The sequence below is a fragment of the Hibiscus syriacus genome, unplaced genomic scaffold, assembly GCF_006381635.1.
Source record: "Hibiscus syriacus cultivar Baekdansim isolate YM2019G1 unplaced genomic scaffold, ASM638163v2 tig00109960_pilon, whole genome shotgun sequence".
Lineage (NCBI taxonomy): Eukaryota > Viridiplantae > Streptophyta > Magnoliopsida > Malvales > Malvaceae > Hibiscus > Hibiscus syriacus.
Genome location: NW_024062541.1, coordinates 21,437 through 93,525, shown reverse-complemented (window position 1 = coordinate 93,525; position 72,089 = coordinate 21,437). Strand labels below are relative to the sequence as shown.

General features: G+C 36.2%; 4 protein-coding genes and 1 pseudogene across 4 annotated transcripts; 4 read left to right on the top strand and 1 right to left on the bottom strand.

Annotated features, from left to right (window-relative positions):
• Positions 1-4,887: 4,887 nt before the first annotated feature.
• On the top strand, positions 4,888-7,841 carry LOC120211162 (annotated as a pseudogene).
• Positions 7,842-9,922: 2,081 nt separating this feature from the next.
• Positions 9,923-10,846, bottom strand: LOC120211163 (photosynthetic NDH subunit of lumenal location 2, chloroplastic-like). The gene is made up of 2 exons (XM_039209771.1): positions 10,285-10,846; positions 9,923-10,195 (listed from the first exon to the last, which is right to left on the bottom strand). Exons 1-2 carry the CDS (start codon positions 10,783-10,785, stop codon positions 10,097-10,099), a joined length of 600 nt encoding a protein of 199 aa, XP_039065702.1. The 5' UTR covers positions 10,786-10,846; the 3' UTR covers positions 9,923-10,096.
• A 5,316-nt stretch (positions 10,847-16,162) lies between these two features.
• LOC120211174 (ribosome-inactivating protein bryodin II-like) lies at positions 16,163-17,509 on the top strand. The gene is made up of 2 exons (XM_039209782.1): positions 16,163-17,047; positions 17,384-17,509. Exons 1-2 carry the CDS (start codon positions 16,163-16,165, stop codon positions 17,507-17,509), a joined length of 1,011 nt encoding a protein of 336 aa, XP_039065713.1.
• Positions 17,510-18,311: 802 nt separating this feature from the next.
• Positions 18,312-19,259, top strand: LOC120211173 (abrin-a-like). Its single transcript, XM_039209781.1, has one exon. The coding sequence runs from the start codon at positions 18,312-18,314 to the stop codon at positions 19,257-19,259; it is 948 nt and encodes a 315-aa protein (XP_039065712.1).
• A 10,045-nt stretch (positions 19,260-29,304) lies between these two features.
• On the top strand, positions 29,305-29,706 carry LOC120211172 (ricin-like). The gene has a single exon (XM_039209780.1). It carries the CDS (start codon positions 29,305-29,307, stop codon positions 29,704-29,706), a length of 402 nt encoding a protein of 133 aa, XP_039065711.1.
• Positions 29,707-72,089: the final 42,383 nt, after the last annotated feature.

Below are 72,089 nucleotides of genomic sequence, written 5' to 3'. Positions count from 1 at the left end.
CTTATTGATTATACTTAATTGTTTTTTTTAGATGAATGAATTCAATATATTCCAAAACCAACCAAAAATACAACTCCAACAGACATCAACAAAGCAGCACAAGAAACAAAAAAACAGCCAACTAAATCAGTTGCCAGGCTAAACAGACTCCACTATTTACATCAACCTTCTTGCCCCACAATTTCAGCCTAATCATATCCTTAATCCTACCAACAATTTCCAAAACAGTACTAACCTTCCCAACAAATATCTTTTGGTTCCGCACTCTCCATATCGCTGCAATATGACAATTCCAGGCCAGTTTCATCACCCAGGATCGGAAAGACTTGCCTTTCAGCATACCACACGCCCAACGAAGCTCACTCTCCCAGTCCATAACCGATCTATCCACCTGAAAAAGGCTAAGAACATTCTTCCAAACCAAACGGGGGACCTCACATTCAAAGAATAAATGGTCCCTAGTCTCCACCACACTCGAACATAAGCCACAATCACCCTCAATATCAAGCCCAAACGAAATGAGTCTACTTCTAGTGGGCAACCTATCCAAAACGGCCATCCAAGCAATAAGAGATTTTTTTGGAATGTGTCCCGGATGTCAAACAAGGCGATCCCAAGGAATTTCTCCTTTTTACAACGAACCTCCTTCCAAATCATGGACACCAAAATCAGAGACAATAACCCCTGCACAGAAGCCGCCTTGCCCCTAAGGTGCAACAACGTCCTCCAAGTCCAACTACACTGTTGGGGGAAAGAAAGATCCCAAAAAGAATTGTCCTTGATAATGTAGGAATGAATCCATGCAACCCAAATCGAACCATCCTTCATCAACACCTTCCTAATAAGGAATAAAAAATACGCTTAATTCCAACATTTCAAGTCTTTCAAACCAAGGCCACCTTCCGACTTAGGAAAACAAATAGAACTCCAACCCACTTTCGCTCCCTTTGCAGCCTTATCCTCACGCTTCCAGAATAAACGGGAACATAGCTGATTAATCTGATTGATAACTGCATCGGAAGAGCCAACTGGCAACTCCAAAAATTTTGGACACTATAAACCACAGACTAAATAAGCTGCATTCTCCCAGCATAAGAAAGAGTCTTAACTTTCCAACCTTACAACCTAGCAGCAATGTTATCAATTAAAGGGGCACAGTCCTTAACTGAAAGGCGCCTAGCAACGAGAGGAACCCCAAGGTAACGAATTGGCAATTTACCACAACTAATATCCGTAACCACAGGAATCTCCCTCGGTCTCCTCATTAATCCCAGAGAAGAACAACTCCGACTTGTTAGCATTAACCTTAAACCCCGAGAAACTATAAAACAACTTCAGAACCTCACAAACCCCTAAAACCGAATCCAAGGTCCCCTTAGAGAAAACCAGAAAATCATCAGCAAAACAAAGATTCGTAAGCTTGATCCTGTGGCACTTTGGGTGAAATCTGAAAACCACATATTCTGCTTCTTTATCCATAAGCCGGGAAAGAATATTCATTAAAATAACAAACAAGTATGGAGACAGAGGGTCCCCTGCTGAACCCCTGTAACAAGTCGTAACACACACTTTGATCCTTCCGATCATCGTGGTCGACATATTTAAAGCCATCAAGACAGAGAACAGAAAATTTCATTCTACAGAATCAAACGCTTTATGTAGATCCAACTTAAGAGCACACCTAGGAGAACAATAGGCCCTATTATAGCCTTGCACCAACTCCTGAGCCATAAGCGTGTTATCAATGATGGTCTTGCCAGGAATAAAAGCACTCCGACTGCTAAAAATGACCTCAGGAAGATAAACCTTTAACCTATTCACAATGATTCGAGTAATACATTTGAGAACCACATTACAGCATGAGATATGTCTAAAATCCTTCATACAACTAGTATTTAATTTCTTAGGAACCAAAATAAAGTGGTAGCATTCAAGGCAGGCAACAGTTCAGAGTGATAAAAAAAATAACTAACAGCCTCAATTACCTTCTCCCCTACAATGGACCAAGCCGTCTTAAAAAAATGAGACTTGAACCCATCAGGGCCTGGACCTTTCTCAGAATGCTGATGAAACATAGAGGCCTTGATCTCCTCCTTAATCGCCCTGATACAGAAAGCGGCCTGCGCAGCAGACGAAAAGGAACACCCTAGCAGCTCCCTCAAAACCTCAACACTAGCCCCAACAACCTTATCATTCGACTTCCCAAACCATCTTCAAAAAAACCGAATAGCTTCAGCAGAAATGGCTTATTGAGAATCAAGCACACGGCCAGATTCATCAGTGAGAGTGCGGATAAACTGGCGGTTCTGCTACTTAATTGTTGATAATGTACGTGGGGGTGTGTAAATTTTCGAAAAAGATTGTGTTTGTGTTCGTTTATTTGTTTTTTAAGGTGTTCGTTTTGGTTCGTGTTCATTTAAATTTTCAATAGTGATTTTATATTCGTTTATTTATTTTTGAAGGTGTTCATGTTTATTTATTTATTTAATGTTCGTGAATGTGTTCGTTTATATGTTCACGAACGTGTTCGTTTAACATTCATTTTGTGTTTGTTTAATAATGATTTTATATTCGTTTATTTATTTTTGAAGGTGTTCATATTTATTTATTTATTGTTCACGAACATGTTCATTAATTTTCGTGAATGTGTTCGTTTATATATTCACGAACGTGATCGTCATGAACATGTTCGTTTAACATTCATTTTGTGTTTGTTTAATGTTATTTTAGTGTTTGTTTATCTTTCGTTTATATATTCAATTTTTAATTTCATTTGCAAGTTAAAAATAATAATAAATTACGTCACTGATGCTTAAACTCCTTAAAATTCATAGTTTGAAAATGTAACTTTTATCATGTGTTCTATTTAATCATTATCTTCACCAATATTTAAAATGTAAAAAAAAAAAGGAGAATCAGGTAAATAAGTTTGTTCATAAACATTAATGAACGAGTTGATAAATAAACTCATAGACGAGTTTGTTTATAAATATAAACGAATCGAATACACCTCTATTCGTGTTCATTCGTTTATTAAATGAACGTAAATTATTTTGTTCATGTTCGTTTATTTAACTTAACAAACGAACATAAATAAACGTTATACAAACAGTTCACGAACAATTCACCGAATTGAACGCTCTGTTCATCTAAATGAATGATATATATATATATATAATGATCAATTAATTAAGAGCAGCTTAATTAAAAATTGAAATAAATTCATACGTACCTAATCATAATCTTTGCACTGGCTGGCAACCTTTATTAATTTAATGCAACAATTAGACTCGTTTGCAAAATGCTCCCGCACGTTTTATCTGCCTATCTTTGCCCTCAAAAGTTCTCATTTTGCGAACTTTCTCCACTTTCAAGAACATGACTATGGAGCCTCCCAGTGCCCATGGCATGAATCAGAGCCGTCTTGAATATTTTTTAGGTCATGAGCGAAAATAAAAAATAGATCATGATTAAAGAAAAATATACTTAAATACTTTAAACAATTAATTTAATATTTTAGAAAAATTATTAAACTTTTTTAATATTAATTTCATTTTTTTTGATTAAGAAAACATCTTAAATACGACTAAGAGAATAAAAAATCAAATGTATGTATAAATTATGATATGAAGCTTTATTCTGAATAATAAATTAAAAAAATAAAGAATAAGATATTATGTTATCTTTAGATTGAGATTGGAGAAAACTAAGAACTAAATAATATTTGGTAAACTGAAAAATAAGATTTATGAAAAAAAAAGAGAGAAATATAATTTGATTTAATTCAAAGTTAAATGAATTAACGAGAGAGATGGAGAAAGGATGAGAATTTGAGAATTTTATAAAATTGTGAAAACTTAAAGGCCTTAATTATAAAGGTAGAAATTGAGATTAAAAAAAAAATAGGGGCCTCAATTAGAAAGTTAGAAAGTGAGATTAAAAAAACTTAAGGGCCTCAATTATAAAGTTAAAAAAGTGAGATTAAAAAAATTGGGGGTCTCAATTATAAAGGTAGAAATTGAGATTGGAAAAACATAGAGGACTCAATTGAAAAGGTAGAAAGTGAGATTGAAAAAACTTAAAAGCCTCAGTTATAAAGTTAAAAGTAAGATTACAAAATTAGGGGCCTAAATTATAAAGGTAAAAAAGGGATTAGAAAAAAATAGAGACTTCAATTATAAAGATAAAATGTTAGATTGAATAATATTAGGACCTCAATTATAAAAGTGAAAAATAAGATTTAAAAAATTAAAGACCTAATTATAAAGATGAAAAAATAGGAGACCTAATTACAAGGATGAAAAAATGGAGACCCTAAGCACTCACTCAGGCCGTTCCCCTAATAGCCGGGTCTGGCATGAACGATGCTTACTGAACTATGGTGGAAGTATCACATCAAATCATATTTTAATAGATCGAAAGAAATCGACAAAAATATCACCTTTTTTAAAAATTTTAAATTTTTTATATAATACTTTTTCATCTCTTAAAACATTATAAATCTGTTAGTAAAATTTTATAAATTCTTTGTATAATAAAATTTCACTTTTGCCCGAAAATCAGAAAGCATGTACAAGGGGAGTCTTGTTGCAAAATTCTTAGTTGAAGGCGGAAAGATTGAATACGAAGACAACTCTTTTAATCTAATTTAATTAATTTACAAATATCAAAATTAAAATATTTGACATTACTTAAAACATTTAATATCTCATATTACTATATCAACATAGGAGTATCGTACAATCTGGTTAAAAGTCAACGGTTTAAGAGTCAAAAACGAATCGTGTTGTTTAAAAGGAAAAGTATCTGTCAGTCACGTGGACGCACGGTCACCGCTTCGAACCCTAAAAAAATTCATTCACTAACCGAAGATATTTCTACATTATATTTCCGGATACAGAAAAATAAACACTCCGACGTCTGTCCGTTACTATTCTTCCGTTCCGTTCCCCTGTTTCTCCGTTATCTCCCTTCACTTCTTTACTTAATAATGTCTTATTCCTTCTGCATATTCGATCTGTTTAATTCTGGCTATTACTTGTTCGTTTATTTTTTCTTAGTTTTTTTTAGTCTGATTATTATTTTTATTGTCATAATTATCATGTTACGATTTACGACTTTGAGGAAGCTTACGAATTTATTCATTTTTTTAATCCAATTTTTTATTTTGGTATGCTGCAGTTAGTTTAAGTTGTTATAAAGATCGAGAATTTGAACTTAAGTCGGTTGTTATGGTTGGTCAAAGAAATGATTACGGTAAAAGATCCCATTTTCAGCCTGAATACGCTGGAAATGGAGGAGGAGGGAGTAAAAGAAGGAGTGAAGGTGAGGAAAATGAACAGCATGGGATTGGACCTGAAGACACCGTTTATCGTTATTTATGTCATGTCAAAAGGATTGGGAGTGTTATAGGGAGAGGTGGTGAGATTGTGAAACAATTAAGGTCAGATAGTAGGTCGAACATTAGGATTTGTGAAGCCATGCCAGGTTGTGAGGAGAGGGTGGTTATGATTTATAGCTCTAGTGAGGAAACGAATCCCCTCGGTGACGGCGATGATGAGCTTGTTTCGCCTGCTCAGGATGCTTTGTTTAGGGTACATGATAGGGTTGTTACTCAAGAGTTGCCTGCCGATGAGGATTTCGAAGAGCAAACGCATGTGGTTACTGTGAGAATGCTTGTGGCATCTGATCAGATTGGCTGTGTTATTGGGAAAGGTGGACAAGTGATTCAAACTATAAGGAGCGAAACACATGCTCAGATTTGGGTTTTAAGTAACGAGCATTTGCCTCCGTGTGCTTTGAGTTCTGATGAGCTTCTTTAGGTAAAGTTGTTTTTCTTTTGTGAAAAGATATACCATGTGTTTTATGCCGTTAATTTAATAAATAGGAGAAAGGATGTTAGTTGTTTAACTGAATATTATCCCTTGTAGTAGATTTAATTTTGTAACCTATATGGCTAGACTTAATCGAATTATAGTGATGTATGGGTATGAGTCATGAGAAGTGTTTGAATGAGACTTCTTTAAAAGGAAATTAGCTGTATCTTGATGATACATTGCGCCCACAATTTCGGCTTCTCTTCCGAGAAAGGAAAGAGTTTTCCCCCCTAAATTTGTATGTTCTTCGGTTGTAAATGATGGGATTTGAAAGTCTGTAGATTGATCTTCATGAGGCTTCTGACCAGGCACTCAGTTCTTACCTTAAAATGCCTCCTCATGTTGTAACTGTATATTAATATCCTCCTTAATAATGTATGAGTTGCCAGCTTATTAGTGGATTTTGAATCATCTCATGGCCTTTTTGTTTACTCATTCAATTTTTCTGTGGGGATTTCAGATAGTTGGAGAGCCCTCAGTCGTGAATAAGGCTCTTTATCATGTGGCATCTCGGCTTCACGATAATCCTTCTAGATCCCAGCACTTGCTTCTTTCCTCTCTATCTAATATGAATCCACCGGGTGGGATGTACATGAATGCTCCCCTTTTGGGTTCTTATGGCAATTATTCTTCCAGAAGAGATGATGATTCTGCAAAGGAATTTTCTCTTCGTTTGGTATGCCTGGTTGGAAATATTGGGGGTGTGATTGGAAAAGGTGGCAGTATTATCAGACAGATCAGACAGGAGTCTGGGGCATCTATAAAAGTTGATAGCTCTGCGGCCGAAGGAAATGATGCATTATATTCATATCAACAAAGGAGGTAAGAATATATTAATTCTTAAAATTAGCTACATTATTACTGAGGATTTTATATCAAGAAATTTATGTGTCATGCCAAATTATTTATTTCTGCAGTTTATTGAAGACCCATCCCCTACTATCAATGCTGCTATGTGCTTGCAATCACGAGGCAGTGAAAAAACAGAAACAGAATCAGGAGATTATGTAATCACCACCCGTCTACTTGTTCCAAGCTCACAGGTTGGATGTCTTATTGGTAAAGGTGGGGCAATAGTCTCTGGGATGAGGAGTGCTACTAGGGCTAGTATTCGCATACTATCTAAGGAAAACCTTCCCAAAGTTGCATATGAAGATGAAGAGATGGTGCAGGTGAATAGTTATACTTTTTGGTTTACACATGTTCTTGTATCGTTCACTCAATATCATGATCCGACTTTTCTAACCGATGGGAAATATATCTTCTAACGCGGTACAGATTATTGGAAGTCTTGATGTTGCTAGCAATGCCTTTTCACAAGTACTGTTGCGCCTGAGAGCCAATATATTTGAAAGAGAAGGAGCTGCCTCCACATTTCTGCCTGCCCTTCCCTACATTCCCATGTCATTAGACATTTCAGATGGCCCCAAGTTTGGTAACAAAGATGGTCAACTACATAATCATTTATACTCTTCTTACATGGGAGGATACAGCCCTAGTGATTTGTCTGCAAGTGACAATAAAGGAACTTATGTAAGCTTGTCTTTTCATTAATTCCTCCGTAACACATCCCTGCAAAGATGCAGAAGCTTGTTATTGTTGGATGCATCTGGTTATTGCAGCCAGGTGCTTTCTAAAGTACAATATCTGCATGTGAGAACTATCCATCCCGTTATGTATTTAAGTCTGCATGCATAATTTGTATTTCATGTGTTAATTCCATTATTTCCTCTGAATGTTTTATGTTATCATTTTCCAGAGTGGAGGTGACATCTATAGAAATCATGGTGGTCGCAATTCTGGTCGGGGGTAAACGTTTACCTATCTAGTTAGAAAATTTGATCACCTTTGAATTTCTGTATTTTAAATTGTTACGACCTTGCCTTATTTTTAGCTGTCACCAGATTGTCCAGTGTAAATCAAGTTTCACATAGGAAGCATGGGTATTAGTCCTGGGGTCTAGATTCCGCAGGTAAAATGTGTCGCTTTTCATTTAGTATTTACTTTGTGCGTATATATGCCAGTTATTTTGATTCTTTTGCGTGAAGATATGCAGAATGACATCTTAAACCCTGCCAGCCATCCTCTGCCAAGGACTCTACTGCATCTTCCTCACTTGTTGCCTTTTCTTCCCAATCTAAACAGTAGTCGCAAATTTTGAGGCCAGACCTTTCCCCTTTTCAATGAAGCCAGACTAGACCGGAAGACCAGACTAATTGGGTTTGAGAAACTTATGTTCTACATCGGCTGCCGTTGTGCTTGTCTTGGATGACCAAGAATAAGATTATTTGATGATGCAAATCACCATTCAATCATTTTTGGCCTGGACTTAATGATTTTCAGGCTCTATAACTTGTTCCTAATAATTTGCTTTCCATGTAAAACCCCTCAAATCTAGTTTGACTTTTGGCACTTTGGCTGATGAAGTGATATTTATATTTTATAATGAAGTTAAGGTAGCGTCTACTTGTTTAGGATTTTTCGTGTATGCATGTGGTTTGTGAATTGCATCAGATAGGAAAGAAAGGATTGTGCTCATCCTAAGAGCAGTTTCAATTTAGCAGTTGGGTGTAAATGTCATCATACTTTGGTTTGATACTGATTTATACATGTCGATTAATCGTTTTTATTGCTATCTTTCGATTGTATTTGTCTTCCATGCACAAACCATTTTGTGTGAATATTCATAAATTCATGTACTTGTATGAATATGAATATTCATGGGAGTTTTATAGTAACCATAGAACTTTATACAGGCATCGAGAATGATCCAAAAATCCTTTAAATTTCTGGAGAAGTCCCTATTTAGAGCTCTCATTGTTCCCAGGTGTATGCACTGATGGCTAACAGGTTAATATATTTCTTTTATCACTAAAGTCCCTTGATTTGTGTTATAATCGTCATTAGATAGTAGCAGATGGGACGTAAAATGTATATGTATTTTACAATGTGTATTTTAAAAATGAAATAATTTTTTATCGAGTATTAATTTAAGTTTATTTGGGATAATAGGTAGAATATTGAAAATGAAAAATTGAATTATATAATTGAATGTGATGCATCATGTAGCTGAAAAAGGAGGCAGGAAAAGAGTGGTGGGTGGTGGGCGGTGATTTCAGAGAAAATGTTATCCTCCTCGACCCATAACCACCATTTCCTATTTACATACAAATCAGAACAAATCTCCATTCCTTCCCACCCTCATTCATATCTCTAAGATTACGACATGTCGAACAAAATGTCATTACAAACCATGTTCAGCGTTTAATCCTCCAAGATAGATCAGAGTAGGCAATGGCAAAGATAAAGACTTTTTAGGGTTTGTTTGCGTGTGCTGACTTCAAGACACATGCAGCCCCCCTCAGGGCCTTCACGTATATATGTAAGCTGCCACTATTGGTTATATGCACCCTCCACTTTTCTCAGTTGTTTATCCCATTGCCGGATTTCTTCATCTAAGGTCTAGCATGTGGAAATGAGGTGAAGTAGTGCAACCAAGGATGATTTGCCAGCTAGCTAGGATCTCTCCCCGTATACCATACTTACCTTATCCGGCAAGTTGTCCTTGGCTTAACTTGTTTCTCATTTTCACATATTATATCTATGATGATAGTAAAACTGCAAGTGTTGATTACATATGCTGAAGGGTCGGATCACATTATCAAGTAAGTTACTATCCTGGTGTGTGCCTATACATATCATATAATTATTTGGAATTCCATTTAATTTTAGCATGCTTACATGTCAATATTGCTTATGACCCTTTTCTGTTGGAGTCCCCTTATCATCTTCGAAAAAAATGGCAAGTCTCTGTCGTATGCAACCATGCATGTCAAGTTCTTGGTTATGGAAGTTGCAGGACTTGGAGTCCGGAAATGAAAAGATTCTTGGGCATGTCGGTCTAAATTTGCCTGTTGGTGTTGCAGTATGTGATTTCTCAGATGCTGTGAGAATAATCTGTGAGTTTCATGTCATAAGAAATAACACAGCAATTCAACCTCGTTTTCATTACAAAAACTGAAACTATTCTTTGTACTGAAGCTTCAGCATTTCTTATATAATTGTATGAACAACAGCTGCAAAAGAACCAAATACATGTCTTCTTAAGTGTTGATTGAAACTCTATATTCCACTGATCTCACTGATTATGAACCACAATTATGGTCGCATTGAAGCAAATTGCCAGTTGCTTATGTATATCTTCAGCGGCAGGCATTGTTCTACCCCAATAATGCGACTAGATCATCTATGGATTTCAATGACTTCTCATAGTACAAGTATGATTCGTATACTTTCGGGGTACGGACGTAATAATCGAACTACAAAAATCAAAGGAAAAAAAACCATTACTAATTAAGAAATTTTCGTTGGCCATTTAAGCTAATTCATAATCTGTGAACATTCGTACCTCAGACATGTTATCCACCAATTCATTTGCCGTTTTCACGTACACATCTTTACGGCCTTGGGGCAACGTGTTCATGGCATTCTTCAAATCTTGAGAAAGATAAGCCTGCTTCAGTCGGATATAAAACATGACATACCTCCATGACATGGTGTCTAACATGTCTCTCATGCTATGTAACCCCTCGGCAGTTTGTTTAATCCTCGCAGCCGCATCTTCTGGCGACAAACCGGGCTCGAAAAACCGTTCCCTGAGAAACGAATGCGTACCCCAATTCTCTGCCATTGCCACCTCTGTGCCTTGCAGTCCTAGTGCTGCTAGTGAGGCAGCAACAAACGACGTTACGAGTTTCCTCCGGTTTCCGATGATCATCACATTGTTTTGTTCGGGTTGAACCGATGCTCGGATTACGGAGAGGGGGAGTTTGCTGCAATGGCGAGTTTGGGGTGTGGGGAAGCTCTGGTTGACATGTGTGGAAAATGTAGAACTGATAAAGGAGCTCATGATTTTTGGATAATGTGTATGGAAATGTTGAAGGACATTAATGGAGCAAAATATGAGTGTATTTTGAATGCTGACCGCATATTGCCCAATCCAACAAGGACCTTAGCTTTTCGGCACTCCTTATCTTGTAACAAGCGAAACATGAATATTATTGTCTTACTCTGAATTTACTCTACTTTACTGTAAATCTAAATTCACCATAAGGTAATGTCATGTTATCATTGTAAAAAAAATAAAATATTACGTTAGCGGTTCTGTTAATTTTTTAACGACGGATATTAAATTTAAACTTAAAGTAGACGTCAAATATAATTTTCAGAAAATAAAGTTTAATACCAAAAGAAAACAAAATCAATAATTTAAGTATTAAACATGTAATTTATCCTCAAAATATTTAAATATCAACTCAAAAATAAATTTAATTTACCGATAATAGTTTATCTACAAATATTTAACCACAAGCTTACAAAAACTCATGTAATTTAGTTTAGATATTTTAGAGAGAAAAAAAATTCCTTTTTTAAGCCAAATTTTATCAAATTTATTCTTGCATGTGTTTATCACTTATCCCTAGGGGTGTTTACGGTCGATTAACAATATCGTTTACTGTAAACGGTTGGTTAACCGTTATAACAATTATTAAATTTTGTTAACTATAATCTAACCATTAAAAGTGGTTAATCGTCATTAGTGATTCGGTTATATAATAACCTATGATTAACATATTACAAATTTTTCAAAATAATTCAACTTAATTTTTTTTTAAAATTTTCATAAAATTTACGATGATAAAAACATATATATTTGTAAAAATCTTATTTATTTATAAATGCATTTTATTTTATAAATATATATATTATGAGATATATTCATTTTTACAATTTAAAATATTGTATGTATATTTATATTTTGTAATTTAAAATCATATATATTTCTTCAATCTATGTTTGATTTAATGTGATCCTATATAAGATAAACATGATAACTAAAAAATAGGAGGAATCATTTTTATTTTATATTTAATTTTATTTAAAAATATATAATTAATTAATTATAATTTATTAGCGGTTAACCGATGGTTAATCATTTATTAAAATTCATTAATCGTAATCGTTAATCGATATTTTTAACGGTTTGGTTAATCAAAACCGTTTAATCTTAACAGTTCAGTTAATTAATTGAAACCATTTAATCTTAACAATTCAATTAATTAACCTATCGAATGTAACAACTACATCGATTAATAGTTACGGTTAACATATTAATTTAAACACCTCTACTTACCGGTGTCTAACATCCTTTTGTTTTGTTTTGATTTGATACCCAACTGTCTTTTAAGTAAAAACTATTAACACCATTAAGCTACAAATCACCATCTCTTTATTTTATTTAAGTATCACCTATCATAATAGGATCGGTCGATGAAGTATCACATTAACATTATATACTAATATAAATATTTTTTTAAACTAGCCTGGAGAGAATAAATGAAAGTATTTGTTTAGAGATTCTTAATCATTTGACATTGAACGATTATACTTTTTTATGTACACATGGTGCTCGAATCTGAAACCTCAAAAAATAACAAAAATTCCTTAACCATTGAAATCGTTTGATTCATGCATTTAAAGATTTTTTCAATACAAATTGACATTTTTTTTTAAATTTAGGTATAAATTTTAGATAAAATAAAATTTAAATATATAATTCATTCGCACCGTGTATTTTTTTTTTAGTTTTACACATTTCTAGAATCATTAGATGAGTGAAAATATACGATTGAGATTAATAATAGGAAATAAGAAGATATTTATAAGGGAAAAAATAAAGAGATAATCTCAACAGTATGTTTTTACTCATTCAACGATCCTAAAAATGTGTAAAACCTTTTAGTTTTATAACCATTATAAATGGATACTATCCCTAACCCATCTATATCTAATCACATAGAGAAAATATGAGGGAAGAAAGATTAGCAACTTAGCTAACCGACCAAATATACTTAATTATATCGGACAATATTATGTTATCACGTTATTAAAAAAAAACATCGCTAATAAAAATATTGTTTAGTCAATCGATCAAGGAAAATGGCCAAGAGGGAGGTGAATTGCCAAATTAATAAGTTGTTGGAAGCTTTTAAAAGAAGTAAGAAATCGACACAAGGATTTTAGAGTGATTCAACTCCCTTAATGAAGTTTACATCCACTACCTTAGCTTCCCAACTAAGAATTTCAACAAATTCACTAATTTGTTCTAACCTTTTAGGACAAGGTGTAACCTTACACAACACTAAGACTTATACCCCAAAGTCTTAAGTGTTAAACACTTCCTAAGAAGAAATTACAAATAGAAAACTAGGAAACCTCACTAGGAATGTGTTTGCACAATTCAAGAACAAAGAAGAGCACTCAATAAAAATGAAACAAATGAGTACAAAAGTGTTCTTTAAAAGCAAAAAGAATATTGAAAATGTTGACTTGATTTTGGCTCAAATTGATTGCTTTGACTTTCTCTATGATCTCTTGTTTTCACATATGAATTGAAATCTTGTTTTTATACCTCATCATTCAATTCTAACTGTTTGGATTGTTGTAGGAGTTAATAGAGCTATTGAGAAGAATTTTTAAGCAATAATTGCTGCCTAGACGCCTTGAGTACCAGTACTCGGGCTTAGAGTATCGATACTACATGCATTAAATATAAAATTCTAGCCATTTGTGAGAGAAGAATATCAATACTCCACCTAGAATATCGATACAAGTATCGATACTCAAAGAGTATTGTACAAAAATAACTTACTGGAATCGAGTTTGTCAGAAACATAAAAGGGGTATCGATACCATCATTAATAAACGTATTAAGTGCATAAAACTGAATTCCATGTTCTAATTTGAAAACATAACTTCTTGAAGTATTAACTTGAGAGTGGAAGTACCTAATTCATATATCAGTTTAAAAGTAATATTTTAAATATTAACTCAAAAGAAAATATTTAGTTTAGATATTTCATTAAGATATTTAGTTCAGATATTTTTTTGAGAGAAAAGAAAATCTGAATTTTTGTTTAAGCCAAATTTTATCAAATTTATTCTTCCACGTGTTTGTCACTTACGGTGTCTACCAACCTTGTGTTTTGTTTTGTTTTGATGCCTAACAACCAGTATTTTAAGTAAAAACTATTAACACCATGAAACTACAAATTAATCTCTCTCCATTGAATAAAATGAAAAGGTTTAAGGGCACCTTTATCTCGTCCAATTATCATTTTCGTTTTTATAGTATTTTCGTATTAATTTAACCTTTAAAATTGTTTAATCACATCATTTTATATTTTATCTCTAACTTAGAACCTTAAATTATAAACTTTAAGTTAGACTTTAGGGTTTGGGTTATTGTGAGAGTTAATAGAGTCATTGGGAAGAATTTTCTCGCAATAAATGATGCCTAGACGTCTTGAGTACCAGTACTCGGGCTTGGAGTATCGGTACTGCCTTCATTAAATACAAAAATCTAATCGTTGGTGAGAGAAGAGTACCAGTACTCCACCTAAAGTATCGATACTTGTATTGATACTCAAAGAGTATTGGTACAAAAATAACCTATTGAAATCGAGTTTGTCAAAAACATAAAAGGGGTATCAGTACCAATATCGATACTTTAGTGTATTTATACACATCAATATCGGTACACATATCGGTACCACATGAACAATACCATTAGTGTTCTTGCAGTACCAGTACTACAATGTTAAAAATTGATTTTTGACTCGATTAAGATCCGAAACCCTTTATAAAAATGTTTGAAACATATTTCCCGTATATGACTTGAATTTTTCAAAAGAATAATAAATAATTATGAAGTTTTTAACTTTGAAAATAGTTTCAATATTCGAATGGTTGAATCGAATATAAATTTAAAAACCAAATTAAAAATAACCTTAAAATTTCTTTAAATTTATTTACTTTTTGGTATATTAAAACCTCAAAGCGTGGTTCAACAAATACTAAATGGATAACATTAAATTTCAGATTCTAATTTAAGATATCAGCTTGAGAGAAGTACTTAATTCATGTATCAACTTAAAAGTAAAATATATTTAAATATTAACTCAAAAAAAAAAATGGTTCAGATACTTTATTATCATTTATTAAAAGGAAACATCATTAACGGAAATATTAAGCGGATAAAATTAAATTTCATATTCTAATTTAAGAGTCATATATATTATATTATTATTTTATTTAAAAAGTAACATCGTTAACAAAATTACTAAGTGGATAAAATTAAATTTCATATTCTAATTTAAGAGGAAATTTTCTTTTAGATATCAACTTGAGAAGAGGCTCTTTATAACTAAACTTAAAAATAAAAAAATATAAAAGAAAATATTTTAGTTAATATATTTAGTTTAGATATTATGTTATCACTTCAATAAAAGGTACCATCATTATTAAACGTATTAAGTGCATAAAACTGAATTCCATGTTCTAATTTGAAAAAAGAATTTCTTTAAGTATTAACTTGAGAGTGGAAGTACCTAATTCATATATCAATTTAAAAGTAATTTTTTAAAATATTAACTCAAAAGAAAATATTTAGTTCAGATATTTCATTAAGATATTTAGTTCAGATATTTTTTGATTGAAAAGGAAATCTGAATTTTTGTTTAAGCCAAATTTTATCAAATTTATTCTTCCACGTGTTTGTCACTTACCGTGTCTACCAACTTTGTATTTTGTTTTGTTTTGATGCCTAACAACATGCATTTTAAGTAAAAACTATTAACACCTTGAAAGAATTGCCCGTCCAGCTCAGGTGGTAGAGCGCAAGGCTCTTAACCTTGTGGTTGTGGGATCGAATCTCACGGGGAGCAATTCATAATTCTGTCGGAGATTTTCCACGGAAGCTGCTCTCAACCTGACGTTGGAGATAGCCTACTACATACCTCTCCCTTATCCCATTATATATGAGATTAAGGTCAGCTAATTTTATTAACACCTTGAAACTACAAATTACTATCTCTTCATTTAATAAAATGAAAAGGTTTAAGGGCATATTTATCTAATTCCATTATCATTTTCGTTCTTATCGTATTTCGTATTAATTTAGCCTTTAAAATTATTTAATCACATCATTTTATATTTTATCCCTAACTTAAAATCATAAATTATAAACCTCAAATTATAAACCTTAGATTGCCGCTTCATGTAGCAGATTTTAATTAGCAAGCAACAAGTTACAGTTTGACACGTGTTCGGTACAAAAAGTTATTATAAAAAGCCGATATCCTCGTTCCATTTGGGAAGCAGAACAATCTCCAACACTCCACTCTCCACTCTCCACTCTCCACTCTCCACTCTCCACTTCCATAAAAATGAAAGTTGCTCAAACAATGAAGGTGTTGGCAATGGCAATAGTATGGGCATGTTTCGTATCCACGGTGGAACCACAAGCCCCAATTTACAAGGTCACGTTCACCGCTACGTCTGCCACCAAAAGCACGTACGATGTGTTCATCAAGGATATGATAAACTCATTGATAGTCCATGGAAGTTCAGTGCAAGGGTTTCCCGTGTTGCCCCCCAGGACTATGTCACCTACCGATCTCCATCGGTACGTCGTGGTGGAACTCACCAGCAGCGCTAAAAAAGTGTCGTTAGTTATCGATTCCGTGACCGTGTACATCTTGGGTTACCGACCAGGAGACGGAACAGCGTCCTACTGGTTCAAGGATGTTTCCGCAGCCGTCCAAAATCTTTTCTTCCAGGGCACTACGAGAGTCAATCTCGGTTTCGATGGCAGTTATGATGACCTCAAAACTAAAGCAGGAGGAGTAGACAGAGATCAAATCCCTCTAGGATTCGGCGAACTACGCCAGAAGATCCAGAGCTTGAATTATTACACACCTCAAGCTGATGTCAAGCAAGTTGCGAAAGCGCTTGTAGTTTGTGTCCAGATGGTTTCGGAGGCCGCGCGATTGAAGATCATCCAGCAACAGATAGCTGCACTGGCGCCGCTTGTTCCTGGGGGACCTGATAAAACCTTATATCCCGATGGTGTAATGAAGGCTTATGAAACCAGTTGGGGAAAACTCTCTGATGCCATCCAAGATGCAAAACCCGAAGGAAACTTTATAAAGAGTGTCACCGTTGTAACTGGTCAGATTGTTTACAGCACTGTGGCATCTGTGCGTCCCGTTATCTCGATACTGCAAAAACAGACTTCCGCCACATATTCTGCTACCGCCCTTCTTGGCCAGGTCATCGACGAAACACTTGGCCAGATTTAGTTCAAAGCGAAAGCACATATATGCACTAGCATATATGTTATGTACTCGATAAATAAAAAAATGCTGGATCTTGTAATCCACCTCGGTTTATCTATCCGAATAATAATCTTTTTCCCTTTATTTTCTTCTTCATCGGAACCACGAATGACGTTGGAAGCTGGGTCTATAAAATAATTTCCCGTCAATCAGGGAAACATTTGATCTGTTTAAGGCGTGGTGGTAACCTTATCATCAGTGTTGGTTTGGTATTCCATAAGCTGTCCTTTTCCTTGTATTTGTTCTCTGTGTGCTGTGTGCTGTGTGCAGGTTTTTTGCTGTTCTAGTTTGTACCCTTCACGTGTTGCTCAGTTTGTTGCTGTTTTGTCAGGATTGTTTTTGTTTGTAGGTTGGTCCATGCTTGGAAGGGGTTTTGATTTTCTTTTGTATCCGTGACTTGGTCTTTAGTTTGGTTTTTCTGATGTTGCTTAGCTCAAGTATTTTTTTTTCTCTATGTACGTCTAGAGAGATTTTTAACGAGACGAGACTTGAATTAAATTAGGTTTACTTTTATCATCTGGAATTCCATTGCTGATAAAAAAAATAAGAGTAACACGCCAAAATATCATCAGGCCGATATAAAAGAAGCCATAACCATGATCAAACATGAGAGAAACTGCATAGAACTACACCAAATGCTGCCATGTCAATTTAATTTAAAGTTGTTAATATAGTTAATGTTTAATAATTCAATGGAATCATTTGAAAATAAAAGGTTAAATCGAGTATTTAAATTATTAGATTAGATCATTCCGATGGAATCCTTTTACACACCTCAGATGAAATCAGTTGTGGTGGTGGAATCGGTGAGAAATAATAATTAAATTATGCATTGTTTTTATAAAATAATAATAAAAATGAAGCCAATATGGCGTTGCCACTGCACTAGAAGACAAGTATACTACGATAAGATATTGATGGAACCACTCTTGATTTGACTAGGAAGGAGTAGGATTATGAGTAACAAAAATTGTTATGAAAATCCTTCTCCTCTTGGAAGCACGTCCATAGCCAAGCATTGCAAAACTCTCCACTTCCATTTTGAAAGAATTGTCCTCGAATGAAGGTGTGGGTTGTGTTGGTAGTGATAGTGGTAGTGGCGGTGGCAGTGTTATGAGATTGTTCCATATCCCTGGCCCAACCTCCGACTGTCACATTGGATCTTAGGACTGGCACTAGGCTAACCTATAGGCTCGTTATGGCTCAACTCAAAGATGAATTGTTCCGATATGGAAACACCGACGGTGAAATCGCGTTATTACCCGACTCCAGCGCATCAATCTGTCCAGAAATGGCAGAAACTAGTCCCCGTCGATATGTTTTGGTGCAACTATTAGATGGGGACCAAAGCGTCACAATAGCTTTGGATGTCACAAGTGTGTATGTGTTGTGTTATCGACCAGGAAACGGAGCCAGGTCACACTTGTTTCCCGGTGTGTCCGAAGCTGTACGAAATGTTGTGTTCCCAAACACTCGAGGACGAGAACTTCCATTTACTGAACGTTATGGATCTCTAGAAGGAGCTGCAGGAGTAGGTTACAGAAGTCAAATCCCTCTGGGAATTGAGGAGCTACAGCATCATATTCAAAACATGAATGATTACGATCCTGCTAGTCCACATGATCGTACAATCGCAAGAGCCCTTTTAGTTTGTATCCAGATGATTTTGGAACCTGCGCGATTTAGATTCATCGAGGGAGAAATAGCTGAGGTGGCACAGCCTCTTCCGGATGGATCTTGTCAAGTGTTACATCCAGATGCTTTAACGAGGGCGTTTCAAAACAATTGGGACTCCATCTCCGAAAACGCCCAGTCTGCAGTCTATGGAATCTTTCCAAATGATGTCCGTTTAGTACTTGATTCTCGAGAAGAACCACTGATTTTCGACAGCCTGGCATCCGTGCGTTTCATTGTTGCATTAATGCACATAGCGTGCAAAACCCGAAAACTTAAACCGCAGTTTTTGCAAATGCCAGCATCAATATCACCCTCTTCTTTTCCCATGGTTATGAGATCCACAGGCCTCCAAGAGAACGATGAAACTTGCGACGTCGTATTAGCTCCAACGTCGTACATCATCGGACAAAATGGTCTGTGTGTCAACGTATACCAGGAAGACCACGCGGATGGACACCAAGTAATCTGATGGCCACGTGGAAACAATAAAGTCAATCAATTGTGGACGTTGAGGTCAGAGGATAACATAATTCGATCAAACGAAAAATGCTTAACCACTTGTGGATACAGCTCCGGAAGCGACGTGATGATCTACAATTGTGACAAGGCTGTCCCCAATGCCACCAAATGGGTAAATCTGTAGAGTTTAATATTGCATATTTTTATTATTATTTAACTTTAATTTATCCCTTAGATATTATTGAATTTTCTTTATTTTGAGTTTATTTTGAAAAGGAATTTCATTGCATTAATTAGTCTAAAAACTATTAGATTTTAACGGTCTATTCAACATCTTATAGAAGATAAGTAGAACTTCTTTGAATATTTAATTTGAAATTTACATGGGATATAGTTATCCAGAATATGAAGAAAATTTCAACTAGAATACTTAAATATTTATCTTTTGTGATAAACTTTTTTAATTTAGGAATTTTAGTTTGATTATTCTATTATTATTTTATTTAAGAATTAGCTATTTTATTATAAATCTTATTAGGATTTTTAATTTGATTATTTTAGGAATTAGTTAATTTATTTTCTTAGAACTATCGGGTTATAAATACCCCTTAGATTCAATAGTTGAAACTCATATTATAATTTATTTTCTTTGGTTATTTATTGAATTTATACTTTTCTTTCATCTCCATCTTTCTTTATTTTCTTTTCACAAAGCTAAGTATCATCCAATCTATGTTATTGCCACTATAAAAATACCATTCTCTAACTACATTTCTTTTGTATTATTGTTTTAAAAAAAAAACAATGTTCAACGTATTTATTAAAATGATATTTTGATTTTAACATCATTAAAATATCATTTTATCCCGAAGTATTAACATCATGCTAAACAATTTTATTAATGTTTGAAAATCTTTTTTATCATGTTTAAAAGATTTATTAATAATCTGAAAGTCCTATTGCTATACTCAAAAGACTTATTATTAACATGAATGACTTACGATATATTATTACATTTCTCTTATTGTTATTATTGTTATTATCATTATTATATTCAAAAGATTTAATGATATGCTATTTTCATTGTCATGCCCATTTTATAAATTTTGAATAATATAAAATTTAAATATTATGATTCGTGTATTATTTGATTATTTTATTTTTATTAAATATGAATTAAGCGATATGGGTAATAAAGAAATTATTGTTACTCATTGAGGTCTCAAGTTCAAGCACTAGAAATGTCAGGGTGTGAGTTTTAATATTAAATGGTTGAAAGTTATCTTTGAACATATACTTCCTTGTACTTACTCAAGATTTATGAAAAAATTGATTTTTATTAAATGATTGATTCACATTATTCAAAAATTAAAAAACAAATTAAATATTTAGAATTTTTAATCAAATCATTTGGATCAATTCTTTTACTTACTCAGGGACGAACAAGCTTGAACTTATAAAATTTTATATAAATAAAAACAAATTTTGAATAAAAAATACATAACAATTTAAAATATATGACAATTTTATACTTTTAAGGAGATGACCGTTTCTGCCTAGGTCCATCCAAGTACTTTTACTCCTCACTCCTAACTAGAACAATTATAGTGGTGAGAAATAATTAAGTTAAGCATTATAAGCGTGTCATTATTACTATTAAAATATCATCAGTAGTTAAATAATGATATATATATATATTTTTTAAAAAGTGAAGTTTTGTATTGTATTTGAGACACACAACTACAAAATAAATAAAGATAGAGACTTAGGTCTCATAAAAAAAATCTCTCCAATCCTAAATAAATGGAGGAAAAGAGTGCGCCAAGTCAATGTCGGAACATGGACATATAACTAGATTTTGCCCCTTACAACGATCCTGGAATATGGCTGATAATCTCATCAGTAGAGATTTTGATGATTTGCAAGGTATGGGCTTCAAAAATCACGAGTTATCAAAAAGGCTAATACTCGAGGATAACTTAGATGTTGATACATCAAGAAAACAAGTTGAGACGAGGCCTTTTAGAGTTGAATCGTGGGAGCAAATTGTGGACAAGTTAAATAATAGCTCAGTGTCACGGACCACGACCTTGAAGCCGAGTCCAACATCATCCAGCCTGCATCCACATGCACTAAGGCACTCTGAGGCTCGCCCCAAAGCACACCAAGCCCGCCCCAAAGCACGCCAAGCACGAGACAGAATGAGATAAGACCAAACACAACATGATTCAGGCACTCCTCAAGCCAAATCCGGCCCCTCTAAGAAAAAGGGACAAAGCCACAATCATTGTTCAAATAGGACTCAGTATTAGGAGTTTTAACTTAAGTAGGGAAGTACTTTTAGTTAGAGTAGAAGTAAACTTAGTCATCAACTCATAGGGGATTTTTGCTATAAAAGGGGTCTCCTCACTCCATTGTATTTATTCATTCTTTTCTATTGGAAATAAAACTAACCCGACTTCCAAGCCAAAAACTCTCGTGCATCTCTTATTTCCGTTCATACTCTTTTGTTCTTACGTTCGCAACAACTTAAGCGACCAAACTTAAGCTTTAAGGATGCCTTAGCGCCCAGCAATGGTGCAAAGCGACCAAACTTAAGCTTTAAGGATGCCTTAGCGCCCATCAATGGTGCAAAGCGACTAAGGGCCACACGAACCAGCTAGCCTACACTCTAGCCCCGTGTCAAGTGGTATCAGAGCCTGTTTCATAACCAGATGAGATGGCTACTCAATGCGGCAAACCAGCAACGCCTGATGGCGTCGAGGCTCACAACCTAGAGAAGAAGTGAGGAATGTCAAAGGACATGCTCACATCGCTCCAAGGGAAGATCACCACACTTGAGGACTCTGTAAAAGAGACCAAGGAGGTTTTAGATCTGTTACAATCCATCGATCTTGAGAAGATGGGATCACTAGATCTTGAGAAGGTTGAAGTCTTGGAGCATATCCAAGAGGATGTGCAAGTGGCATTCAATAGATTTGATTCAAAGAGTTCTCAACAAGAAGATGATGTTGACGCCCAAATTCTTGCTCTAAGAGAAGAGGTCGAAGAACTCAAGAATAAAGGTTCAGGGATTGAAGTCGAAGATCTCAAGAAGGAGATTGAGCAACTCAAGACCGAGGTGGCCTTGTGCAAGGTTGCCGTGGCTGGTAACATGATGACCAGCACCCCCAAGGGCCGAGCTGAAGTCCCTAAGCTAGAAAATTTCAAGGGGACCAGTTTAGCCAAAGACGTGGAAAACTTTATGTGGGACATGTGTCAATACTTCTGAGCCATTGGTATCGTGAATGATACTGAAAAGGTAAATATTGTAACTGTTTACCTAACAGATTTAGCACTCTTATGGTGGCAACGCAAGTATGCCGAGATGAAGCGAGACGACACCACTATAAGAACCTGGGCGGAGTTCCAAACTGAATTCAAAGAGCAATTCTACCCCACCATGCCGAGAACGAGGCACGATCAAAACTAAGGCGTCTCAAGCATGATGGCTCACTGAAAGAGCACATTCGACAATTTGTCGAGTTAAGTCTTCAAGTCCCGAGTTTAAGTGAAAAGGATGGGTTCTTTACCTTCATGGATGGGCTAAAGCTATGGGCGAAGAACGAGCTAGAACGTTGAGGAGTCAAGGATCTCGCCAAAGCCTTGACTACCGTCGAGGAGTCAAAGATCTTGCCAAAGCCTTGACTACTGCCGAGTCACTCATAGAACTTGGGGTTCGAAAGAATGACTCCTCTAAATCAAAATACAAAGCAAAGGTGGAGATAAGGAGAAGCCATTCAAAGGTAGATCAGACAAAGAACAAAGTGGTCCTGGAAAGCCATCGAATAATAAAACCCAACAAGGGGAAAAACGGGAAAAATAACCCATCCAATGCTACAATTGCAAGGGGCTAGGAAACTTGGCTAGAGAATGTCCTCAAAAGAATCAACTTTCTGCCATCGAAGGAACCGATGAGGAAGAAGAAGAAGCAGAGACTCTTAAACTTGGATCCATCATCAGTACATAGAAGTCAAGAAGGGTCGAAAGAAAAAGGGACTCATGTTCGTGGACATCTCCATAAAGGGGCAAAAACTAAGTGCCCTTGTGGACATCGGCGCCTCAGAACTATTTATATCCAACCAAGTCGCGAGTAAACTTGCCCTTCGTATAGATAAGGCGAGTGGCTACATCAAAACCGTAAATGCCGAAGAGGTTTCAATCACAGGGATCTCCAAAGGAGTTGAACTCAATATCGAAAGCTGGACTGGTAAAGAAGTCATCAAAGTAATTCCCCTCGACGATTTCGATGTGGTACTCGGGTTAAGTTTTCTCGATAAGATCAATGCCTTCCCGGTCCCCTTTACCGACTGTCTATGTATCTTAGACCCGAAGCATCAATGCATTGTCCCAATTAATCGAGGACTCGGAGTTGGAGCCAAGATCTTATCCGCAATACAATTCTCCAAAGTTGTGCATAAGAAAGAACCGATATTCTTGGCAACACTAGTAAGCGAGAAATAAATTGCAATCGAAGATATCCCACGAGAAGTAGGTCAACTATTGGTTGAATTCAAGGGAATAATGCCTCTCAATCTTCCCAAGGCGTTACCCCCAAAAAGGGAAATTGATCACTAGATAGAACTTCTGCCAAACGCAGAACCGCCTACCAAAGCTCCCTATCGAATGACTCCACCAGAATTAGAAGAGTTGCGTAGACAATTGAAGGAACTCCTTGATGCAGGTTACATCAGGCCTTCCCAGGCACCCTATGGAGCACCAATGTTGTTTCAAAAGAAACATGATGGAACCCTCCGAATGTGCATAGACTACCGAGCCCTAAACAAGCTCACCGTGAAAAACAAGTATTCAATTCCCCTCGTTGCAGACTTGTTTGATCAACTTGGCGACGCAAGGTGGTTCACCAAGCTAGATCTGAGGTCAGGATACTAACAAGTTAGAATTACCGAAGGAGACGAACCAAAGACAACATTTGTCACACGTTACGGCTCCTACAAATTCCTTGTGATGCCCTTTGGCCTTACAAACGCCCCAACAACTTTTTGTACCCTCATGAATAAGGTATTATAATATTTTCTCAATCAATTTGTTGTGGTCTACTTGGATGACATCGTGATATATAGCAAGACACTAGAGGAACATGTCCAACACATGAGGCAAGTATTCCAAGTTCTACAAGAGAACGAGCTATATGTCAAAGAAGAGAAGTGCTCGTTTGCCCAAAAGAAAGTCCCATTCTTAGGTCACATCATAAGAGGGGGCACGATCCAAATGGATAAGGACAAGATCCGAGTCATTAAAAATTGAAAGCCCCCAACCAAGATAACCGAATTAAGATCCTTTTTAGGATTAGCCAATTATTACAAAAGATTTTTCAAAGACTATTCCAAGATCGCCACACCCTTAACCGAATTACATAAGAAATAAAAGCCTTGGGTTTGGGATCAGACATGCCAAGAGGCCTTTGACAAGATCAAACTCCTTCTATCGAGCGAGCCAGTGTTGTGCATACCAAACTACAATAAACCTTTCGAGGTTCACACCGACGCATCTGATATTGCCATCGAGGGAGTCCTCATCCAAGACAGACACCCAATAACCTATGAAAGTCGGAAACTCAACGAGACTGAAAGAAGTTACTTAGTCTACGAAAAAGAGATGACTGCTGTAATCCATTGCTTACGCTTATGGAGACACTACGTACTCAGATCAAAATTCATAGGATTCACAGACAACATCGTGAACAGCTACTTCCTGACCCAAAAGAAGTTGTCCCTCAAACAAGCTCATTGGCAAGAATTCCTTACCGAATTTGATTTCTTCCTGGAACACAAGTCCGGTAAAGTAAATTGTGTTTCTGATGCCTTAAGCCGAAGGTACAACATCGAAGTCATTAGCTCACCGAAGGGACACATGATAGAACGCATAAAGGAAGGGCTATCACATGATCATGAAGCCAAATCTATAATTGAATATGCCAAAGAAGACAAATATAGAATATTCTGGCTTGAGAGATATCTACTATATACCCATAGGTACTGCATCTATGCTCCAAAGTATGGAAAGCTACGCAAGGAACTCCTTATGGAATGCCACGATTCCAAATGGGCAGGACATCCAGGGACCCATCGAACAATGACATTGTTAAACGAACATTATTATTGGCCGCACATAAACGAAGACGTAGAGGCCTACGTTAAAACATGCCTTGTATGCCAACAAGATAAGATATAACTAAAGAAACCAGCATGATTGGTACAACCTTTGCCCATTCCCGAGTGACCATGGGAAAGCATCTCAATGGACTTCATCGTTGGACTCCCACACTCAGAGGGACTATCGAGCATCATGGTTGTAGTCGATAGATTTTCCAAGTATGGGACATTCATCCCCGCATCTAAAGTATGCCCATCCAAAGAAGCAGCTCGCCTGAACTTTTCAACTACAGTCCACCCACAAACCGACGAGCAAACCGAAAGAGTCAATGGACTTTTATAAATTTATCTTAGGCACTACGTAAGTGCTACCCAAAGTGACTGGCCAAATCTTCTAGACGTGGTATAATTTTCTTACAACTTGCAAAAGAGCGAAGCCACCAACCAAAGCCTGTTCGAGATTGTAAACGAACAACAACCGCTTACATCCAACACGGTTATAGTTGGGTACCAAGGATCCAATCCATTCGCTTATCAATTTGCCAAGGAATGGCAAGAGAACTACAAGTTAGCCCGAGCCTGCCTGCATAAAGCAGGGAAACGTACCAAGAAGTGAGCAGACAAAAATTACAGGGACGTAAATTTCCAAGAAGGTGACATTGTCCTTGCCAAACTCACAAACATCTTGCGCAACCAAGATAGACACAAGGGGTTGGTGTAAAGATACGAAGAACCCTTCAAGATCATAAAACAAATAGGCACCATGATGTATAGGTTAGACTTACCACAAACCATCAGGGCTCACCCTGTGTTACACGTGAGCCTACTTAAACCATTCCATCCAGACAAGGACAATCCCGACCAAAGTATCTCTCATCGAGTTCCAGTTGGAATAAAAGCCTCTTATGCAAGAGAAGTCGAAGTAATCCACACTGAAAGATCAGTTCACCGAGTGGGGCACAAACCAAGGCATGAATACCTGGTTCAATAGAAGGGACTCCCCGAAAACGAAGGGTGTTGGGAACCTGCCGAAGCCCTATGACAATTCAAAGACAAAATCGAGCAATTTCATGCAAGCCAAGCGATGAGGGCGTCGCTAGAACTAGTGGGGGAGAATGTCATAGACCACGACCTTAAAGCCGAGTCCAACATCATCCAGCCTGCATCCACACGTACCAAGGCACTCTGAGGCCCAGATGCATCAAGCAACGAACCAAGCCCACCCCAAAGCACGCCAAGCCCACGACAGAATGGGATAAGGCCAAACACAACATGATCCGGGCCCTCCTCAAGCCAAATCTGGCCCCTCTAAGAAAAAGGGACAAAGCCACCATCCTTGTTCAAATAGGACTCAGCCTTAGGAGTTTTAACTTAAGTAGGGAAATACTTTTAGTTAGAGTAAAAGTAGACTTAGTCATCAACTCATAAGAGATTCTCGCTATAAAAGGGGCCTCCCCACCCCATTGTATTCATTCATTCTTTTCTATTGGAAATAAGACTACCCCGGCTTCCAAGCTAAAAACTCTCGTGCATCTATTATTTCCGTTCATACTATTTTGTTCTTACGTTCGCAACAACTTAAGTGAACAAGCTTAAGCTTTAAGGCTGCCTTAGCGCCCAACAACCAAGCAAAGCGACTAAGGGCCGCACGAACCAACTAGTCTACACTTTAGCCCCGTGTCATCAGTCTCAGGTGAAGTGGTTGAAAGGCCAGAAACAAACACTCAAAACATTATGGTTTCGCGAAAGAAAGATAAGTGCTTTAGATCGTGGTTGATCAATTAGAAAAGATATGATTATTTGTCAAAGATACAAGATATATTTTTGACAAGTTCGGAAAGGAAAAAAGGGTCTCGAGCAATTCGAAAGAAGAAGAAACAAATGAAAAAGAAGGGGAACTCAGAAATGGTAGGAAGATCTATTTCTGACTCAGACATACGAGCTAGAAGGTCGTTTTTATTAAAGGAAGCCAAAAAAACTCTTGAGCTAGGTAAAAATTTGGGGATTCAATTTCAAGGTCAAGAAGAAGATGTGGTTCGAGATTTTACATCGTTAAAAGAGTCGAACGGTGAGTCTCAGGAATTTTAAAAGGTCTTCTGTGAATTTTGGAGCAACAATTTTTGTCATGTTATAGTTAGTAATTTGAGTACGGGTGTTGTTTATCTATCTGAGTTGGGGCGCTGTTTCGGATTGGTTTTTGGTGCCATAACAAATGGCCACAACTTGTTCTAAATATTCTAGACTTTACCAGAAGGCCGAGTGACATTTAATTCTCGTGTATGATTGATGAGAGTGTGGGTTTTATTGCTTAATTCTTTCTTCTTGATAATACATGGGTGTTTTTTCGAGTTGCTTGTTCAAGGACTGCTGTTAATTGTTAATCTGTGAATCATGGTTGTTGAAGTTTCTCTTTTAGAATATATGTTTGTGGGATCAGCTAGGTTGAGCCGATGCGTATAGAGTATTTTTTGAGTCGATATTTTTTGGATTTCTAGGGGGTTTCAGGTTTCCTAGTTCATGTTTCCTTGGCTATATGGGTCATTCGAAGTTAATTGTTTCTTGTTATAGGGGCAATTTTAGGTTAAATCCACTAAAGGTGCTCGTTGGGATTGATTGTATGTTATGATGATTTGTCCTTGTATGCTATTGTTTGTTTTGGCGTGATGTAGTGCCTTTTGAAGAGCTTGGGTGTGCACACACAATTGGTTTTTGATGATAATCAGGATTGTTTGCAATGAAGTTGTCAGAGGCAATAATGAGCAAGATTTGTGTGAGGATCTTTGGCACCTATGCTTTGAGGTTTTGCAATGAAATTTTCCTTTGGCAATGAACTGTCGAAAGATAATTATCAGCTTTATTTGTTGATTGGTTGCAGCGTTCTGTGGTAAGCTGGTTGGCTTTTGTTGTGTTCCCTTATTAATATGGTGTAGTAACGTATACTGATCTAGGGGGTATAGTTAGTTTGAAAAGTTGGTCGGGTGTCAGTTCCTAGGATCATTGTGAGGGGCAAAATCTAGTTATATGTCCATGTTCCGTGGCACACTCTTTTTCTTTCATTTAAGATCAGAAATGTTTTTTAATGAGGCATAAGTCTCCATCTTTATTTGTTTTGTAGTTGTGTCTCAAATACAATACAAAATTTCCCTTTCAAAAAAAATAATCGTCTAACTACATTTATTTTGCGTTCCTTTAAGTAACAACCAATGTTTAGAAAAGTTTACTGATATCAACTGTATTTTAACGGTTCCCTTATTAATATGGTGTAGTAACGTATACTGATCTAGGGGGTATAGTTAGTTTGAAAAGTTGGTCGGGTGTCAGTTCCTAGGATCATTGTGAGGGGCAAAATCTAGTTATATGTCCATGTTCCGTGGCACACTCTTTTTCTTTCATTTAAGATCAGAAATGTTTTTTTAATGAGGCATAAGTCTCCATCTTTATTTGTTTTGTAGTTGTGTCTCAAATACAATATAAAATTTCCCTTTAAAAAAAAAATCGTCTAACTACATTTATTTTGCGTTCCTTTAAGTAACAACCAATGTTTAGAAAAGTTTACTGATGTCAACTCTATTTTAACACCGTTAAAATTCACGTAGAGATCGAATCTTTTACTATTCCCGTGAAGATAAGAAAAAAACTAAATTAAATAACTAATTATAAATCAAATAGTCATGAAACATCATTGTCTAAGAGATAGAATCTTTTTACTATCCTCATGAAGACAAAAGAAAACCAAGTTGAATTATGAGTAAAATTTTTCATTGATCACGGTGAAAAAATTGAATCATGAGAAGTAAAATTTGTTATAAAAGGCCTCGTCCCCTTGTTGGAATCACGTCCAAAGCCGAGCATTGCAAATTGCAAAACTCTCTCCATTTCTACTAAAAGAATTGTCTTGAAATGAGGGTTTCGTTGTATCAGCAAACAATGAAGGTGTGGGTTGTTTTAGCAGTGGCAGTGTTATGCGGTTGTTCCCTGTCCGTGGCCCAACCACCGACAGCCATGTTCAATATTATGGCTGCCACTACAGATCTAAGCACGAACATCATCGGACAAAATGGTCTGTGTGCCGACGTATACAAGGGAAACTACAAGGATGGAAACCCAGTAGTGTTATGGCCATGTGGACATTCAACCAATCAATTGCGGACATCGGTATCAGACGATAATACAATTCGGTGCAACGGAAAATGCTTAACCGCTTATGGATACTTCTCCCAAGCCGATGTGGTGATCTACGATTGTGACAAGGCTGAACCTGATGCCACCAAATGGGAAATCCTGAGTGGTGGAACTATATGAAATCTTAAATCCGGGCTGGTCTTGACGGAATTTCAGTTTACTTCGGGGCTGATTAGTCTAGCTCTAGATTTCAATGTTAATGCTTATAATCAAGCTTTTACTTTTAGCACAAATACAACGCCACCGATGACCAGCATTGCGAGTTACCTAGGCCAGTGCTTGGGAGTAAGTGCAAGTATGGTGCAGCTGGGGAACTGTACGTGTAAGGGTACTGAAAAGGAATGGGCAATATACGCAGACGGGACCACAAGGCGTCAACATAATCTAAATTGGTGTCTTAAGTATGCAAATCCTGGTTGGAGCACCATCAACGTAGAAAGGTGCGACCGGGGGGGGGGGGTCCAGAACGATGGAGATTTGCATGTGGGTACTGGAAAGGTGCTGGATGTGCAAGATTCGAAGGTACGCTCAATGACTACGACCAACAACAACCTAGCCAGAATTGGTCTCTGGGGCTTCTTTATATGTATGGAATAATTAAGTATTGGATCTTATAATCCAACACCATCTGTTACTCCAATAAAATACCTTTTATTGTTATTATTGATGTCTTCATCTTCTCCCTACAATCACTAGAGTGGCCTTTGACAGCATCAAGGAGGAAAGAAGAGGTAAAGGCTCCATTATCCTAGGTATGGAAGGATTCAACTGTTTTATAGAATCTTTTAACTTAATCTAAATCCAAATGGCGGGGAGAAGGTTTACTTGGATAGGGCCTGGAAATAATCGCAGAAAACCCGATAGATTCTTGCTGGAAGAAAATGGGATTCAAACTAGAGGAGATTTAATAGTCCATGGGTTATCAAGAAATGTCTCGGATCACATTCTACTAGCAAATGAATCGGAAGACTGGGGATCAAGGCCTAGAATCAAAGATGCTTATCGCGGTCTGGAATCCCCCTCTTTCAGGTTCTCTGAAATTTAATGTAGACGGAGCATTCAAAGACGTGGCAGGTGGTTGTGGAGGAGCTTTGAGAGATGAAAAAGGTTATATAAAAGTAATCTTCTCCGGTCCGGTTAATGCGGTAAACTCGGATTTATCAGAAGTTTTAGCGATAAAAACTGCTTTAGAAATTGTTATTGAAACTGGTTGGCACAAATTTTGGAATATAATTATAGAATCTGATTCGCAAGTGGCTTTGAATTGGATCTGCTCCGTACATATGAGACCCTGGAGATGGTGGGATCTCTTGGAGGAGATTGATAGTCTGATGAAAGCTATCCCATCAATTAGGCTAGAATATATTCCAAGGAATAGGAATGGTTTGGCTGATTGTCTAGCAAAACAAGGCCTTACCCGTGACATTCTTTTCAAGCGTGATGGGATTAAGCATTCTGATCAAGGAGTAGTCAACTATTCCATGGTGACAAGCCGTAGTCATGTGCAAGAGTTGATCCTCCTAATAACCATGCTTGATTAGGAGGATGTTAGTTCCGTGATATGATATGGCAGGATGTAAATCTCTTGAAGTTCCAGCTTTTCAGATTGTGTGTGGGGTTTCTTTTTGTACCCTTGTGCAGCTGTAATTTGAACTTGGGACAGGTTAATTTTGATATGTCCGGGTTTGATGTTTCATTGTAGTTTCAGCAGTGGCTCGGTTTGGCAGGTGTTTCTAGGACGACTGACTGAAGGTTTAGGAGACCTTTCTTTAGTAGGTGTTATGCTTTAATTTTCAACTCTTGGATTCTCCTCCCTTGTAGTTATGTGTTCTTGGTGGTTAGCCAATTTTGGCTTTGTTTTGGGGTTTATATATCACGTCCAAAACGACGTAGTTTTGATGGGGAGGGATCTGTAATTTTGCGTGTGAGATATTTGCATATTGGGTCCCCCGTTCTTTGTAATCTCGTGATTTGAGCCATGGAATGAAGTTTATGTTGTTCTGTTCTGAGCCTTTATCTTTCCCCATTTACATTTACGTCACCATCTTATGTTTCATTCTGTTTTTGCTTGTATTTGACTATGGTTACAATATTTGCGATTAGTTCGTTTTAGTCACTGATTTATATGTTAGGATATTTTTATTGATGTTCGAATTTGACCCCACATTTGTAAATATTTTATTTTAGTCTCGGTTAGTATTTGGTTTAATTATAGTTAAGTCCTTTATGTTTCTGTTTATTTCTTTTTAGTCCTTACTATTATTAATGGGTTATTTACATTTCTAATCCATGTAATGCTTAATATTTTTATTTTGGCTCTATTTATTTATGTAATCACTATTAGTCATCCTATTTTCTATTAATACCATTTTAGTCCCTTAAGTTTCTACTTTTTCTATTTTAGCACTTTAACTTTCTCTTTTTTCTATATTAGTCCTTTGGGTTTATTTTTTGCTATTTTGGTCCTTTAAGTTGTTGTTTTTGTTGTTTTAGTCCTGTAAATTTCTTTTATTACTATTTAGTCCCTTATTTTATTAAGCATGTATAATTTTATTTGTATTTTAATTTATCATGTTTGCAAATGTGTATATTAGTCAAAATTTGTAATTTTGTTTTATTGATCATTATAATTTTATGTATGTATGTATGTATAAAAAAATGGAAAATTTCATTGTGTGGGGAATCTACGAAGACATCTCCCAACTATAAGGGGTGTCTTTACGAAGATTTTTCACATAAATGTTTGTTCTGTATTTAAAAATTTCTCTTTGTTCCACAACTATTTATTTTGATTATTTTCAACTCTTTTCATTTTTAATTTGTTTTATTTTGTTCTATTTTATCTTTGCGAAAATTATGAGTAATGTCTTTTGTAAGGGGAATCTATAAGAAATTCTCCTAACTGTAAAGGAAGTATTTTCCCCAAGATTGTTCACACAAAAAGACATTCGTAATACAAAAAATGACATTTTTTAAATAAATTCGAATGAATAATAGGATCGTAATATAAATATATTTTTAAGTTTGTAATTCCCAATATTTAAACAATATATAATCGTTTAGGTACCAAAATTTGGGCGTTGTGGGGGTGCTAACCCTTCCCCACACGTAACTGACTTCCGAACTTTGAAAAACGAATCTTTGATAAAATGCATACCATTTTTTCATCGTTTAAGGTTTGACAATAAATTCAGCCATGAATAACATGCAATATAATAATTTTAGAGAAGAACAAGTAGTTTAGAAGAAAAAAAAGATTAAATTGATATAATTTTTACATATGAAAGGGTTAAACTTATTGAGTTATTTTAAGTTCGGGTCAATTTGATAGAATATATAAGTTTTGAGAAATAAAACCTTCACTATACTAGATTACATCATTATCTTATCTCATATTTAATGATCAATGATTTATTTATAATAATATTTTAATTGAGTACTTAAATTATAATATTGAAAAAATAATTCATTTGTTACTAAGCATATAATTAAATAATTTAAATCTTTGACTTTAACGTGTGAGATTTTGTTTTTGATTTTTTTCCGATAAATTTTAAGTCTAATATTAATCTTAACTAAAGGGGAAAGAAGAAAAACTTTTAATTAAAGGAAAATGCTCTTATGCTCTAAAATTCACTGACATAAGAAAATATAAAGAAACAAAGATTAACGGTCTGAACAAGTCGAATAAAATTTCTCACATGTAAGATTTTAAATTTATCTCATAAAATCAACTGATAATCGATAACAAACAACAATATGTTAGGGATGTACACAAGTATAACTATAGATAGGCCAAAACTATAAGGATTGTGACAGAGTATATATATTCAATTCAATTAATAATAGAAGCCATATGACAGAGTATATATTCAATTCAATCGATAATAAATGCCAAAAAAGACACATCACCCATTTCTTTCGAAAATTTCAAGCCCAACACTATATGCCAAAGAGGTTGATGACAAATATATTCGGTTGAACGGGGTAAACTGTCAAATCAAGCATATATATTTGTTTATGAACAATGATGTTATCTTATTAAATTTATATAAAATAATATTAAATGTGTTTTTTTAATTAATCACTGGTATCCGATCTATTGATCGATTAATTCAGATCAAGTACTGCAGAGACAAGGGCGACCCTCCCAACCCAGTTTGCTCCATTCACAAACACCAGGATTCAAATCTCTGACCTTGCTTAAGGGACCTAATGACTCATTCCACTAAACCAACTGATTGTTGGTAATATTAAATGTGCTTTACTCTTTTAAAAATTTGATTTAACTCGACTTTGAACATAATCCAACTAAATATATCGAGACACCGGAATCCCATTAAATGTGTAATCGGTTGAGGATATTGAAGAAGAAAGGAATAAGATAATGAAGTTTTAGGGAACATGGTACTCCAAATACCATAAATAAAGCCAAAACTATGAAGATCGTGACAAAGCATATATTCAGTTCCATCAATAATAGAGGCCGAATCCATATCCAAAAGACACGTCACTCATTTATGTTGGAAACTTCAAGTCCAACACTACGTTTTAAGAGGACGATAACAAATATATATTCCAATTCCGGGGGGGGGGGTGTAAATTTCAGTTTACACATTGTTCAGTACGATCGTTACCACTAGTTATTAATTAAAAAAATACTGACATAGAGTTATTTTCCTCTACAACATCATTCTTTTGACAATGTTTTTCATAATCATCTTATAAATAAAGTTGGACAATTATTAGACGACTCTATCAATTTCAACAATAATCAATTTATTATACAGTTCCCATTATCATTTACATTTATGGTATCCATATAAAAATTGAGATTTCTTTTCAATTTTTAGTTTTGTTGAAATTCCTTTCTTTTCTTTTGATTTCCTGCGTAGATTAGTTTAGTTTTTTGTTTTATGATTGATGACAAGTGAGTTAGGGTTTTATTCTCATGGGTTCAACAGACTAGTGTAGATGTAAGAACGAGGATATGGAGATTGTGGAAATAATGCCGAACAATGATCATTTTAAGCATGATGGAGATGGAGGGTATTATTTGTTTTTAGTTGGAATTACAACTCTAAACATCTTTTATGTTGAAGCTCAGGTATAGACGAATTCGTGGATGGTGGGTAAATTTTGATTGTATTTGATATTTAAATGAAACGATGATGAAACTCTCGAGTATATAGGATATTGTGTTTAATACGACAATTGCTCGGCAGAACATTGGACCCTGATGGCTCAAATAGGGTCTCTCGAGCTCGAATATTATGAGCTCGGTTCGAAAAGTGTAAAATTAAGTTCATTTTGAGTTGAAAATTCAAGAGTTTAAAATTATCAAGTTTGACTCAAATCCGAAATAAAAAATTAAAGCTCAACTTGACTCGAAAGCTCACAAGGTTAAAGATTTCAAACTCAACTTGAAATGAAAAAAATTGAAGCTTGACTCGAGCTTGAAAAATTTTGAACGTAAAATATACTTAGACTTAACTTGATTGAAGCTCAAACTGAATTTTATATACATAAAAGTCTTATATTATATTTTTTTAAAAATAACATATAAATATTAATATTATTAATTAATAACTTATTTTAAAATTTCTAAAAATATAATATATATTCTTTTGAGTTTTGAGTTACATGTTTTTCAAGTTGGGTATCAAGTAACTCGCTCTGGCACGTAAAGAATTTGATTCTAGCTCGAGTCGAATCTATTCAATTAAAAAATTGATCGAGCTTTGATTAAATTAATCTCAAACAACTCGTAATTTTTCTCGTCTCATTAATAACCCTAAGCTAAACTCAACGGAGGCTGGCAGTTGTCATTAGTTTGAGGAACAGAGTTTTTTTTCTTTGAGAAAATTGTGATCCTAACAATTCGGTAATGATCGTATTAAAAATTTTAAAAATTTATCAACCAAAGTGCAGACACCTTAAAAATTCGTTGACTACTACAAGTTAGATACTCTATAAATTTATGCTCACATCGTATTCAAAATAAGAACCTTAAGAAAAGACAATGCGTAGGAAAGAATAAAATAAGGTGAAAAAAAAGGTTGACATTGATGTACACTACTATGATTCCATTCACATACCTTTTAATGAACACTGCATGGTTTAAACTAGTATATAAGGAGGGGTGTGCATTTGTCAACACATATTTTCGTTTGACTTTATTATATAGCATTTATATGTTAATTTATGCTATATAGTTAACGTGTTATTATTTATAGTGTATATGTATTATATTATATAATATATACATACTATGTTATATACTATAATTATATAGCATGAACATATATTATATCATTATGTTATTACATATACATATTAATTTTTTTTCATTCATTTACATAGTCCAACTCAAAACCAGTCGGCCCAGCAGTCCAAGACCAACACTCACACCCTTGTAGACCCGGATCTGGAACCCGACCCGAATCGATCTAATTTGAAACCCTAAAATAGATTAGGGTTTTCAACATATTAGCCGACAACCGCCCTTTGATCTCCATCGTCAGATCTGGACCCATCCAACAGTCCAAATCACGTTAGAGATTAGGGTTTCAAAACCCTAAGGCTCCCCACTCCAGCGCCTCATGCTTGCCACAATCCAACCCCGTTCTAGCCGCATCCGAACCTCCCCGGAGTTCTCGGCACCAACATCATCAAGTAAAAAAAACACAACAAACCAAATTCAATTCCCATAAGACTCTCAACAAACCAAGAATAAAGGAGCAATTTTAGTTCTAACGAAACTTTAAAACGAACTAAAAATAGGTTTTTTTGGACTATAAATTGGTGTAAACACAAGGAAAAGGAAAAGAAAGATACCGGCGAAATACGCAAGAAAATACAAGAGCAATACTAAAAAAAATCCAAACATTTGTAAGGTTTCGAAAAGAAATAAAAAGGTATTGTTTTTTAACTTATTCGGTTGTCTTTTGGCTCGTGCATGTTGTTTGGTTGATTTTGTTGAAAATTAGCAAATCCACCGAAAGGTGGAATTAAAAAATCCATCGAAATTTTGGTGTCAAAAAGGGTTGGCTTATGTTGAAAATTAACAATGGTATAATTGTATATTTTAATCATTATAATTTAGAGTATTTACAAATTAGTCCTTAAGCTTCAACTATAAATACCCTAGCTCATTTAGCTTCAAAACCATCCTAAATCATTCTAGCTTTCTTCTAATACTAGAGAATTTAGAGAGTTTCTTGAGAGTTGTTTTCTCCTTTTTATCAAGAGAGAATTATCATTGTTTTCTCATTGGTAGATCGATAGAAGTTGTAATTCCTATTTTCTCATAGTGAAATTCTTCTACCGTTGCCCGTGGTTTTTACCCTATATGATTTAGGGGTTTTCCACGTAAAATTTCTGTCTTCTTTATCTTTATTTTATTTTCTTAAATTATCAGTTGCGATTTTTCTCTATCCGATAGCCGTCTTCCGCAACAATTGGTATCTGAGCCAGATTAAAGTGTGTAATATCTACTTATTGTCTTTGTTGTTGCCACCAAAAGGTGGATCCTCTAATATAAGAAAGTAAGAAGGTATTACCCATTCTTTGAATAATAGAAGTTATGGCAACGAAATTTGATATTGAAAATTTAATGGGAGAAATTTCTCATTGTGGAAATTGAAGATGAAGGATATCATGAGGAAAGACGGTTGTCTAGCAGCTATCAGTGAAAGGCCGGTGGATTTCACATATGACAACAAATGGATCGAGATGGATGGGAATGTTATGACAAACTTTCATCTAGCATTAACAGATGAAGTATTGTCAAGCATCGAGGAGAAGAAGACAACTAAGAAGATCTGAGATCATCTCACCAAACTGTACGAGGCCACATCCCTACACAATAAAATTTTCCTTAAGAGAAAATTGTACACTCTCCGTATGTCAGAATCTACTTCAGTGACGGAACACTTAAATATACTAAACACTTTATTTTCTCAGCTTACATCATTAAGCTGTAAAATAGGAGAACAAGAACGTGCTGAACTTCTACTTCAAAGTATACCAGATTCGTATGATCAACTCATCATCAACTTGACAAACAGTAATGTCACCAGTCTAGTCTTCGATGACGTTGCAGCTGCTGTTCTACAAGAAAAAAATCAGCGCAAGAACAAGGAAGAAATGCAAGTAAATATGCAACAAGCAGAAGCGTTGACAACGATGAGAGGGAGGTCAACAAAATATGGCCAAAGGAGTAGTCACAAACATGGTAGATCGAAGTCGATGAGCAAGAAGAATTTAAAGTGTTACAACTGTGGAAAGAATGGTCACTTGAAGAAGGATTGTTGGAGTCTAAATAAAAACTCCAATCCATAAGGCAATACCGCAAAGACTTCAGATGATGGAGATTCTCTATGTTGTGAAACGTTAACCACTGTGGAAGGTAGAAAACGATTTGTAGATACATGACTCATTGATTCGGGAGCAACATATCACATGACCTCAAGAAGAGGTTCCATCATTATGAACCTGTCTCAAGAGGATCTGTGTATAGTTGCAATGATCATGCTTTAGAGATCATTGGCGTTGGAACCATCAAGTTGAAGATGTATGATGGAACAATTGAAGTTGTTCGAGATGTGCGGCACGTGAAAGGCCTGAAGAAAAATTTATTATCCTACGGATTGTTGGATAATAATGCAAGCAAGATTGAAACACAGAGAGGAATCATGAAGGTGTTCTGTGGAGCGCTTGTGGTGATGAAAGGAGAAAGATAGCAATAAACTTGTACATGCTTAAGGGAGAGACTTTGCTAGAAGCAGAAGCCTCTGTTCCCTCATGTAGTTCAGATTCTACAATGTTATGGCATCAGAAACTTGGACACATGTCAGAATAAGAAATGAAAGTCCTTGTGGAGCAAAAGCTACTTCCAGGATTAACAAATGTATCACTTACTTTTTGTGAGCATTGCATAACAAGTAAGCAGCACTGGTTGAAATTCAACACATCAAATTCTATAGGAAAAAGTGTTCTAGAATTGGTTCACTCTGACGTATGGCAAGCACCAGTTACATCCCTAGGCGGAGCAAAATATTTTGTCTCATTTATTGATGACTACTACAAGAGATGTTGGGTGTACCTTATTAAAAAGAAGTCAGATGTGTTTTCAACTTTCAAAAACTTCAAAGCGCGGGTGGAACTTGATTATGGAAATAAGATCAAGTGTTTCAGAAAGATAATGGAGAAGAATACACAAGTGAAGAATTTGATGACTTTTGCAGGAAAGAAGGCATCAAAAGACAGTTCACAGTGGTGAACACTCCTCAACAAAATGGAGTGGCATAGCGGATGAACAAAACCTTGTTAGAAAGGACAAGAGCAATGTTGAGGGATGCATGCCTAGAAAAATCATTCTGGGCAGAAGCAATCAATACTGCCTGTTATTTAATGAATCGAGCTCCATCAACTGCAATAGAGCTGAAGACACCAATAAAGATGTGGAATGGTAAACATGCTGATTATTCAAACCTCCATGTATTTGGAAGTAATGTGTACGTGATGTACAACTCCCAAGAAATTTCAAAGTTGGATCCAAAATCCAGGAAATGTAAATTCTTGGGGTATGCTGATGGAGTAAAGGGGTATCGCTTGTGGGGTCCCACTGCCTGCAAAGTGATCATCAGCAGGGATGTTATCTTTGTAGAAGATAAACTACAAATAAAAGAAAACAATGATAGTGCTGAAAAGTCAGAGACTACATAGATACATATGGAAAAGGAGTTTGAACAAGGAGATTTTTCTGAAGCAGAACCAGCACATGATGAACAAGAACCAGAGAGTTCTGAAGCTCCAAAAACTCGTCAATCAGATTGTGTGAGAAGACGTCCCAATTGGCACTCAGATTATGTTATAGAAGGTAATATTGCATATTGCCTTTTAACAGAGGACGGTGAGCCATCAACATACTAGGAGGCAAAAAAAAACTTAGATGCTTCACTGTGGATGATGGCGATGCAAGAAGAAATCGAAGCCCTTCATAAAAATAATACATGGGACCTTGTTCCACTACCACAAGGAAGGAAGCCAATTAGTAACAAATGTGTCTTCAAAATCAAGCGAAATGGTGACGATCAAGTTGAGAGGTATCGTGCAAGACTGGTGGTCAAAAGATATGCTAAAAAAGAAGTTATTGATTTCAATGAAATCTTTTCTCATGTGGTTCGACTAACAACAGTTCGAGTAGTCTTGGTAATGTGTGCTACATTAAACTTACATCTAGAACAGCTAGATGTTAAAACAACTTTTCTTCATGGAAATCTTAAAGAAGTGATTTACATGCTCCATCTTGAAGGTTTTGAAGAAGACAAAAAAAAAGAACTTGGTTTGCAGGTCGAACAAATCTCTGTACGGTCTAAAGCAGGCGCCAAGGTGTTAGTATAAGAGATTTGATTCCTTCATTATGTGCCTTGGATACAACAGACTTAATGTAGACCCTTGTGCTTATTTCAAGAGGTCTGGTGATAACGATTTTGTTATATTGTTGTTGTATGTGGATGACATGTTGGTTGCAAGACCCAACAAATATCATATTGAAGAATTAAAGGCACAACTGGCTAGGGGATTTGAAATGAAGGACTTGGGATCAATAAACAAGATTCTAGGGATGCAAATTCACCGAGACATAAGTAATATGAAAATTTGGCTTTCACAAAAGAATTACTTGAAGAAGATCTTGTCAAGATTCAACATGCAAGATTGTAAGCCAATTTCTACCCCTCTTCCTCCAGTATGAGTCCTAGCAGTGAAGAAGAGATGATGGATATGTCTTGAGTACCGTATGCATTGGCAGTGGGAAGTTTAATGTTTGCTATGATATGCACAAGACTAGACATTGTACAAGCAGTGGGAGTGGTTAGTCGGTACATGGTGAATCCAGGCAAAGATCATTGGAATACAGTAAAGAGGATCCTGAGCTACATCAAATGGACCTCAAATGTTGCATTATGTTACAGAGGATCAAACTTACTAATCAATGGGTATATAGATTCTGACTATGCAGGGGATTTGGATAAAAGCAAATCTACTACAAGATATGTGTTCAAAGTTGCTGGTGGAGCTGTAAGCTGGGTTTCAAAATTGCAGTCAGTTGTGGCTACATCCACAATAGAGGCAGAATATGTAGCAGCTACGTAAGCCAGTAAAGAAGCAATTTGGTTGAAGATGCTATTGGAGGAGCTTAGGCACAATCAAGAGTATGTATCTCTGTTTTGTGACAGTCAAAGCGCCTTGCATCTAGCAAGGAATCCATCATTTCATTCAAGGACAAAACACATATGAGTTCAGTACCATTTCATTCGTGAAAAGGTGGAAGAAGGGACGATAGATATGCAGAAGATCAATACCAAAGACAACATAGCAGATTTTATGATGAAGCCAATCAATGCTGATAAATTTACCTGGTGTCGATCCTCTTGTGGCCTGTCACAGACGTAAGCAACATGAATGTACAAGGTAGAAAGAATGGTGTGAAGATATGATTGTTCCAATCAAATCTTCAAGTGGGAGATTGTTGAAAATTAGTAAATCCACCGAAAGGTGGAATTAAAAAAACCACCGAAATTTTGGTGTCAAAAAGGGTTAGCTTATGTTAAAAATTAGCAATGGTATAATTTTATATTTTAGTCATTGTAATTTAGGGTATTTACAAATTAGTCCTTAAGCTTCAACTATAAATATCTTAGCTCATTTAACTTCAAAACCATCCCAAAACATTCTAGCTTTCTTCCAATACTAGAGAATTTAGAGAGTTTCTTAAGAGTTGTTTTCTCCTTTTTAACAAGAGAGAATTATCATTATTTTCTTCTTGGTAGATCGAGAGAAGTTGTAATTCCTATTTTCTCATAGTGAAATTCTTCTACCGTTGCCTGTGGTTTTTACCATATATTATTTAGGAGTTTTCCACGTAAATTTTTTGTCTTTTTTATCTTTATTTTATTTTCTCAAATTATCAGTTGCGATTTTACTCTATTCGATAGCCGTCTTCCGCAACAGATTTTGCTTTCCTTTTTGACTCGAAAAAACCCTCGGAAGAGGAACGACTGATGATCGGGGGGAGGTCATTCGAGATCTTTTTTCTCATATCTATCCCTTCCCGAGGCTATTTTGTAAAAACGGACTTGATTTTTGAAACGAGGGTGGAAAAGGCTTTCAGAAAAACTAAAGCTTTTTTGGTTCGTCACCGATGAGCGACGATCGACGTTGATCAACGGTGGTGTGGCTGAATTCTGGGTTCTCTATGAACCCAGATGGTTGTGTTCTTCATCAGATGAAGAACATTATGAACACGCGAGAGAAAACGTTGGGTGAGGGCTTTGATCGGTTTGAAAGCAAAAAGGAAAATGAATTTTGTTTTCGAGTTCCTTCGACCCGATTCGTGACCCGATCCAAGGCCCTATGATCCGCTTGTTTTGCCAAAAAAGGGTAAATTCCAGTTTCAATCCCCCTTTATTTTTTTAAAGTTCATTTTACCCCTTAAATTCAATTTTAGCCCCAATTTCCTTTTAAAATTCACCATCTATTTTATTTTTCTTTCAATTTAGTCCTTTATTATTACTTTTTCCCCTCGCATTTTAATTAATTTCTTTTTTATTTATTTATTTTATTTAATCTAACATTTTTTATTATATGTTATATTATTTTTTTATCTTTTGTTTTTTGTTTTTGTTTCGATTTTTTTGACATTAGCCTTTTATTATTTATTTATTTTCCTTTTTTTGGGTCTTTTATTTTTATTTTATTTATTTGTTTTAGTAATTGTTTATATTTAGTATTACAATTAGTATTTTTTTTCTTTACCTTTAATTTAATAGACTTTTTTTCTTTTTTTTACTTACATTATTTTTTTATTTGATGTGTGTTTTAATATGTGCAACTTGTTTTGTTTTCCTCAGCATGTATATATATTTCTTTCTTTTTTTTGCTTAACGTATCATAATTTAACTTTTTTCCTTTTGACTCAGCATATTACTTTACCAATCTAACATTTTTTAACTTTTAAGGGTATTCTTTTAAATCGATTGGAGGTAAGTAATTTGGATTAAATTTTTACTTTTTAATTTATCTTGCAATTTTCTCAATTAAGACAACTGGATATTAGACTAGTACCGAAAGGGCAGTTCAAGGGTGCTAATCATTTCTTGACTGTAAACGACTCCTGAATCCGACATATCTTTGGTAAGATGCAGATCAGGTAAGAAATCGAGGTATCCGATCAACCAATTTTTCTTAAAATAAATGATCAGTGACGACTCTAACCCACTTGTTTAAGTCGAAGCCCAATTTCAGGCCCACCCAAAAGACAGTTGCGACAGCTTGGCGACTCTGCTGGGGATAGGTAAGTGAGTCAGGCTAAGGTTAATTTCCAGTTGTCTTCGTAAGTGAAAAGTGTAAGTTTAAATTTTAAGTTAATTTTTCGATCCTTATTACTTACCTTTGATTATCTTTTCAAATAAATAGTTGTACTACATTTTCTTTCAATAGTTTCAACTTATTAAACTTTTTTCCATCTAAGGCTCTATACCCGAGGTCCGAACCCTTTTTAAGTGGGGGTGAAAGCGACGCCTTCGTGAGAATTTATTCTCCATGCAAGCCTAGCAAGTAACCTTCGGGATTCATATGCCTTATGTCTTCGTGAGAATTTATTCTCTGTGTGGGCATAAGGGAATGTATCCTCTCGAGTTTAACTTAGTCCACATGAGCTTGTAATGGGCTTAGGACTAGGGGTCTGACAAGCCCAATAGGACACCAGTAAGGAGAACTCAGGTACCTTTCTTTAGAACCTAAACAGGGAGACTACAGGGAATTAGCGCTAACCCCGAAACTCTATTTCAAAACCTAGGATGTTTTTACCTTAATCATGCAATTTGTTATTTTTTTATTTTTACTTTCATCATTATTATTTTTATCTTACTATCATTTTTTCCTTTTTCATATTTATTATTTTATCATTTCCATCAAAAAGAGGTCATTGATCCATAAAAAAAGTGTTTGTTACATACAAATAATCTGCATTAGTAGATAAAAGGGTTGTAATGCAAGAGGTGAAAAAAGCTGAGGTACGACTATGGTCCGAAAAGACTTAGAAAAAAAATGAAGACAATCTGAAAGGAAGCTGTGTGTCAGAACTGGTTAGCTATGCCTCTGTCAGCCTAAAGCAGAAAGATGTTCAAGAACTATAGAGAATTTTGAACAGTTGGAAGAGTGACCGAAAGCGGAAGTTCAGCCAGCGGTATGGTGATATCACATTTCTACTCTATGTCAAGACCGATGTACCCCTAATCAGAGCCTTAGTCCAATTATGGAATCCGGGGTACAGTTGTTTCACCTTTAACCAGGAGGACATGGTGCCCACAATCGAAGGGTATACTACATTGCTGCATTGCGAGGGAATCAGAATGGATCGGGTCTACATCAAGCACATCAAAAATCAACCTTTCAAGAATGGACTGGCAAATATTGCGAGGGTAGATGAAAAATGGGTAACTGACCAAATTTGACACAAAGGTGGCAGGGAAGGAATTGAGTGAATCCATATCAAACAACTGATGATGAACTACCTCGATGAATGAAAAGCAATAGATCTTTTCGCGTTGGGTCTTTACGGTTTGGTTATCTTCCCGAAGACTTTGGGGTGCATTGAGGCAACTGTGGTGGAACTGTTCGAACAACTCCTGAGACGAGTAAATCCAGCACAGACAATCTTATCTGAAACCTTTCGCTCTCTCAATCACTGCAGGAAGACTGGCGGAGGAAGATTCATAGGTTGTGCCCAGCTTCTCCAAGTTTGGATCTATAGTCACTTCTAGAAGACTAACGGGATTTCTTACCGCTGGTTCAACACTACTTATTCACCTGTGGGGGAATTCCTTACTATGAAATGGCAAGAAGGTGTATCTAGAGAAAAGTGGATGCAAGTATTCACACATCTTCAGGATAGGGATATTATCTGGAGAGCTTCCTGGTTAACCCACAGTGACATTCTCTTCCTATGTAGGGATTTAGATACTATGATATTACTTGGATTATGGGGAGGAGTTCGATATTCTCCGTTTTTGGTACTTCGACAGTATGGGGCACGCCAGTTTTTCCCAGTAATACACGGAATATATGGATCAAAATTTGTATACCATTGGGACAACTACAAGAAAAAGGTCAAGGAAGTAGCTGAGTCATAGAAGAAAGTGTTCTGAATGGATGTCATGGATGCTAAGGACATGCTTACTCCAGACTATTTGGAATGGCGGAGGTTAAGGAAAAATGACAATATTCCCGTGCCAAATCATGAGGACACCAGACCATGGAAGAACATCTTAGGCCCGTTCCTTCTGAGCTAGAGATAGCAATGAAATAATTTGAACTTGTAAAGAACGAGCTGAAACAGAGGGCAAGGGAACTTGAGGCTAAAAGGTTTCAATTGAAATTAGATGCTGATACTCAGAAGGATTGGGTAGACAAGCTTGAGAAAGAACATAAGAAAATCTGCTTTGAGCTCGAAGACTTGAGAAAAGGATATCAAGAACAAGTTCAAAGTAATTCCAATCTGAAACGATCTTCTGAGTATTGGAAAGGCGAATGTAGCAACCTAAAAAGGAAGTTTGAAGGGCAGAATGAAAGAGAGACTTTGAAAGAACAACTAAAGACTGCTCAGAGACGTTTGATAGACAACTAGCACCAGGACAAGCCTTTGAGGATCCAAGTATCTGATTTAGAGAAGTCTCTTAAGAAACAACAAGAATGTGATGGAAAAACCATAGCCGAATTGGAGGTCATTGTGGACGGATTCAAGAAACAAGCAAACGAGCTTCAGATAGTGTCCTTTGATGAAGGGTTGCAGTGGCATTTTCATTGGGAATAGGCTCAGCAAAGGGTGAAAGCTAGAGATGCAGTCATTTGAGATTTCTTGGAGTAGGTACAAAAGGTAGCTCGTCATTTGCATGGTTTAGCAAGAGAAACCAGAATGGTTCGACAAGGCATTCAACCAATGACAAATGAAGGAAGAAGAATTGTTAACCTGTTATAACCTGTTCGGGGTCTAGAGGGTTTAGTCCAGATGTACCTTTAAAATATTTTTTGTCTCTTAAAAGATAAAACACTTTTGTTTCAATAAGGATTATTTATAATAACACTAAAGGGAGTAACATTAAAATCGTTTAATGATTCGTTTTACATTATGCTTACCGAATATATATGCTTTGAATCTTCGAGACTTTGTTCTTCTAATAGGTTCAAGTAGAAACATTAGTCCAAAGAAGCATGTATTATGGAAACTGGTGCATGTATCATATTGAACCGTTACAAATGTGGCACCCTGTTTTTGGCTATTATTTTAGGAACATATTTAATTTTCTGGGTAGTGTACCACCACAACCAAGCCCCACGTCCTCGTATGGACCCGTACCTTCACCACCACGCCACTCATCCGGGCAACCACAACCGTCATCCTTTAAAGCATGCTCAGATGAAACCGAAGGGCCACCAGACGAAACGTTCGATCCTTTTGAAAGGATCGAAGGAGCCGAACCTATTCGGTACCACCCATTTCTGCAAGGTTATCTTGATTTTGATGGTGAAGACGCAAGGAGTTTTGATAGCATTCGTCACCGTAGGTTTCAAGCGTGTAAGTATATTCCATCATCTACACTCGACACTTTACACTTATGTGACGCTGTGATGCGTTATTTTGATGCTATTGGTTGGACTCCTTATTCAAATATTAGATGTGATACTTATTATGAATTAGTCTTTGAGTTCTATACCACTTTTATTTTTCTACAGTGTCGCGCCATATCTATGAATACACCTGATATTATTGCTTTTTAAACCATGATTTTAACTTCTCTATGGGGTTCGTGACCGATGTCACGAACCATGATTATCTGAAATCTTTACGTGAGATTTCATAGGATTTTGACAATGATATAGCTTATGAAGCACTTACAGGATTGGTAGGCATTCAATTCGATGCACGCATTACAAAGGCGTGGAATATTCTCGACCCTGCTCTCCGTTATATACACTGGTTCCTTGCTTACAACTATTCTGGTCTTAAAGATACTACATCTTTCTTGAGTAAAGTTAAATTGTTTTTCTTATGGTGTATGCAAACCGGAATGAAGGTAAACTTAGGATATTGGTTCGCTCGAGCTTTCGCGTGAGTTGTATGAACCAATCGACCCTTGATTCTTGGACCTTATATTACACATTTAACATCTCGTTTGTTTCCATTGACCTTTGATACTGCAAATTTTACTCATGTTTTTTTCTATGGATCCACTTGATGCTAGGTGTTTGTACTCAGTGGGATTTCTCGCAGGCACTCTGCCTCCTATATTGTACCGTCCGACACCATTACACCTCAATGGGCGCGTGTATTGAGGCAGATTAAACCTCCTCCGATAGCCAGTTCCCAACCGGATATGCAAGCTGAGATGTAAGGCGTGTCTGGTTGCCTTGACACAATTGAAGCCAACCTTGCCGAGGTTTTTTCCTACGTTTGCCCGGGCTCGTCTTGACGTGGTCGTGGCTGCGGTCGCCACTAGATTGGGAGTATTCCTTTTTCCTCTCTTTGATTTCAATTTAATATACGTTTTGGGGACAAAACTAAATAAGTGGATTGTGATCATGTTTTGATCAAATTTAATTTGCATGATTGATGATTGGTATAGCTGGTGAAGTTTTTTTGTTGAGTATTGATATTTTATGCTTTTGTTGATAGAGACGAACTTGACTCAATGCATATAAACCTTTATTGTGAGATTTGATCCTAACGAGCATACATTTTCTTTCTTGCTTATTGTTTGACTTGTGTGTCCCAAACTAATTAGGGTGTTATAGAACTTGTAATCACAATGCATATCGAGGCTACATGTTGAACGTAATGTTTTAATGTGATAGGGGCACCTAGGATAAACCCTTTTTTCCCCAAAAAGCCTACCCATTTACATACCCACTAGTGAACCACATTTGAGCCTATTTCCCTTTCTTTGTTTTACACCTCATAACTAAACTCGAAGCATTTCTTTTATTTTTCCTCTTTTCACACCTTTGCCGCGAGAGAGATATTGTATCAATCTTGTTCCACGTAAAAAAATGAAAAAAATCATTGTTTCGAAAAAAATCGAAAAAGAACAAGTTGTTCACTGTTTCGAACAACAGAAGAAAAAAAACAGACCATTCGTTCGAAAAGAAGAAGAAGGAAAAATCGATCGCTTCAATTGTCTTTCATCTATTTTTTCCTTGTTTTATCTTTCATTGTGCTTCATGTTAATTCGTGTATCGTTCTTAATTATTTTGATCTCTTGTTTTGGCATTTTAAACCTTTCTTTTTGGTATTTTTCCTACCCTAACCTAAGCCCTGTTACACCTTGTTTAAAGACCCCTTGATTATTGCATTATGTTCATTTTAATAGTGGAGACTTGATTGGATTCCAAGCCTATGGTAATATTTTGGTTAATTTCGGTTTTGAGCGATTTCATTTACCCGAAACACTTTGAGCGGATATGTGTGAATCCTTGTGAGGTATTGAGTCATGTTTCATTGTAGTTGGCAATTAATTGAGTTATCTTGCTTGCTTTAAATTTTCTTATTTATGTCTTTGCTTGACGGTAACTTGAATTCGACAATTGTCATGAACTTAGTTATGTCGTTGCTTTCCGCTGCTCCAACATGAACCAAGGACCCAAGTACCCAACGTCTGACAAACCACATTCATAAATTGCGTCACGAAAAGCTACTATTTAACGCTCATTCTGAAGTAAACCCCTCTTTCTCAAAGGAGAACATGATTTCATTAAAATTCCCAATTACCAATCATGGGTCATTTGGAGTATCGTTCAACTGACGTAGCAAATTCTAGGATTCTGCTCTGCGGTTTTTCTGGGGCACTATAAAATCCCGTACATCGCCAAGTAAAACCAAACAGGGTTATTAGTGAAAAGCACGCCAATATGAGAAGTAGAAATAGAACGCAACAAAACATCGTAAATTGGCTTCCAAGCCAAACATAACCCCCTTGAGTCCCAAGGGATTCAAATTTATATTTCATTTGAAAACCACAAGACTTTATTTTCTCTATACGTAATTTTGTAGTTTCGTCTACATAAAGAAAATTATAGGTGGGTCAGTGTCTACCGGCAAATGCCGAAGACAGTGCACCGTTCGGGACATCCCCAAACCCCAAACGTTCTAGTTTAAAAGTTTCGTTGTGACCGGTGCACTTGGGACTGCTATCGATTGAATAGTATTGCCAGAATCTAAAATGCTTTTAATATTTTGATCGTCATATTACTAATCTCTTTAACTAAAAAAAAAAAACTCCCAGAGAATATGAACACTTTATTTTTTGGTTTAGTCAAAGTCTTATTACATGAATTAACAATAAATTAATTTCACTTGATAATTTATTAATTGTAGTTGGGCTCATTCACATGACTTACCTAACCATGAGACACGACTTATCTGATTTTGAATGTTAATTTATAGTATTCTTTGTGTTAAATATAAAATATTTGATAATTTGATTACTAGAGGATATGAATAAATGGACAGAAAAATGACAGATTAGTTGGATTTAATGCAAAATCGTTAACCTAATTTATGACCACTTGTATATATATTTAACATTGTCTAACAACCTTTTGTTTTGTTTTGATGCCTAACCACCTGTCTTTTAAATAAAAAACTATTAACACCATTAATCTACTTCATCGAATAAAGGAAAAACTATTCAAAGACTTGTAAATATATAGTAAACTCTAGTGTGAACTCTTAATCTGATTTTCTTTGGTACAACTATCGACATACAATCTTTTCTTAATCTGACGTTTTGAAGCACAGTGAGAGAGTATATTATAGTGAAGCATGCATTGTCAATGTGACATTACGTCTGCACAAGAAGACAAGTATCGATTAGATATTTGTTTAAGCCAAATTTTATCAAATTTATTCTTCCACGTGTTTGTCACTTACCGTGTCTACCAACCTTGTATTTTGTTTTGTTTTGATGCCTAACAACATGCATTTTAAGTAAAAACTATTAACACCTTGAAACTACAAATTACTATCTCTTCATTGAATAAAATAAAAAGGTTTAAGGGCACCTTTATCTATCTTACTATCATTTTTGTTCTTATCCTATTTTCATATTAATTTAGCCTTCAAAATTGTTTAATAACATCATTTTATATTTTATCGCTAACTTAAATTCCTAAATTATAAACTCAAGTTAGGATGTAGGGTTTAGGGTTTAAAGTTTTTTGCTTAGAGGCTATGGGGTTGTGGTTTAGGATTTTAAATTAGGGATATGATATAGAATGATGTAATTGAGTAATCCTAACTTAAAACCCTGAGTTCAAAGTTCAAGGTTATAATTTTGAGATTTAAGATTTATAATTTAGGGCTTTAAATTAATAATAAATTATAAAATGATGAAGTTGAATAATTTTGAGACTAAATTGATATGAAAATATAAATAAAGTGATAAATTGAATCTACTATAAAGTTACCCTTTTACCAAATAAAAAATATTCAAATACTTAACAAATATACAGCAAACTCTAGTGTGAACTCTTAATCCTACTTTATGCAGCGTAGTGAGCAAGTATATTCTGTTAAGTATGCATTGTCAATATGGCGTTGCCACTGCACTAGAACAAGTATACGATAAGATATTGATGGAACCGCTCTTGATTTAATTTCAAGTCATATTCACTAATAATAAATAAATAAAATATATAAGAAAAGTCTAACATAGACATGAAAAATAAATTCTAACCAAATAGAATCTAAAAATAATACCAAAACATATTAAAAATAATAATGTAATTGATAATAATACACGTGCCATTTTGTGGTAAAAGGGGCAGGAAAGGAGGCAGCCATAAGGGCAGACGATTTCCATCCTTAGATTGCCGCTTCATGTAGCAGATTTTAATTAGGCATGCAACCAGTCACAGTTTGACACGTGTTGGGTACAAAAAATTATTATAAAAAGCCGATATCCTCGTTCCATTTGGGAAGCAGAACAATCTCCAACTCACACTCTCCATTTCCATAAAAATGGAAGTTGCTCAAACAATGAAGGTGTTGGGAGTGGAACTACAAGCCCCAATTTACAAGGTCACGTTCACAGCTACGTCTGCCACCAAAAGCTCGTACGATGTGTTCATCAAGGATATGATAAACTCATTGATAGTCCATGGAAGTTCAGTGCAAGGGTTTCCCGTGTTGCCCCCCAGGACCATGTCACCTACCGATCTCCATCGATACGTCGTGGTGGAACTCACCAGCAGCGCCAAAAAAGTGTCGTTAGTTATCGATTCCGTGACCGCGTACATCTTGGGTTACCGACCAGCAGACGGAACAGCGTCCTACTGGTTCAAGGATGTTTCCGCAGCCGTCCAAAATCTTTTCTTCCAGGGCACTACGAGAGTCAATCTCGGTTTCGATGGCAGTTATGATGACCTCAAAACTAAAGCAGGAGGAGTAGACAGAGATCAAATCCCTCTGGGATTCGGCGAACTACGCCAGAAGATCCAGAGCTTGAATTATTACACACCTCAAGCTGATGTCAAGCAAGTTGCGAAAGCACTTGTAGTTTGTGTCCAGATGGTTTCGGAGGCCGCGCGATTGAAGATCATCCAGCAACAGATAGCTGCACTGGCGCCGCTTGTTCCTGGGGGACCTGATAAAACCTTATATCCTGATGGTGTAATGAAGGCTTATGAAACCAGTTGGGGAAAACTCTCTGATGCCGTCCAAGATGCAAAACCCGATGGAAACTTTACAAAGAGTGTCACAGTTGTAACTGATCAGATGTTTACAGCACTGTGGCATCTGTGCGTCCCGTTATCGCAATACTGCAAAAAAAGACTTCCGCCACATACTCTGCTACCGCCCTTCTTCTTGGCCAGGTCATCGACGAAACACTTGGCCAGATTTAGTTCAAAGCGAGAGCACATATATGCACTAGCATATATGTTATGTACTCGATAAATAAAAAAATGCTGGATCTTATAATCCACCTCGGTTTAGCTATCCGAATAATAATCTTCTTCCCTTTATTTTCTTTTTGATCGGAACCACGAATGACGTAGGAAAGTTGGATCTATAAAATAATTTCTCGTCAATGAGGGAAACATTTGATCTGTTTAAGGTTTGGTGGTAACCTTATAATCAGTGCAAAACTTTCGAGATAATGTTCTCGAATAAATTAATTCACGAGATAATGCACTCTCCAGATTAATTGTTCAAATAGGGTGAAATCCACAGTGTTGGCCATAGGTTACCATGCCATCCGGGCGACCTACTAGGTCGCCATTTCTTGACGGTGAGCTACGAGAGATTTTGCATGTGCCATGCACGTCCCAACACACTGGGCATCCGAGCGAGCTATGCGAGAGCATCCGAGGCCATCCGACCGAGGGCATCTGAGCGCATCCAACAGAGGCCATCCGAGGGGTAGGTCGCCATGCACGCTGGGCTAAGTAACAAATATTACCTATATCGGTAAATAGGCTTTCATGCGATTACCTAAATTTCCCTAAGTAACAACGATTACCTATATCGGTAATCAGGCTTTTTAACTACGCTGAAATGGAGGTCGCCATGTGATCCCGGCGACCAAACTGGCGAGATGCCTAATTACCAATATAGGTAATGAAGCAACCTCCTTGGTCGCCAGGAGCCCCTAACGACATATGTTTGAACTGTAGATTTCACCCTATCTCAGCAAATAATTTCAGTTAGACCTTATTTCAATAAATAATTTTTTTTCAAAACTCTACAACAGCAAATCACCCTATAATCAATGTTGGTTAGTATTCCATAAGCTGTCCTTTTCCTTGTATTTATTCTCTGTGTGCTGTTTGCAGGTTTTTTGCTGTTCTAGTTTGTACCTTTCACTTGTTGTTCAGTTTGTTGCTGTTTTGTTAGGATTGTTTTTGTTTGTAGGTTGGGTCATGCTTGGAAGGGGTTTTGATTTTCTTTTGTATCTGTGACTTGGTCTTTAGTTTGGTTTTTTTTAATGTTGCTTAGCTTAAGTATTTTTTTAATTAGGTTTAAAGAGATTTTTAACGAGGCATGAATTAAATCAGGTTTTCTTAGTAACACGCCAAAATATCATCAGGCTGATATAAAAGAAGCCTTAACCATGATCAAACATGAGAGAAACTGCATAGAACTACACCAAATGCTACCATGTCAATTTAATTTAAGGTTGTTAATATAGTTAATGTTTAATAATTCAATGGAATCATTTGAAAATAAAAGGTTAAATCGAGTATTAAAATTATTAGATTAGATTAATTATGTATTGTTTTTATAAAATAATAATAAAAAATGAAGGCAATATGGCGTTGCCACTGCACTAGAAGACAAGTATACGATAAGATATTGATGGAACCACTCTTGATTTGACTAGGAAGAAGTAGGATTATGAGTAACAAAAATTGTTATAAAAAGCAAGCACATTCAAAGCCAAGCATTTGATTTTTCAATAATCTCCCGCTTGAAGATTTGATTAGAACAATCATATCTTCACACCATTCTTTCTACCTTGTACTTTCATGTTGCTTACGTTTCTGACAGGTCACAAGAGGATCGACACCAGGTAAATTTATCAACATTGATTGCCTTTGTCTTGAAATCTGCGCTATGTTGTCTTTGGTATGGATCTTATACATATATATCGTCCCTTCTTCCACCTTTTCACTAATAAAATGGTACTTAACTCGTATGTGCTTTGTCCTTGAATGAAATATTGGATTCCATGCTAGATGCAAGGCGCTTTGATTATCACAAAACATAGAGACATACTCTTGATTGTGCCCAAGCTCCTCCAATAGCATCTTCAACCAAATTGATTCTTTACTGACTTGTGTAGCGGCTACATATTCTGCCTATGTTGTGGATGTAGCCACAACTGACTGCAATTTTGAAACCCAGCTTACAGCTCCACCAACAACTTTAAACACATATATTGTCGTAGATTTTCTTTTATTCAAATCCCATGCATAGTCAGAATCTACATACCCATTGATTAGTAAGTTTGATCATTCGTAATATAATGCAACATTTGAGGTCCCTTTGATGTATCTCAGGATCCTCTTTACTGTATTTCAATGCTCTTTGCCTGGATTCGCCATGTACTGACTAACCACTCCCACTGCTTGTGCAATGTTTGGTCTTGTGCATATCATAGCGAACATTAAACTTTCAACTGTCGATGCATACGACACTCGAGACATCTCTATCCTCTCTTCTTTACTGCTAGGACTCATATTGGAGGATAATTTGAAGTTAATAGGAAGAGGGGTAAAAGTTGGCTTACAATCTTGCATGCTGAATCGTGACAAGATCTTCTTAAGGCATTTCTTTTGTGAAATCTAAATCTTCCTATTACTTCTGTCTTGGTGAATTTGCATCCCCAGAATCTTGTTTGCTGATCCCAAGTCCTTCATTTCAAATTCCCTAGATAGTCGTGCCTTCAATTCTTCAATATGATCTTTGTTGAGTCCTGCAACCAACATGTCGTCCACATACAACAACAATATAACAAAATCATTATCACCAAACCTCTTGAAATAAACACAAGGGTTTGCGTTAAGTCTGTTGCATCCAAGCACATAATGAAGGAATCAAATCTCTTATACCAATACCTCGGCACCTGCTTTAGACCGTACAGAGATTTGTTCAACCTGCAAACCAAGTTCTTTTCTTTTTCTTCAAAACCTTCAGGCTGGAGCATGTAAATCTCTTCTTCAAGATTTCCATGAAGAAAAATTGTTTTAACATCTAGCTGATTTAGATGTAAGTTCAATGTAGCACACATTGTCAAGACTACTCGAATTGTTGTTAGTCGAACCATGAGAGAAAAGATTTCATTGAAATAAATACCTTCTTTTTGAGCATATCCTTTGACCACCAGTCTTGCACGATACCTCTCAACTTGATCGTCACCATTTCGCTTGATTTTGAAAACCCATTTGTTACCAATTGGATTCCTTCCTTGTGGTAGTGGCACAAGGTCCCATGTATTATTTTTATGAAGGGCTTCAATTTCTTCTTGCATCGCCATCATCCACAGTGAAGCATCTGAGCTGTTTATTGCCTCCTGATATGTTGATGGCTCACCGTCCTCTGTTAAAAGGTAGTATGCAATATTTCCTCCTATAACATAATCTGAGTGCCAATTGAGACGTCTTCTCACACGATATGATTGACGAGTTGTTGGAGCTTCAAAATTCTCTGGTTCTTGTTCATCATGTGTTGGTTCTGTTTCAGAAGGATCTCCTTGTTCAAACTCTTTTTCCACATGTATCTGTGTAGTCTCTGACTTTTCAGTGCTATCATCGTCTTCTTTTCTTTGTAGTTTATCTTCTACAAAGATAACATCCCTGTTGTTGATCACTTTGCGGGCAGTGGGATCCCACAAGAGATACCCCTTTACACCATCAACATACCCCAAGAATTTGCATTTCCTGGATTTTGGATCCAACTTTGAAATTTCTTGAGAGTTGTACATCACGTATACAATACTTCTAAATACATGGAGGTTTGAATAATTTACTGGTTTACCAGTCTACATCTCCATTGGTGTCTTCAGCTCTATTGCAGTTAATGGAGCTCGATTCACCAAATAACAGGCAATATTGACTGCTTCTGCCCAAAATGATTTTTCTAGGCCTGCATCCCTCAACATTGCTCTTGTTATTTCTTATAAGGTTCTGTTCATCCACTCTGCCACTCTATTTTGTTGAGGAGTGTTCACTACTGTGAACTGTCTTTTGATGCATTATTTCCTGTAAAGTCATCAAATTTTTCACTTGTGTATTCTCCTCTATTATCTGTTCTGAAACACTTGATCTTATTTCCAGAATCAAGTACCACCCGTGCCTTGAAGTTTTTGAAAGTTGAAAACACATCTGACTTCTTCTGAATATGGTACACCCAACATCTCCTAGAGTAGTCATCAATAAATGAGACAAAATATTTTGCTCCACCTAGGGATGTAACTGGTGCTTGCCATACGTCAGAATGAACCAATTCTAGAACACTTTTGCCTCTAGAATTTGACGTGTTGAATTTTAATCGGTGCTGCTTACTTGTTATGCAATGCTCACACAAAGTAAGTGATACCTTTGTTAAGCCTGGAAGTAGCTTTTTCTCCACAAGGACTTTCATTCCTTGTTCTGATATGTGTCCAAGTTTCTGATGCCATAGCATTGCAGAATTTGAACTACACGAGGCAACAGAGGCTTCTGCTTCTAGCAAAGTCTCTCCTTTCAGCATGTATAAGTTTACTACTATCTTTTTGCCTTTCATCACCACAAGCGCTCCACGGAACATCTTCATGATTTCATTCCTGTTTCAATCTTACTTGCATTATTATCCAACAATCCGTAGGATAATAAATTTTTCTTCAGGCCTTTCACGTGCCGCACATCTCGAACAACTTTAATTGTTCCATCATACATCTTCAATTTAATGGTTCTAACGCCAACGACCTCTAAGGCATGATCATTGCAACTATACACAGATCCTTCTAAGACAGGTTCATAATGATGGAACCATTCTCTTCTTGAGGTCATATGATATATTGCTCCCGAATTAATGAGCCATATATCTGCAAATCTTTTTCTACATTCCACAGTGGTTGACACTTCACAACATAGAGCATCTCCATCATCTGAAGTGTTTACGGTTTTAACTTGTGGATTGGAGTTTTTATTTAGACTCCAACAATCCTTCTTCAAGTGACCATTCTTTCTAAAGTTGTAGCACTTTAAATTCTTCTTGCTCCTCGACTTCAATCTATCATGTTTGTGACTGTTGCTTTGGTCACGTTCTGTTGATCTCCCTTTCATCGTTGTTAACGCTTCTGCTTGTTGCAGATTTACTTGTTTGTCTTCCTTGTTCTTGCGCCGATTTTCTTCTTGTATAACAGCAGCTGCAACATCATCAAAGACTAGACTGTGACATTACTGTTTGTCAAGTTGATGATGAGTTGATCATACGAATCAGGTAGACTTTGAAGTAGAAGTTCAACACGTTCTTGTTCTCCTATTATACATCTTAAGGATGTAAGATGAGAAAATAAAGTGTTTAGCATGTTTAAGTGCTCCGTAACTGAAGTAGATTCTGGCATACGAAGAGTGTACAATTTCCTCTTAAGGAAAATTTTTATTGTGCAACGATATCTCCTTAGTTATCTTCTTCTCCTCGATGCTTGACAATACTTCATCTACTAATGCTAAATGAAAATTTGTCATAACATTCCCGTCTATTTCGATCCATTTGTTGTCATCTGTGAAATCTACTGGCCTTTCACTGATAGCTGCTAGACAAACCGTCTTTCCTCAGGATGACCTTCATCTTCAATTTCCACAATGAGAAGTTTCTTCCATTGAATTTTTCAATATCAAATTTCGTTGCCATAGCTTCTATTACGTATAACTCCCACTATTTCACTATCATGAATAGTTCTCTGGAACCTTAAAAGAATGGGTAATACCTTCTTACTTTCTTATGTTGGAGGATCCACCTTTTGGAGGCAACCACAAAGACAATAAGTAGATATTACACACTCAAATCTGACTCTGATGTCAATTGTTGCGGAATACGACTATCGGATAGAGCAAAATCGCAATTGATAATTTGAGAAAATAAAAATAAAGATAAAAAAGACACAAATTTACGTGGAAAACCCCTAAATAATATAGGGTAAAAACCACGGGCAACGACAGAAGAATTTCACTATGAGAAAATAGGAATTAGAACTTCTCTCGATTAACAATGAGAAAACAATAGCAATTCTCTCTTGATAAAAAGAAGAAAACAACTCACAAGAAAACTCTCTAATTTCTCTAGTATTGGGAGAAAGCTAGATTGATTTGGGATGATTTTAAAGCTTAATGGGTTAGGGTATTTATAGTTGAAGCTTAAAGACTAATCTTGTAAATATCCTAAAGTATAATGACAAAATTTGATATTTTACTCATACCTAAAAATCAACAAAAACTACACCACTTTCGGTGCCTACAAATTTTAATGCACTTTCGGTGCATTTGATTCTTCAACAGTCCCAACCTCCGACTGTCACATTGGATCTCAGGACTGCCACTAGGCTAACCTATAGGCTCATTATGGCTCAACTCAGAGCTGAATTATTCCGATATGATAACACCGACAGTGAAATCGCATTATTACCCGACTCCAGCGCATCAATCTGTCCAGAAATGGAGAAAACTGAGCGAGGTCACACTTGTTCCAGGTGTGTCCGAAGCTGTATGAAATGTTGTGTTCTCAAACACTCAAAGACGGGCTCTTCCATTTACTGAGCGTTATGGGTCACTAGAAGGAGCTGCGGGAGTAGCTAGCAGAAGTCAAATCCCTCTGGGAATTGAAGAGCTACAGCATCATAATCATAACATGAATGAGTACGAACATGCTAGTCCACATGATCGTACAATCGCAAGAGCCCTTTTAGTTTGCATCCAGATGGTTTCGGAACCTGCGCGATTTAGATTCATCGAGGGAGAAATAGCTGAGGTGACACAACCTCATCTGGATGGATTTTGTCAACTATTATATCTAGATGCTTTAATGAGGGCGTTTCAAAACAATTGGGACTCCATCTCCGAAACGACCAGTCTGAAATTTATGGAGTCTTTCCAAGAAATGTCTATTTAGTACTTGATCCTCGATATGAACCACTAATTTTTGATACCGTGGCATCCGTGCTTTTCATTGTTGCATTAATGCACATAGCATGCAAGACCCGAAAACTTAAACCGTAGTTTTTGCAAATGCCATCATCATTATCATCCTCTTCTTTTCCTATGGCTATGAGATCCACAGGCTTCCGAGAGGACTGTAGAAATCAGTGTAATTCTCTGTAATTTCTTATTCTTTTCAATATGACAGATTACATATTTATATACAAAATATATCTCTAAAGTAGGAAACTCTAATAAAGGAAAAATAATAAGCCTAGGATATGATCCCTTAAAATAAGGGATTGTAGAAATCTATTTACAAAATCATATCTCTATAGGAATGGTAACAAATCATATCTCTATACGAATGGTAACAAATCATCTCTATAATTCCTACACTCCCCCTCAAGCTGGAGAATATACATTGTATAATCCCAACTTGAATAGGAATTTATTAAAAACAGGCTTTGGCAAAGCTTTAGTAAGAATGTCTGCAACTTGTTCTTCTGAAGGAATGTATGAAAGTGTGGCTGTCTTTTTGTTAACTTGATCAGCAATAAAATGCCTATCAATCTCAACATGCTTTGTCCGATCATGTTGAACTGGGTTCTTAGCAATTTGAATTACAGATTGATTATCACACAAAACTTCAAAGTGATCCTATTGATTAGTGACAAGTTCTTTCAGTAGTTTAAGTAGCCAAATTCCTTCGCATATTCCCAATGCTAGTGCTATGAATTCAGCTTCAGCACTACTTCTTGAAACGATAGATTGTTTTTTACTTCTCCAAGTTATAAGGTTTCCCCAAACAAAGGTGCAGTAGCCACTAGTGGATCTCCTTTCAGTAAGGTCTCCGGCCCAACTAGAATCTGTAAAGATCTTAACAGTTCTGTCTTGTGTCTTCTTAAATATTAAACCATGTCCTGGAGTTTTCTTCAAGTACTTGAGAATTCTATTTGCTGCTGCCATATGCTCTTTAGTAGGATTGGTCATGTGTTGACTTATCACATTTACAGGAAATGATATATCTGGTCTTGTCAAGGATAAATAAATTAGTTTCCCAACTAATCTTTGAAATTTCTCTTTGTCTACTAAGGACCCATCTTCTTTGTTGAATTTCAAGCTTGCCTCCATTGGTGTATCATTCGGCTTACAACCAAGAAAATCAGTTTCTTTGAGTAAATCAAGTACATTTTTTCTTTGGTTGATCACAAGTCCTTCTTTTGACCTTTCCACCTCCATTCCTAAGAAATACCTTAGCTTTCCCAAGTCCTTGGTTTCGAATTCTTTATTTAACAACTTCTTCAAATTGCAAATCTCTTCTTCATCATCTCCGGTAAGAATTATGTCGTCCACGTACACAATAAGGATAGCTTTCTTATCTGTAGAAGTTACCTTGATGAAAAGAGTATGATCGGCGAGGGACTGCTTGTAGCCGTTTTTTAGGATGACTTTAGTGAACCTCTCGAACCAAGCTCTGTGTGATTGTTTTAACCCGTATAGAGACTTGTTGAGTTTGCAAACCTTATTGCTACTTTCAGCAAACTGTAAGCCAGGTGGCATTTTCATATAGACTTTTTCTTCTAGCTAGCAATTAAGAAAAGTGTTTTTTACATCAAGTTGGTGTAATTGCCAATCGCAATTTACAGCCAAACTTAGGAGTACTTGAACAGTATTCAGCTTCGCCACAGGTGAAAAAGTTTCTGTGAAATCTATCCCATATGTTTGCGTAAAACCTTTGGCCACTAGTCTCGCTTTGTATCGTTGGATGCTACCATTAGAGTTATACTTTACAGCAAAGATCCATTTACAGCCAATAACCTTTTTTCCTTGAGGAAGGTCTGTAACAGTCCAAGTAGCATTTTTCTCTAGTGCAGAAATTTCCTTTTCAACAACCCTTCTCTATTTAGAATCCTTTAGAGCTCCAGTTATGCTTGTGGGAACCTGTTCTTTATCCAAGGTTGCTGTAAATGCTTGAAAATAAGGCATCGGAGAATTATAATCAGCAAATTTTTCAATAGGATGCTTGGTGCACTGTCTAACCCCTTTTCTAATAGCAATAGGGAAGTCATCTAGAGTAGTGGAAGTAGACTTACTGATTTTTTCTTCTATTTCGTCAGCTGGACCCAAATCCAATTCTCGGCAAGAATCAGATTGAAAAACAGCCTCAGGAATGTGTTTTCTTTTCCTTGTATAGAAACGGAGCTGTTTGATTGGTGTTGTTTGTGGAAGATTTTGAATGGGAGTAGGTGTATTTTCAGGAAGAGTATTTAAAGTGGGTATGGGTGAAGTAGTGATAGGAACTACCGGTAGATCAATGGGAGTAGTTACAGGTGACAAATCTATAGGTAAAGACAAGGATGATGGCAATTCTGAAGGTTGAGAATGAAAAGTGGTCGTTTTGACAGCTCTACCAAAGTTTGGAAAAAATTGCAAAAAAAATCCTTATTACCAGTCATATGATCCGTAGCACCAAAATCGAGGATCCAATTAGGGGACGACTGGGAGGAGAAAAAAACTGTAGCATGAGGTTTACCTTCTAGTTCTTTCATGACCAGATTACCTTCTGATTGAGCAGTAGAAGTAGAAAATTTTCTAGATTTGAAGTGATCTCCGGAGTAGGAGAAGTTGTGGACATCGTCTAGGTTGGAAAGAAACCGTAACCTAAGATGATACCATGTAGAAATCAGAGTAATTCTCTGTAATTTCTTATTCTTTTCAATATGACAGATTACATATTTATATACAAAATATCTCTCTAAAGTAGGAAACTCTAAGAAAGGAAAAATAATATTCTTAGGATATGATACCTTAAAAGAAGGGATTGTAGAAATCTATTTACAAAATCATATCTCTATAGGAATGATAACAAATCATATCTCTATAGGAATGGTAACAAATCATCTCTATAATTCCTACAAAGACGATGAAACTTGCGACGTCGTGTTAGCTCCAACGTCGTACATAATCAGACAAAATGGTCTGTGTGTCGACGTATACCAGGAAGACTACGCGTATGGAATCCAAGTAATCTTATGGCCATGTGGAAACAATAAAGTCAATCAATTGTGGACGTTGAGGTCAGAGGATAACACAATTGGATCCAACGGAAAATGCTTAACCACTTATGGATACAGCTCCGGAAGCTACGTGATGATCTACGATTGTGACAAGGTTGTCCCCAATGCCACCAAATCGGAAATCCGTAGCGATGGAGCTATAAGACATCCTAGATCAGGGCTGGTCTTGACCGGAAGTAAAGATAGTTCAGGGACGATTATTCTAGTTGTAGATTATCTTACTAATGCTTCTAAGCAAGTTTTTTATGCCAGCAAATATGCAAACTCACCGATGACCACCACTGTCAGTAACGAAGGCCTGTGCTTGCTTGCAAGTGGAAGTCAAGTGCGGCTGGAAAAATGAGCTGGAAAGGATGCTGCACAACAATGGAAAATATCCCCAGACGGGACCATCAGCCCTCGATCGAAGCCAAATGAGTGTCTCATGTATGCAAATCCCGGTGGAACATCGGTGGTCAACTTATCACCTTGCGATGGATTGATTGGAGAAAGATGGAGATTTCAAAATGATGGAGAAAGTTGCTGGATGTGGAAGATTCAAAGGTTACAGTCAATGATTACAAAAACAGCGACTTAGCCAGATTTAGTTTCAGGGGAAGCCATAAACATTGAACCATATGTTAGCGTCTTTATATATGTTGAAAAAAAATAAATGTTGGATCCTGTATTCCAACACTATTTCCTAGTAACCATATGTTATGACATGTGACACTAATATAAACACCTTAATACACTAAAAATATAAATATTTATCCGATTGCCGTAGCCAACTTGTAGGCGGTGGTTTATGTGCAATTAGTAGGACATGTGACACTACTCTAGCATTGTCGCTTAATATTGATAAAAAACATTTATTTTGCATTTGTATATATATATAATATAAAAGTCCTAAAGTAGTTAGATAGCCACTTCATGTAGGATAAATACTAAATTTTAATTAGGCAAGCAACCAGTCACAGTTGGACACGTGTTGGGTACTAAAAGTTATTATAAAAAGCCGAATTCCTCGTTCCATTTGGGAAGCAAAACAATCTCCAACTCTCCATTTCCGTAAAAATAAAAGTTGCTCAAACAATGAAGGTGTTGGCAATGGCAGTGCTATGGACATGTTTGGTATCCACAGTGGAACCACAAGCACCAATTTACAAGGTCACGTTCACCGCTACGTCTGTCACCAAAGCACGTACGATGTGCTCAATAAGAATCTGATAAACTCATTGATAGTCCATGGGAGTTCAGTGCAAAGGTTACCCGTGTTGCCCCTCAGGATCATTTCACCTACTGATCTCCATCGATACGTCGTGGTGGAACTCAGCAATGTCGCCCAAAAAGTGTTCGTTAGTTCTCGTTTCCGTGACCGCGTACATCTTGGGTTACCAACCAGGAGACCGAACAACGTCCTGTTGGTTCAAGGATGTTTCCCCAGCTATACAAAAACTTTTATTCCAGGACACTACAAGACTCAGTCTCAGTTTCACTGGCAGTTATGATGACCCCAAAGCTAAAGCAGGAGCAGACAGTGATCTAATCCCTCTGGGATTCGGCGAACTACGCCGAAAGATCCAGAACTTCAATTATTACAAACCTGAAGCTGATAATAAACAAGTTGCGAGAGCACTTGTAGCTTGTATCCAGATGGTTTCGAAAGGTTTATTGATAGTTTGACTAACTTATGATATATTATTATCAGTCATAATATTATTATTTTTGATATCATTATTATATTCAAAAGATTTAATGATATGCTATTACCATTATCATTGTCATGCCCATTTTTCTAATTTTTGAATAATATGAAATTTAAATATTATGATTCGTCCTTGTTTGATATCTATGATGCTCAAACGCAGATCCTCAAATAATAACAACAATTCTTTTATTATGGATACTACTTAATTCATGTAATTAAATAACTAATTAAAAATTAAATAATCACAAAATATTAAATAAAAAACTTATACTAAACTTTTACCTCTTAACATCTAAGATTTCAGATAAAAAATCATAGCAGAAAAATGTAACCTTCAATGCAAATAAATATATTCTTGATCAACTCATATCAGTAACATATTATATAAAGATAAGAGAAATTTACAGATGGTTTATAGATATTTTTATTGATAAAGGGTAACCGGCATATTGAAGAAGAGAAAAGTCTCAACACATATTGATGAGAGTGATTACACTTTGTTTTATACAAAAGATTAGAAGTGAGTTTTCTATGAGGAATAAATTATTTAGTAGTTATCTTTATTTATAGTTTTTTTAAGAGTTAGTATTATATTAAACTACTAACTAATATATAATATGAGTTTATCACATAACCTACACTATCCCTCAAGTTGGGGAATAAAACTTGAAAAGACCCAACTTGGATGTAATCTCATCTAAAGTAATTTTTGGAAATGCCTTGGTGAGAATATCCACTAATTGATTCTTCGTTGAAGTATAATTGAGCTTTGCCGGTCCATCATTTACTTTTTCAAAGATGAAATGTTTGTCGATCTCCACATACTTTGTTCGGTCATGATGAATTGGATCCTATGCAATACTTATTGTAGATTTACTGTCACTTTGAAGTTCAAAATACTTGTTGTCACATAACCCCAACTTAGTTAATAGTCTTTGTAACCAAATTCCTTCGCAAATTCTAACTACCATTGCTCTAAACTCTGCTTCTGCACTACTTCAAGACACCCTCAAATCATTTATATATTGACTCACTATACTGATAGGAAACATAATATCAAGTCTAGTAAGTGGTAAATAAATTAGTTTTCCTGTTAGCCTTTGATATTATTCTTTGTTCACGACACTTCTTAATTCTTCTCTCTAAACTTAAAAAAAAATACTTAAGATTTGCTTTCATGGGAGTTTCTGCCAATTTGTATCCCTTCATTTCAGTTTCTTATAGTATATCAAAGATATATTTCTTTTGGTGAATCTGGTTAGGAGGTTGGGGTTCTGTTGAGGCTTGTTAGAATCTTGAGCAGTGTATTAGCCTCCCTCTTAACTTAAGATTTGCTTCATTAGGAGTTTCTGCCGACTTGTATCCCTTCATTTTAGTGTCTAATAATATATTAAGGATATATTTATTTTTTTGCAATAAATGACATGCATTCTAGTCTATAGATATAATATAAAAGTCTAAAGTAGTTAGATTGCCCCTTCATATAAGATAATATTAAACTTTAATTAGGCAAGCAACCAGTCACAGTTTGACACGTGTTGGGTACCAAAAGTTATTATAAAAAGCAGATATACTCGTTCCATTTGGGAAGCAAAACAATCTCCAACTCTCCATTTCCATAAAAATGAAAGTTGTTCAAACAATGAAGGTGTTGGCAATGGCAGTGCTATGGGCATGTTTGGTATGGACAGTGAAACCACAAGCCCCAATTTACAAGGTCTCATTCACAGCTACGTCTGCCACCAAAAGCACGTACGATGTGTTCATTAAGGATCTGATGAACTCATTGATAGTCCATGGAAGTTCAGTGCAAGGGTTACCCATGTTGCCCCCCCAGGACCATGTAACCCACTGATCTCCATCTATACGTCGTGGTGGAACTCATCAGCAGCGCCAAAAAAGCGTCGTTAGGTATCGATTCTGTGACTGTGTACATCTTGGGTTACTGGCCAGGAGACGAACAGCGTCCTACTGTAAGAACCAGTTATCCCAAATTCAATCCGCAACAATCAGCTTAGAATCAAATTCCAGACGGAACAGTATGGGTATTGTTCATGCAATATCGATACTGTAATAACAGTATCGGTACTACGTACCCAGAAAAACGTTTTGTGCTCAAATTCTAATTTAATGGACTTTGAATTATTTTTGAAAATTTCTGAAAACTTTGAAAAAATTCAATCAAGTCTAAACATATTTTACCTTAATTTGTTATATCAAAATATTATAAAACATGGTTCAATAGGATGTTTGGCACTTGTGCTTTGAGGTTTTGCAATGAAATTTTCCTTTGGCAATGGGCTCTCAAAAGATAATTATCAGCTTTATTTGTTGATTGGTTGCAGCGTTTTGTGGTTTTAAGCTGGTTGGCTTTTGTTGTGTTCCCTTGTTAATGTGGTGTAGTAACGTATACTGATCTAGGGGGCATGGTTAGTTCGAAAAGTTGGTCGGGTGTTAGTTCTGAGGATCGTTGTGAGAAGCAAAATCTAGTTATATGTCAATGTTCCGACATTGATTTGGCACACTCTTTTTCCTTCATTTAAGACTGTGGAGGTATTATATGGGCCTAAGTCTTTGTCTTTATTTGTTTTGTAGTTGTGTGTCTCAAATGCAATACAAAACTTCCCTTTCGAAAAAAAAAAATATATCATTGTCTAACTACATTTATTTTTGCGTTACTTTAATTAACAACCAATGTTTAGAAAAGTTTACTCAAATGTCACCTCTATTTTAACACCATTAAAATTCACGTAGAGATCGAATCTTTTACTATTCCCGTGAAGGTAACAAAACAACTAAGTTAATTAAATAACTAATTATAAATCAAATAGTCATGAAACATCATTGTCTAAAATATCGAATCTTTTACTATCCTCGTGAAGACAAAAGTAAACTAAGTTGAATTATGAGTAAAAATTTTCATTGATCACGGTGAAAAAGTTGAATCATGAGAAGTAAAATTTGTTATAAAAGGCCTCCTTGTTGAAAGTCCAAGATGGCAGCATTGACAGTCCTAAACTAACAATAATTTAGCCTAAAATTGAAAATAAAAATAATTAGGTTTTTTTTTTGAAAATACATTGATTCACTATTTGAGGAGCAAATGAAGTAATGTAGCTCGATTTAGATGAAATATAGGCAACAAGTGTGAAAATCCACCAAAAATCAACCCAAAAGCAAAGCAAATCGGTGACAATGATCCGAGAAATCATGTGTAAGATGGTGCAACAAAAAATGAGGGAAAACATTTCTCCATGCTACGTTAGCTAGGCTTCTATCTAAACGTTCTCTGATATTATTCTTTGTTGCTTTCCCCTGCTCCCACATGAACCAAGGACCTGAGTACCCAACGTCTGACAAACCACATTCATCAATTGCGTCACAAAAAGCTACTATTTAACGCTCATTCTAAAGTAAACCCCCTCTTTCTCAAAGGAGAACATGATTTCATTAAAATTCCCAATTACCAATCATGGGTCACTTGGAGTATCGTTCAACTGTTCTGCTCTACGGTTTTCTTCTGGGGCACTATAAAATGTTGCAGAAGACGGCTATCGGATAGAGAAAAATCGCAACTGATAATTTGAGAAAATAAAAATGAAGATAAAAGAGACACAAAATTTACGTGGAAAATCCCTGAATAATATAGGGTAAAAACCACGGGCAACGGTAGAAGAATTTCACTATGAGAAAATAGGAATTACAACTTCTCTCAATCGACCAAGGAGAAAACAATGATAATTCTCTCTTGATAAAAAGGAGAAAACAACTCTCAAGAAACTCTCTAAATTCTCTCTAGTATTGGAAGAAAGCTAGAATGCTTTGGATGATTTTGAAGCTAAATAAGCTAGGGTATTTATAGTTGAAGTTTTAAGGACTAATTTGTAAATACCCTAAATTACAATGGCTAAAATTGAGGTTTTACCATTGTTGAAAAATCAACAAATGCTGCACCGAATGTTGAAAACAATTTCTGCAGCCCAAGCTTTTTGACAATTGCCATTCAGTGCATTAATTGCACCGAAATGGCTTGAATTTTAATAATCTATCACTTGAAGATTTGATTGGAACAATCATATCTTCACACCATTCTTTCTACCTTGTACCTTCATGTTGCTTACGTTTCTGACAGGCCACAGGAGGATCGACACCAGGTAAATTTATCACCATTGATTGCCTTCGTCATGAAATCTGCTATGTTTCTTTGGTATGGGTCTTCTGCATATCTACTGTCCCTTCTTCCACCTTTTCACGAATGAAATGGTACTGAACTCGTATGTGTTTTGTCCTTGAATGAAATGTTAGATTCCTTGCTAGATGCAAGGCGCTTTGACTGTCACAAAATAGAGAGACATACTCTTGATTGTGCCCAAGCTCCTCCAATAGCATCTTCAACCAAATTGCTTCTTTACTGGCTTGTGTAGCTGCTACATATTCTGCTTCTGTTGTTGACGTAGCCACAACTAACTGCAATTTTGAAACCCAGCTTACAGCTCCACTAGCAACTTTGAACACATACCCTATAGTAGATTTGCTTTTATCCAAATCCCTTGCATAGTCAGAATCTACATACCCATTGATTAGTAAATTTGATCCTCCATAACATAATGCAACATTTGAGGTCCCTTTGATGTATCTCAGGATCCTCTTTATTGTATTCCAATGCTCTATGCATGGATTCTCCATGTACCGACTAACCACTCCCACTACTTGTGCAATGTCTGGTATTGTGCATATCATAGCGAACATTAAACTTCCCACTGCTGATGCATACGGTACTCGAGACATCTCCATCCTCTCTTTTTCACTGCTAGGACTCATACTGGAGGATAATTTGAAGTTAATAGGAAGATGAGTAGAAATTGGCTTACAATCTTGCATGCTGAATCGTGACAAGATCTTCTTCAAATAATTTTTTTATGAAAGCCAAATCTTCCTATTACTTCTGTCTCAGTGAATTTGCATCCCTAGAATCTTGTTTGCTGATTCCAAGTCCTTCATTTCAAATTCCCTAGCCAGTTGTGCCTTTAATTCTTTAATATGATCTTTGTTGGGTCCTGCAACCAACATGTCATCCACATACAACAGCAATATAAAAAAATTGTTATCACTAGACCTCTTGAAATAAGCACAAGGGTCTGCATTAAGTCTGTTGTATCCAAGACACATAATGAATGAATCAAATCTTTTATACCAACACCTCGGCACCTGATTTAGACCGTACAGAGATTTGTTCAACCTGCAAACCAAGTTCTTCTTTTCTTTTTCTTCAAAACCTTCAGGCTGGAGCATGTAAATCTCTTCTTCAAGATTTCCATGAAGAAAAGTTGTTTTAACATCTAGCTGCTCTAGATATAAATTCAATGTAGCACACATTGCCAAAACTACTCGAACTGTTGTTAGTCGAACCACAAGAGAAAATATTTCATTGAAATCAATACCTTCTTTTTGAGCATATCCTTTGACCAACAGTCTTGCACCATACCTCTCAACTTGATCGTCACCATTTCGCTTGATTTTGAAGACTCATTTGTTACCAATTGGCTTCCTTCTTTGTGGTAATGGCACAAGGTCCCATGTATTATTTTTATGAAGGGCTTCAATTTCTTCTTGCATCACCATCATCTATAATAAAGCATTTGAGTTGTTTATTGCCTCCTGGTATGTTGATGGCTCACCATCCTCTGTTAAAAGGCAGTATGCAATATTACCTTATATAACATAATCTGAGTGCCAATTGGGACGTCTTTTCACACGATCTGATTAACGAGTTGTTGGAGCTTCAGAACTCTCTGGTTCTTGTTCATCATGTGTTGGTTCTGCTTCAGAAGAATCTCCTTGTTCAACCCCTTTTTCCACATGTATCTGTGTAGTCTCTGACTTTTCAGTGCTATCATCGTCTTCTTTTCTTTGTAGCTTATCTTCTACAAAGATGACATCCCTGTTGATGATCACTTTACGGGCAGTGGGATCCCACAAGCGATACCCCTTTACTCCATCAGCATACCCCAAGAATTTTCATTTCCTGGATTTTGGATCCAGCTTTGAGATTTCTTGGGAGTTGTACATCACGTACACAATAATTTCAAATATATGGAGGTTTGAATAATCAGTTGGTTTACCAGTCCACATCTTCATTGGTGTCATCAGCTCTATTGCAGTTGATGGAGCTCGATTCACCAAATAACAGGCGGTATTGACTGCTTCTGCCCAGAATGATTTTTCTAGGCTTGCATCCCTTAACATTGCTCTTGTTCTTTCTAACAAGGTTCTGTTCATCCGCTCTGCCACTCCATTTTATTGAGGAGTTTTCGCCACTGTAAACTGTCTTTTGATGCCTTCTTTCCTGTAAAAGTCATCAAATTCTTCGCTTGTATATTCTCCTCCATTATCTGTTCTGAAACACTTGATCTTATTTCCAGAATCAAGTTCCATTCGTGCCTTGAAGTTTTTGAAAGTTGAAAACACGTCTAACTTCTTCTTGATAGGGTACACCCAACATCTCCTGGAGTAATCATCAATAAATGAGACAAAGTATTTTGCTCCACTAGGGATGTAACTGGTGCTTGCCATACGTCAGAGTGAACCAATTCTAAAACACTTTTGCCTCTAGAATTTGATTTGTTGAATTTTAATCGGTGCTGCTTACTTGTTATACAATGGTCACACAAAAGAAGTGTTACCTTTGTTAAGCCTGGAAGTAGGTTTTGCTCCACAAGGACTTTCATTCCTTGTTCTGACATGTGTCCAAGTTTATGATGCCATAGCATTGCAGAATTTGAACTACACGAGGCAACAGAGGCTTCTGCTTCTATCAAAGTCTCTCCCTTCAGCATGTACAAGTTTGCTGCTATTTTTTCGCCTTTCAGCACCACAAGCGCTCCACGGAACACCTTCATGATTTCTTTTCGTGTTTCAATCTTGCTTGCATTATTATCCAACAATCCGTAGGATAATAAATTTTTCTTCAGGCCTTTCACGTGTCGTACATCTCGAACAATTTTAATTGTTCCATCATACATCTTCAATTTGATGGTCCCCACGCCAACGATCTCTAAGGCATGATCATTGCAACTATACACAGATCCTCTTGAGGCAGGTTCATAATGATGGAACCATTCTCTTCTTGAGGTCATGTGATATGTTGCTCCCGAATCAATAAGCTATATATCTGCAAATCGTTTTCTTCCTTCCACGGTGGTTGACGTTTCACAGCATAGAGCATCTCCATCATCTGAAGTGTTTGCGGTATTGCCTTGTGGATTGGAGTTTTTATTTAGACTCCAACAATCCTTCTTCAAGTGACCCTTCTTTCCACAGTTGTAGCACTTTAAATTCTTCTTGCTCACTCGACTTCGATCTACCATGTTTGTGACTGCTGCTTTGGCCACGTTCTGTTGATCTCCCTCTTGTCGTTGTCAACGCTTCTGCTTGTTACAGATTTACTTGTCTGTCTTCCTTGTTATTGCGCCGATTTTCTTCTTGTAGAACTGCAACTGCAACGTCATCGAAGACTAGACTGGTGACATTACTGTTTGTCAAGTTGATGATGAGTTGATCATACGAATCCGGTAGACTTTGAAGTAGAAGTTCAGCACGTTCTTGTTCTCCTATTTTACAGCTTAAGGATGTAAGCTGAGAAAATAAAGTTTTCAGCGTATTTAAGTGCTCTGTCACTGAAGTAGATTCTGCATACGAAGAGTGTACAATTTCCTCTTAAGGAAAATTTTATTGTGCAACGATGTGGCCTCGTACAATTTGGTGAGATGATCTCATATCTCCTTAGCTGTCTTCTTCTCCTCGATGCTTGACAATACTTCATCTGCTAATGCTAGATGAAAGTTTGCCATAGCATTCCCGTCCATTTCGATCCATTTGTTGTCATCTGTGAAATCTACCGGCCTTTCACTGATAGCTGCTAGACACCCGTCTTTCCTCAGGATGGCCTTCATCTTCAATTTTCACAATGAGAAATTTCTCACATTGAATTTTTCAATATCAAATTTCATTGCCATAGCTTCTTTTACGGATAGCTCCCACTATTTCACTATCGTGAATAGTTCTCTGGAACCTTCAAAGAATGGGTAATACCTTCTTACTTTCTTATGTTGGAGGATCCACCTTTTTGGTGGCAACCACAAAGACAATAAGCAGATATTACACACTTTAATCTAGCTCTGATATCAATTGTTGCAGAAGACGGCTATCGGATAGAGCAAAATCGCAACTGATAATTTGAGAAAATAAAAATGAAGATAAAAGAGACACAAAATTTACGTGGAAAACCCATGAATAATATAGGGTAAAAACCACGGGCAACGGTAGAAGAATTTCACTATGAGAAAATAGGAATTACAACTTCTCTCAATCGACCAAGGAGAAAACAATGATAATTCTCTCTTGATAAAAAGGAGAAAACAACTCTCAAGAAACTCTCTAAATTCTCTCTAGTATTGGAAGAAAGCTAGAATGCTTTGGGATGATTTTGAAGCTAAATGAGCTAGGGTATTTATAGTTGAAGCTTTAAGGACTAATTTGTAAATACCTTAAATTACAATGACTAAAATTGAGATTTTACCATTGTTAAAAAATCAACAAATGTTGCACCGAATGTTGAAAACAATTTCTGCATCCCAAGCTTTTTGACAATTGCCATTCAATACATTAATTGCATCGAAATGGCTTGACTTTCAACATAAAATCCCGTACAACGCCAAGTAAAACCAACGGGGTTATTAGTGAAAAGCACGCCAATATGAGAAGTAGAAATAGAACGCAACAAAACATCGTAAATTGGCTTCCAAGCCAAACATTGCCCCCTTGAGTCCCAAGGGATTCAAATTTCTATTTCATTTGAAAAACCACAAGACTTTCTTATTTTCTCCATACGTAATTTTGTAGTTTTGTCTCCATAAAGAAAATTATAGGTGGGTTAGTGTCAAACAGCAAATGCCGAAGACAGTGCACCGTTCGGGACATCCCCAAACGTTATA

Excerpts from the sequence above, each read along its gene's own strand:
- LOC120211173 (XM_039209781.1), top strand. The coding sequence starts at position 18,312 with ATGGCTCAACTCAAAGATGAATTGTTCCGATATGGAAACACCGACGGT.
- LOC120211174 (XM_039209782.1), top strand. The coding sequence starts at position 16,163 with ATGAAAGTTGCTCAAACAATGAAGGTGTTGGCAATGGCAATAGTATGG. Across the intron at positions 17,048-17,383 it reads CTACCGCCCTTCTTGGCCAG|GTTTTTTGCTGTTCTAGTTT; the intron begins GTCATCGACGAA and ends TGCTGTGTGCAG.
- LOC120211172 (XM_039209780.1), top strand. The coding sequence starts at position 29,305 with ATGAGGGTTTCGTTGTATCAGCAAACAATGAAGGTGTGGGTTGTTTTA.
- LOC120211163 (XM_039209771.1), bottom strand. The coding sequence starts at position 10,785 with ATGAGCTCCTTTATCAGTTCTACATTTTCCACACATGTCAACCAGAGC. Across the intron at positions 10,196-10,284 it reads TGGTGGATAACATGTCTGAG|TTCGATTATTACGTCCGTAC; the intron begins GTACGAATGTTC and ends TGATTTTTGTAG.